Source organism: Dermacentor silvarum, chromosome 4, assembly GCF_013339745.2.
Source record: "Dermacentor silvarum isolate Dsil-2018 chromosome 4, BIME_Dsil_1.4, whole genome shotgun sequence".
In the NCBI taxonomy this organism is placed as follows: Eukaryota; Metazoa; Arthropoda; class Arachnida; order Ixodida; family Ixodidae; genus Dermacentor; species Dermacentor silvarum.
Window position 1 is genome coordinate 31628507 of NC_051157.2, and position 59610 is coordinate 31688116.

At 44.1% G+C, this 59610-nt stretch overlaps 2 protein-coding genes across 2 annotated transcripts; one reads left to right on the forward strand and one right to left on the reverse strand.

Annotated features, from left to right (window-relative positions):
• Nucleotides 1-4849: 4849 nt before the first annotated feature.
• Nucleotides 4850-19615, reverse strand: LOC119449716 (ubiquitin carboxyl-terminal hydrolase 46). The gene is made up of 7 exons (XM_037712954.2): nt 19474-19615; nt 18346-18426; nt 14340-14879; nt 12739-12899; nt 11065-11197; nt 7916-8059; nt 4850-6176 (listed from the first exon to the last, which is right to left on the reverse strand). The coding sequence occupies exons 1-7, from the start codon at nt 19474-19476 to the stop codon at nt 6075-6077; spliced, it is 1164 nt and encodes a 387-aa protein (XP_037568882.1). The 5' UTR covers nt 19477-19615; the 3' UTR covers nt 4850-6074.
• A 280-nt stretch (nt 19616-19895) lies between these two features.
• Nucleotides 19896-55998, forward strand: LOC119449718 (eukaryotic translation initiation factor 5B-like). Its single transcript, XM_037712955.2, is given in 22 exon segments — nt 19896-20304; nt 20979-21045; nt 22315-23325; nt 24305-24487; nt 26038-26190; nt 26720-26834; nt 27109-27200; nt 28867-28983; nt 31156-31411; nt 35766-36163; nt 38206-38313; nt 41885-41954; nt 41957-41994; nt 42324-42391; nt 42750-43023; nt 45195-45377; nt 47480-47773; nt 50728-50859; nt 50954-51030; nt 51268-51571; nt 53309-53470; nt 54396-55998. Coding segments are annotated over 22 exon segments (4251 nt in total). The 5' UTR covers nt 19896-20263; the 3' UTR covers nt 54504-55998.
• The last annotated feature ends 3612 nt before the right edge of the window (nt 55999-59610 follow it).

The window sequence follows — 59610 nt, forward strand, 5'->3', positions numbered from 1 at the left end:
AAACAAAGATTTCGGCCTTTAATTGCTTATATACTGCAGCTGAATAAACCTCGAGAAGGTGAGGCTGACAGATACGGCACAATCTGTAAGTAAAAAAAAAGATATTTTTTTTCTTACAGGCCGGGCCTGGACATACACACGCGGGCCCTAGCTAAGCTTAGTAATGAACGCCCGGGCCCGGGCCGGGCCCGGGCCGGGCCCGGGCTCAGTAACATGGGCCCGGGTCGGGCCCGGGCTTGGAACCACGGGACCGGGCCGGGCCCGGGCTGGTCTCGGTCATGTACGCCCGGGCCCGGGCCGGACTCGGGCTTTGTCTTACGGGCCCGGGCTGGGCTCGGGCCTCATAAAGCGGGCCCGGGCCGGGCTCGGGCCGAAAAATCAGGCCCGTGCAGTGCTCTACTCTAGAGTGCCCAGTATGTCCCACAAATCCTTTTGGATTACACTGTCATAGGCTCCCTTGATATCCAGAAAGGCAAGCCATAGGGGAACGTACTGTAAAAAGCGCACACACTCGGCGAACTCGGCCAAATGTGCTTGGTTCCTGGTAGGTTTTAATCGGACGCGCATTTGTTCAGGTACCTTGCCAACCGCTCTGTGCACATTTTCTCCGGGCACCCCCAACACACGGACAAGCACAGCTACTGAAGCATGCAGACCACGTACCCAGAAACCCTACAACACTATAAGCTAAGCATAAGGGAATATACGCGCCACCAAGCAAAGAACTAGACAAGCAACAAGAAATGACACAGAAAAATACAAACACGCCCTCAAGCCCAAAAAGACTCCACGCTGTCTACCCAGAAGACTATGAGCCACAATGCACACACTGTGGCATAGAGGCCTGCCATGCAACACAACAGGGAAATAGAAAGAAAAGACAAAGCGACGATTGAGCGGTGGGAGGAAATGCTGTCCAGCGTATAGACCCGAAAGTTCAGCAGGAGCTGATCGAAATGGCAAGAGTGGCTGCAAGATCCAACAGACTCCCGGCATAGGGGGACCGACCAGTAATTTTGAGTCCAATAAAGCACGTTTTCATCGCCATCTCCTGATTTGCTTGTGCAACTTCTCTCGTTTAATGAGACGCTTGGAGTGTTCATATATTTGCTATCCCCCCCCCCCCCCCAAAAAAAAAAAAAAAAAGTGCGTCCTCGCTGTCCGCAATTCGTGTCCCTTGCTAATAAGGCTGGTTTTCCCGCATTGTATAGTCGCCTAGTGGCTAAGTGTGTTTTACAGGCGCAATTTCGCTATCCGCCCGAAATCATCGCAAAATTCTGCACAACATCGCCCCAATATTCTTATATTAGATATATACAAATGCGAAGAACCATGTTTGCTCGCTCACGGCCAGCAATATATTAGATTTGATTCAAGTATTCGTATCCAACCGAATATTTGAACATTTTCGAATCGAATACAAATATTAAAAATATAATATTCGAACTTTTCGATTATTCGCACACCAGCAAACTAATCACACTTCAAAAGTATGCATTTGGTCTCAACTGCGCAAGATGTAGCAGGAACACCATCACTTCTGCGCAGTGCTGGGTTTTGTCTCCGTTTCTGCGCTTATCCTCTCCCTAGAACCACGTCCCCTTTTGCTATAGATGGTAACTACCAAGAGGGAAAATTGTACCAGTAGATTGAAAAATAAAAGATTTAGAGCACAACCCAACCAATTGTGGTTGATACTACAGTATCAAAAACGTTTGCGTTCCTTGGGGCTTGCCTTGTCTCCAAACAATAATCGTCATCTATATTGCGCGCATTTCCTTTCTTTACCGCTGCGCACTCGGTACTTCCATCTTGCGAATGTCATGCCCATTATCGGCGTCACATATAGCATTCTTGACAGAAAAGTAGCCAATGCCAAGTTTCCAAGAAAGGAAACACAAGCCAAACAGATATCGATTACTATATGGGGACAATTGGAACACCCCAAAGAGTGTAACCATTTTTACAGTGCTTCTTACCGCATACTTACACGGCAATTACAGACAATGCTGCTGCGGAAGCAACACAAGCAGTTCGGTTAAATTTTTCACTGCGCACAATTTCGCAGCGCAGTTGTCTTTGATCTGTGACACTTTCTACGGGGCTCAAATATTAGAAATGCAATTTGTGAATGTAAAGGTACGTCAAACTATTCGTTATTTGTACAGATTAGTGCTTCCAGCATGGTTGCGTACCATGTTATGACCGCGTGCGTAGCCTGTTGCGCTGTGGTAAGTAAACAGGCTCATACCTACGACGCCTTTCATGTAGTAATTATGTCATATTTTACGTCATGAGATAACATTACATCGAATTAAATGACGCATACCTAGATATTTATTTTACATACGATGCGCTATTTTTTGGTCGTGAATGCGAGCGAGAGAGAGGTCTCTCTAGCCTCAGTTGCATTACACAATAATAAAAGGAACGTGCTATTTTCATTTCCACTTGCAACAGTTTGTGCGATGTAAAGTAAAACAGGCATTTTACTTTACACTTTCCGTTCGCATTTCATTGTGATGTACAGTGGACTCAGGTTAAGATGAACCCGGTTAAGCCGAATTTTCCGATATGAGGAACAATGTGTGAACATTTGGCTGGTTTCTCATATACCCAGTAAGAAAAAAAGAAAAACAACTAATGCTTGCTATTCGACTTGGAAAGAGTCCCATATTGGCAAACTTGTCAAGGAGATGGCTTTGGTAAACCAAGAGATGCTAATAGTATTTCTGTGGCCACTAACAGTCATTATGTGAAAAAGGGAGCGCCAAAGTAACCCATGAATTCACTATCACGAACAGCTACTCTAATGTCAACGATGACATGGAAACCTGCACGGCTTACACCGTTGAAATAATAAATTGAGGGAGTACTTCGAGGTGCCCCTTAATTAAAGGCTTCTAATTATGCCGTGTACATTGCACGGGAGCCAAGAGAACCAGCAGCGTTTACATATGGTGCAGCTGTTGATGCGCTGAACATTAATTATTGCACTTTCTTTTTTTTTTAAACATAAGGACACTGACGAATTTCGAGCAAGCTAGGTAAAACGCGTGCATAAAACAATGCATTCTATCATGCAAACCCAATGAATGTCTCTTAAAACTTGCACCTTCCTTTTGGTTTTATTGCTCTTTCATTTATGCTTATTTGGCTGCACCAGGAATAGATTGTGCATTTTGTGGACTGCTTTAGTTAAAGAATAATTCTGTACGCACAACGTTGTGAGCGCGAACCAGAAATGACTGTACGCACGACGTTTTAGCGGCGAGAACTGCTGCTGAAAACAGCTTTCGTAATGGAGAGGCGGCAGATTCTTGACGTCAATGGTTGAATCTTTTACAATAAAACGAATTCGCAGTAACAACGTGTCATTATTCATTGGCCTGTGGCCGCTAAAGCAGCATCTACCTATATAAGCCCCCACCCTCCCCCTCGCGTGTTTCACTCCTCTTGGTAGGAATCCTCCATGTCAGGCCTGGTGGTGAAGCATAGGAAAAAAAGAACATGTACTGCAGAGGTTAAATGGGAAAAAAATACTGTAGTAATGCAGCAGTATTAAAAAGAAGTTTATCAAAAATGTAATTCGAACCGAGGACCTCCCAGTCATAAGCGCTATGTTTTGACTTGGAGCCGTCAAAAGCCAGCAGAGCTTCATTCTGGAGTATTCATCTGCTGAAAAATTGTGTGTACAGCCATTTCTGGCTTGCGCACATGACATCGCGCGTATAGCGTTACTCTTAGTTAAGACAAAACAATTTTCATCGTCTCATTGAGTTTGTCTTAATGGGAGTGAAATATATGAAAAAAAAAAAAAAAGCTGGAGGTGTGCGCAGCTTGATGGAGGTTTAATGAAATCGTTAGGTTCGTTCTTGAGGTTATGAAACATTAGCACACGCAGGTAACCTGAGCCGAATCCTTGCAAACCTTAAATGTGTGGCACATTAGAGTACCACTTTGTTGTATTTTAAACAAGTGATTAGTAAGCCAAATGTGATTGAGCCAAATGTGATGAAAGCATGCACGATCATGCTTATCGAAGCCATGTGGCATGCGAAAGTCAGTTTTTGTCAGTATTATGTAGAGGCCGGTAGTGCCACACCACATCCATTTTACATGTTTTTTATTATAGCAATGCAGCTGCTGTGCTTTTTTTCAGGTGGCCACAGATAAGAGTTGACCACCTCAGGATATCTCATTTCACGTTCCTTTCACTGATGCTCAACACTCTTCTTTCTTGCAAATATTTCGCTGCTGGGCAGGAATTTGCAGAGATTCTGTGGAACTAAGAAAATGCACATTACATTACTTATTCTTGCTAGGGTGGGACCTGTGGCTTCTTTTGAGAGAGGCAGTCACGACCTGCTGGCCAAGCCAGGTCAACAGTCGAAGGGCTCTCATCACAGCTTGTGATCTGTTCATTTTAAACTGGCAATTGACAGTTCACGCTCTAGTATCAACAATTCTCCAACTGCCTGGAGTGCACTTAAAAAAATACTGCACATACATTTTACAACATATCACACTTGTCCAGTACTCAGCAGCAGCTACTATACACACATACCTGTGTGTAGAGATGTTCACAAGTAGAGCTTTTTCCTACACATTCTAGGTTATTAGAATTCCATCCAGAACCATTCATTCACATCCTTTAACAAGTTTTCAGCCATATTTGTTAGAAATAATCTTTGTTCCATTCAACCAAGTTTCACATTTGCTATAGTGCTACTCTTTTGCCGATGTCTAAACATTTCTGAATGTGTCTCGATAGCTGGTTTGTTCTCTTGCTGCCTTCCACGGGGCTGTCTGTGTCCATGCAGTACTAAATGACGCAAACATGCAGAACTGCATCCAAAGCTTTAATAAGAGGCAATGCAACTGTACAATATTATACACTGTGAATGAGGCTTTTACTCTTCTCACACTTTTTACATGTGCTGCATAATGCTACAAACAGAAACACATTCTCACCACACACTATGCCTGGTGTCTTTTGTACAATTTAGTTTTGATGGGCACTCTTGATTCGCTCGTCTTGACTAACTTAGAAATCTGTTTTTTGACATCTCAGCTAACAAAAAGAAAGCCATAATTAAGAAATGTTTACCTAAATGTAAAAGTGTGAAGATATTTTTTTTTACTCCTGTGTCACATCATTTATGAAACATTTCAGAATTGACATAAAGAACTGAGAATGACAACAACAACAATAACAACAACAAAAGAAGAAGCCTTTGTTTTTGAATACTCTCATAGTACTACTTCGTATTGCCTATTCACCGCAGACGGTGATACTCTTCCAGTTGTTCCCAAAAGCCCCCAAAGCTAGAACTGTTTATCATCTCAATAAAATCCTAGTGACCATAAATTATTCTGTACACAGCCCCTGTATCCCCCAGAAACCTAGAACACTATCTCTACAACCCACTATGCAACAGCAAGGCAGCTCCAGCACTCGGGAATCTTGGCGTTAACTGCCAGCTCTACAGCTCTGACCTGGGCGACTCAAGGGCTTCTCTGCCATTCACAAATTCTTCGTCGTCTGCTCACTGATTCTGTGTCGTCTGCCCTTGCACGCAGAGAAAGACATCTGCAGAGTTAACTGGGAATCTGCCTTACTGTTGATAGCCTGTCTGTCCGTGATGCGGCTGTAAAAAAAAAAAAAAGGCGAACTTTATTATTTACACACCATTTGTTCTGACAAAATTTCCTCTACAGCCGCAAAAAGCTCTACCCTCCCTGCTCCGGCTGAGACGCTGCATTCTCCTCCTTGCGCCTCAGCAGCAGACCGCTTCACCGACCTCCGCCGACCTTTCCTTTACAAAATGCAACGAGTCTTGCGCCGCTGGGCCGTTGTGCAGATCTTTGTCCAGAGTTTGATGCTTCCTCGTATGACATGGTGACAAAAAAGATTGCCGCCGCCTCTACTCCCGAACTGCCTCTATTGCACACCTTGGTCAGTGGCAGCCGGGGAGAGAGAGAGAAAGTTATCGCTACTCTGGCACGGGAAACAGCACGCACACTGGGGAACCTCACACCCCTTTTCCCCTTGCTCCGTGCCTGTGTAGACGTCACTCCCTTGACTGGTAAAAGAGGATGTAGCCCGACTCCGATGTCTTTGGCGTATCCGACGTGAGGCCGTAGAAGTCCTCAATTGCCGTTGCGTCGATTTTCTGCAACAATGGGATGCAACACGATCAAATGTGCTGTGTTTTCTGATGCATTCTGTATAACTGCGCCATTTACTGCGCCAATAGATCGCTAGGATAGTCACTTATGTGGTATTAGAACATTCACCGGTGTGTTTTGACATTTTTTCTTCTGCATCTTGTTTAATTCGACCCACCGGCAGCACGGCGTGTGCTGCTGTGAAGCAACACCATAAGGCGAAATTCGTGCTGGCGTGAAGTCACACCTCAAGGTGAAATTCGCATATAACCTGCACCTTGCCTTTAGTATTAAATATTTCCAATTGCGGTGTGGCTTATACACACAAAAAAATATGGTACTGCCTCATCTGCCAAGGTTTATTAGTTGCTACAATTTGGACTGCCATATAAAATCTGGGCCGCTGGAAATTTGGCACTGCCGCCCTATTGAAACAGCAACCGAATATGTCAGCCTAGCATATAAAGTGGGGGGTGACTTCAAGGCTAAGGATTCTGGAAAAAAAAACCCTCACCTTATATTCGAATAAATAAGATACGTGCAAAATAATGTTTATATTTACTGCTTACTGTAACTTCAGTAATAAACACTGTTTCTGTCTGATATTTCTTGCTCATTTAACAACTAATCTGAACTCTACTGGGCACACCTTGTGATACTATACAATTAAAAAGTGGTGTTATATACAGCATATAGAGTCCATCACATGCATTCATATTTTTTGTGCAGAAGTACTCATAATTAGTGTTCTTTGGTGATGCCATCATCTTCAGCTAGCACGAATGCTTTCTCACTGTACTGCCATATTCATAGAATGAGCCAGTGAATATAACGCAACAACGAAAAGGTGTCAAAATCAACCCAGTGTTTTTAATATAGTGGCCCTCCACTGGCCTAATTTAATATGACCTACATATTCTAAATAAATATGGGTGGTCAACTGCCACATAGTATACTAAGGAATGCAAGTTTGGGAAAGTTATAAAGATGGCTACCAAACTGTATGAATCTCTTCACAGTGATGATGCAAAATATTCCAAGCCATGACTGCAGCAGGGGACCTTTAAAAATGGTGCAGTTTAGCCCATAATGCTAAGCAGTCATACAATAGCTGACACAATATTATGCACAGTGAACCTTGCACTGTTTCGTTGCGGTGTTGGTTGGAGCAAAAAAAAAAAAAAATATGCGCACAAGTAATCTCTTTTTTACAAGAAGAAGCTTTATTCGGTCATGCTTCCAGTCTTCAGAAATCTTTGCGTAGGTGGTGCTTCTCAGTGGACAAGACGCAAAGAAACACGACCCTTACTTCCCCATCCGTTCTATCCTGCCTCTTACTTCTTGCCACTGGCTTCGTTAATATTATTTCCCCTCAGTGGCGGTTTATCAATAATCTGCAGGGCATGGCATCAGACAATCATTTTAGTGAGTAGTCAAGGGGCCAGGCACAGTATTGACCAAAGCCAAGTCTTTGCTGCAGCATCAGCGGAGTAGCTGAGAGCTAGAATCTTCGACTGAAGCTTTGTTGGACCAGAGTTCAAATCCTAGCGGGGCAGTGTGCTGTTTTTTCTTTATAAAATTGTCGGAAAGCACTCCACTTAATGATCCCAGCAACAGACATTGACTTCACCGGTGGACTTAAAAACAACCAGGGGAGTTGGCCCATAACAGCTATCGCTGTAAGAAAACTTAAGCCCCCCCCTCATCCCATTCCTAAGGAGAGCAATCTTAAAGAAGCACTTACGTCAACAATGTCATCGTCGAAGAGGAGCCAGAGGCCGTGGCTTTTCACTATGGAGATGTAGTGTCCCCTGTTGGGGCCACTTCCACAGTGGATGACTACTGCCACCAAATCGTACATCCGGTCAGGGTTGTAGGCATCATCCGACTAGAGAAGCAAAAGGGTGTGGTCAGCAAAGGAAATGTACAACATGTACACATGAACAGCATCAAAGCAATATGCATTTTAGTAGAAAATGTTTTTAAATAAGCAGATTTGAGACTGTTTGAGACTGCTCAGAGACTGTTTTTTTTCAAGCAAAAGATCTACAGCAATGTCCCGCATCAAATACACACAAATTAGGCACTTCTCACACCTGCACACTGAAAGTAAACATATGAGCAGTTGGACCTTGACAAATAATGAATACATGAAGAAATACAAAAGTTACCTGCTTCGCACGCATTATTGGCACAGGAACCATGATTCCCTCTTCGCTATGCTCATATCAACAAACTTTCAAGTCTTTCAAAGAAACGGTCGCGATTTTAATTTTCTCAAACTCTTCAAAGTATCTGTAATTTCAGCATTTTATGTAAATATGTAAACAAGAAGTACTTGTGTTGAGTACTTTTGAACCTCTTTGAACCATTGAACCTCTTTACGGATGCAATAGTGCTAAATACTATACTGATTTCTCGCAACTGAAAGTTTCGGAAGGTTTACTTCATGCCTCACCTCTACAGTTATTGATGTAATCTTTTAAAACTCAATTCGTTATTATTATTTTTTTTTGCTCTTTAGTGCAATTCCCCTTCGCCTACGAAAGACAGACAAGTTTGAAGTTGTGGAGATGTGGGTTCCTGAACCCAGCTGTCCCCCTTGCCCCATGAACACTCCCATAACCACAAAAACTTAAATTTAGCCGGGAAATGCTATGCTCGTCCTTTAGTTTCTCTAGGGCCCCAGGAATACTGATGCCTTCAGTAAACTAGCATTGTGGGTATTCCTAGAGTTATGCAATGCCAAAAGAAAGAGAGAGAGATAACTTGTATTCTTGAAACTATGATTTTCCCAAGCAGACCCACTTTTCAGTTTGAGATGCATGTTTGAGAATGGCACCAGAATAACCTAACTATGCACAGACTCAAGCAGCAGTCAAGTCGTGAGACACCATAGACTTCATTGAAGTCGGACAAAATGATTGAAATTCCACTTGTTTGCTCAGTGATTTCTGTCTAACTGATTAAAATTTAATTTGATAGCTTGATGGAGTTTAACATCGCAAAGTAACACGCAGGTTAAGAGGATGCTGCCATGGAGGTCTCTAGATTAGTTTCGACCATCTGGAGTACTTTAGGATGTGCCTAAAGCATAAGGCACAAGCATTTTTGGATTGTGCCCTCATCAAAATGCACTCACGGAGGCTGAGAATCGAACCGGTGACCCCAGACGCAGAATACACAGCCACCTAAACACTGCAGTGGGTGAAATTTTCATTTAAGATTTTATTATAACCTATGTCTTTCTCACATTTACGCATTAAAGAGAAGACTCCAGGACACAAAAGATTATCCTCAAGTTTATAGTAGCACACGGTGCCATTCCAACTAAATGTGTTTCTAGCCAAGTACAGGGTCTGTCCCAAAACTTCCCGGAATGATTTTTTGTAGTCGGCAATGTCGTCTGGCGGGGCAGGGCTTCGGGTGGAGAAGTTAGTGGGGGATCTAAGCTTCATAACGAGACCGGTCTCAGTTGCCTGCGGGCAGTTGTTGAGGCAGGTCACGCTCTGCGCAGAGGTATCTACTGCACCCTCGCTAAGTAAAAAAATGGACCAGTTTTTGGTGCAGCGTTATGCAATCAAGTTTTGTATGAAACTGGATAAAAAGGGGGCGGAGATGCTCGAAATGCTTCGGAAAGCCTATGGTGACGATGCGATGAAACAAAGCCAAACTTTCACGGGGCACAAGAGGTTCCGGGAAGGTCGGGAGTCCGCCAACGACGACGACCGCTCGGTGCAAAAAGTGTGTCAAGTTTTGGACAAGGACCGGCGATTAAGCGTTTGGATGACCACAGAGGGGTGTGGAATACCCAAAACAATTGTTCATCGCATTTTAACAGAGGATCTTTAAATGAGGAAAGTCTGCGCGAAAACGGTGCCCAAAGTCCTGACAAGTGAGATGAAGGAAGAGCATTTGTTGAAGTGCCAGGAATTGCACGAACGCTACAAAACGGACCCAGAATTTTCGGACAGAGTGATCACAGGGGACGAGACGTGGAATTTTGAGTACGATCCCGAATCAAAGCGTCAGAGCAGCGAGTGGCCCACCACAGAGTCTCCTCACCCGAAAAAAGCAAGGATGAGTAAATCAGGAATCAAGGCAAAGCTCATTGTGTCTTTTGACAGAAAAGATGTGGTCCACAGTGAATTCGTGCCGCAGAGACAAACAGTCAACAAGGAGTTTTAATGTGCAGTGCTGAAACGGTTGCACCACAGGGTTCAACGGATTCCGAAAAGAAATTTGCGACAATTGGATCTTGCACCATGACAACACATCAAGCCACACCGCGTTCATTGTCTCCCGAGTTGCTGGCCAAAATGGGTGCGGCAACGCTGTCCCAGCCGCCGTACAGCCCCGATCTGGCACCACCGGACTTCTTTTTGTTCCCAAGAATCAAAATAACCCTGAAAGGAACTCGGCATGGGACACTGGAGACGGTAAAAGCAGCTGCGACGACCTCACTGAAGGAGGTTCCTGTTGACGGCTTCCAGGGCGCCTTCAATGATTGGGTGAAGCATTGGCAACAGTGCATCGAAGCAGGGGGAGAATACTTTGAAAATTTCTGAAAAGATTGTAAACTGATATTGAATAAATGATTTATTAAAAAGAATTCCGGGAAGTTTTGGGGCAGACCCTGTATCCCAACTTCAAAACCATTTTGAAGTTTTTCCAGAAATATTGTTAAATAGAATCTGACTTGTGGTATCACGTAGAAATCTTTATTTCAAGTCTGCGGATTTCCCACTCCAGCTTCAGCAAAATGAGTGACAAGACGGATCCACATCTTCAGCAATGTGCTGTGCATCAAATAAAATTATGCATCCTAGAAATTATTGCTGCTCATGGTTCATAAAAGTCACAAGATTGAAAAATTCATGAGAGAGCACTCACCGTATTGAATAACCTTAGTTCGAGGGGGAAGACCACCCTGTAAGAAAGTTTGGTGTGCCTATTTTGCTGCTCCGTGTACTTGAAGCGCTTCAGGTGTAATGCCAGTATCATGGGTAGCTTTTTTACCCTCATCCTGGAAAGAAGAGAAAAACCAAATATAACACACTATATTCTCACACGTGCGACTGTAAATCTTATACATCATTGAAACATGATTCTACTTGACTAAACGACAACCAATTAACCACCTACTTTATAACTCAGAACTCAATACGCCACTCTTCACATAACTTTATCCAGCTTCCAGCTAAATAAACGACTATGGTAAAATGAATGGTAAAAAACAGACACTGCCAAGCGCTTGTGGTGTGTATTCTTCTCCGCTTTCATTTTTCCGCGTCACCCTCATTTTACCATGGATTCATACCAACTCACTAAATGTCAACCTTACGGCAAGTAAACCAGTATTTCTATCTTTGTTAAAGGGACACTAAAGACAAATATTAAGTCCCGATGAAGTCATAGATAAGTGCTTCAAAATGTCTAAAGTTTATGTTAATGTGTGCGCATGTAGAGCTTATTACAAAAGAATCCTGCACGTCTCACATACTGAGGGAATCACTGTAAATGAAGTAACAGTTTGGACCCACACTAGCATTAAACTTGTCATTATTTAGCGCTTGATCAGTGCAAATGAGTGTTTCAATCACCTCAAGGTGCTAGCTGCCACAAGCGAAAAAGAGTGCTCAAGGTGAGAAGTAACCATGGGACATTCAAATCTTCTGCTCAGTGAGGTTGTTTTACTTTTGTTGCCACAAAAAAATGTCACTTTGCGATTATTCAGCGTACGTTGAAGAGTTGACATGATTTACAAAAGTGCTTTTAAGACATGTTTGCACATTTCTAAGCATCACTGTGCATTTTAATTGCCTCAAAGCACTAGCTACCATGAGCAAATAGTGGTAAAGCTGGAATTAAGCGTGCGTTAGAATCCTGTGCTTGTGTCTCAAAAGCTTTAGCATTGGTCTATAGTGTCTGGGAATGACTCTGGTTCAAGTCCGACCATCGGGCACCCTTTTTTTTTTTATTATTAAGTGACAGCCTGTGTTAAACCTTGCTGAGCCTACTTCGCAAGAACCCAACCAATGACCGACTAACTGATGCAAACCAAACCCCAGGGAAGTAGGGAAAGAACGTCTTTTTTTAAGGGTAAAGTTGCGTCTTAGGCCAAAAATTTTTAAAAATCTGTTACGCTTTCTGGTGGCATAAGTTACCAATGATGTAAAGTGCCATTTATTCAATGTCTAAAACCTACTCCATGTGAAGTTCACTGTGAATAGACAAAAATACAACAAACTTGCACTGAGCCTATTGAAGATTATGGAGCTGGGGGTTCTTAATTCAAAAGAAGGTTAGTAAATCACTCAATGATTCCTTCACAGGGCTACAAAATTGACTTGCTAGGTAACGTAGGTGCAATAAGAGTATTACAGTCACTGCCTAGTAGCCGAGTAGGGGCTGATTTAGCCTGAAGTGACTTGCTTTGGAAACATGGCCTAGTTGAAAAAAAATACCAATCTTCACAATTCGCTAGTGCTTCAGACTTAAAAGAAAAGCCATAGCATAGAGTTTAGTTTCGAAGTGCGACTGCCACAGAAGGATGTCTGCACTTGCCTTTTTTGTGCCTCTTGCTTACTGCAGCAGTTTTCACAGTAGTACTTGTGTTCGCTGCAGAGTGTTTCAGTGTTGCTAAACCCTCTTAGGCAATGGGTTATGGATGTGTTTTGGCTCACGTCCACAGAGAGGTCAAGGAAATCCTCATCCTTGCTGCTCACCTGAAGAACAAAAGCAAATACAATGCATAGAGTACATGAAATTGTATGGAATAAGAAACATTTCAATTGCAAATTATCACAAACTTTTGAATAGCAAGGCCTCCATATGCAAAGATACTGAAGAACCAAGACAAAACATTGTCTCCAGCATAAATGTTTGGCCATAAAATTAAAAACAAGAAACTTCAGCGTTCGTCTATTCTAGCAATAATCAACCAACTAGCAAAGCACTCTCAACTAGCTTAGTGTTTCTCTTCACTGAAATGCACGAAAATGAGATTTTTTTTTGCCATGGAACACATTTTATGCCACATTTCGCCCATTCACAGTTCAATCATTTTCAGATAAGCCCGTTTTGGGACATGAGAGAGAACTCGTGACGTCATTCCGAGTACACCACACAGAGCGTTCCTCTATTGAATATGAGGCGCAGCTATGCTGAAGTACTAGATTATAAATGCAGAATCCCCCCCCAAAAAAAGCCGTTCGCAGTACAGGCAACACTTCACGAGATGCTGGTCACAGCACACCAGATGGTATGCTTCAGTTTCAGTTGCTTCAGTTGTCAGACATACTGCTCAGCTCAAAGGAAATGTTTGTGAAGAAAGTGCAGAAAAAAAAAAATGTACATGGTATATAATAAGGAGAGGGAAAATAAAAGACTCGCAGAGGGGTTATTGATGAAAATCTATAAGTGCCACACAAAGCAGCTTAAGCTGGCCTGACTAAGACGACAATGATGACTCAACTGAGACTCAAGCACAAATGAAAAAACAACAGGCTGCAACTAGCATTTCGTTGGCTTTTATCTCATTGTTCCTTGAGGCCTATCCTTTAAGGAAGAGAAAAGAACCCATAACAGCTTATTGAATTAAAGCTTGTGCTTTTGTACACATAATAGGGAAATAGCACAGAATTCTTTTAAACATTTTTCTCAGCACAGACCTTTTGTTGAACATATACACTTTATTAATGATAATTTACCTTTAGATGAAGCACACACACAGTAGCAAAGTAGAAACAGCAGAGACTAATACACTATTTTTAGATCACTGTCACATTGCTGTTGCCAATTTGACCTGCTTCAGGAACTTATATATAAGGAAACTTGTTTGAAATGAGCACGCCTATAGCGTGTTGTATCTTTCACTGCCATAAGAGAGGGGTGCAGGTACAATCAAAATTTTTTTCGGTATTATTTGCAATCTTGCACCATCCTGTCTTTTAATACTTTTAAAACTCTCTTGCGAGCAGAATTTATTTTTCGTGGAACTTGACACAACATTCGTAAAATCATAGAACGAGTCCAAGTTCACGAAGTTTTAGAAAAATTTGGAAGAGTTGGCTGGTATGGAACTAGTGGCTACTTCCCAGGGTATAGCATGGCTGCAAGATAATGTGCAAGAGAGAAGAGAGGGTTAAAGAGGACAGCAGACTGACCGTCTCACAGTTGAGGCACCGCGTCTCGTTGGTGAGGGTCCCCTGGAAGATGTCGTGCACCCACGTCGGCTCGGGCTTGGGGGGCTGCGCGGCGCCCCCGACCTGGTTCTGTGCGCCCTGTGCAGTGGCACCAGCTGAGGCCATGGGGCCTCCCGCCGCTGGATGTGCCGCGTCTCCGCTGCTGGTGCACTTGTTGCCCTTGGTGTTGGTCTGTGAGTTCTGCTGCTGTTGCTGCTTCTCGGCCTGCAGGATGTCGGCAATGGTGTTCAGCAGGTAGTTGAGGAACTCGTGCGCATCCTGCTGCATGTAGTTGTCGAACAGCTCGTTCTCCTTGCGCAGTCGCGCAATGAACTTCTTGGGCGCAATGGTGCCCGTCTTCTTCTTCTGGTTGGCAATGCTGTGGAACAGGTCGGCCAGGCACGTGAGCAGTGTCTCCTTCGTGCGCTTGTTGCGCGCCTTGTACTCCAGCACTTTCTCCCGAAACGGCTTGCAGAAGTAGAGCGCTTGGAGCACTGAGTTGCAGTAGCAGGTGTTGCCAAACTGCACATTTAGGGTGGGGGGGAGTAGGTAAGATGCAAAAAGGCGTAATTAGCACAAGGGTAGGGGCCAAAATATCACATTGTTTTCAAAGTCAGTGGAGCAACATATCATTGCTACAGGAGTAGTGTACAGACAGAAATGAAACTATGATGGGATACACATTATGACACATGGAAAGGTACCCACTGTAGTGGCTCAGTGGTGTTCTGCAGCCAAGCATGAAGGCTGTGGGTTCATTTCCCCGCTGCCGCGGCTACATCCCAATGGGGGTGGAATACAAAAGCCCCGGTGTACTTAGATCTAGGTGCGTACTAAAGAAACACGTGTAGCCAAAGTTTATCCAGACCTCCATCACTACAGCATCCCTCATAACTGATTGTGCAGTTTTGGGACATTAAATGCCACAATTCAATCTGACATGAAGAGGCTACGCTGATTCATCAGGAATAAACATAAATCAAGGACCTGCTGGCTGCGCTGAAATAACGCAGCAATTTCAAGTGAATTCAATTTATTTTTAAACTTTGTGACTCTAACCGGCACCCTTTCCCCCCTTTCGGATTGGTGGATACTAAAGAGGGAATAGAGCAAAGTGAGCATAGTAGTTACATGTTCCCAGCTGTTGCATTCCCAGCTCTTGTATTTCCTAAGTTCCTACGCCACGGGCATTCACACAGTTTTGGCGCAAAGCTCCAATACTCTTCTATCCTATGCTTTTCTCTCAAAGTCTTACGAAAACTATTGTTTTATTATAGTAGCCCTGGGCAGGACATGATGAACTGAGCAGGATTAACTGTAAATCACCGCAAAAGAAATTTCTCCTGCAGCAGGTTCATTCTGACTTGCTTAAGATGGTGCTGAGGAATACTAATACCAGCATATACAACATGTTTCTTTCTTTTTAGTTCATATTTTTAAAGGTTGCTAGTGACATACATAGTTGTTCCGTCTCTTTAGGTAGATTTCTAGAAGAGGCGGAAATTGCCTACATGAAAATTGCAATGTCCCAGGTAGTTAATTAAAGATTCACTAATTCACTTTATTATTGCTCACTTTAGGGCCCATGCTGCAATTGAAAAATTAATGCAGAGGTCTAGCAAAGTCATGTCTGCTCTGTGGAAATCCTCAGACAAACATCACTTTCAAAATATGTAAAATTTAAGTGTTCCACGAAATACAATGATGTTACGGTTAACAGTTTACTGAAAGCAGCTTCAGACAATCTTAACTAGAATCCCAATGAATTTTTAGCTGATTTTGGGGACAGATATTTCGAAACTAGCGATAGTTTTAAGATTTATACAAAGCTGAAATGGCTTCACTACTGCTTGACTTCAATTTCACAAGTGCAACGTGTGTCCCAAAGTGAATAACTTAAAAGTTAATTAGCGAACCTTTTCATTAGCTACCTGGCCACTGTGCTCTGTCATGCAAGTAATGTAAATCCCTTCAGACAAACTTCCAATAAGGGAATTGTACGACCTCTAGGAGAATTCCTCTTTAGCAGTATTTAAATCCAATGCCAATTACACAATTATTTTTTCCACATCATAAAGAAAGCCTGCGAAATATGAAAATAGCCACATTAATATGTATTTTTGCACAACAATCACGGTTCTATAAAATGTGCCATGCATGAATGAAAAGAGCTTTTAGCCTAGCACACTGTACTGCAGCATGAAGGTAGCAGACAAGCAGACATGCACAGCTGCGTTCAATATGAGCTGTAACATGGTGTCCATGGTCCAAGAGGTCCGAATAGTGTGCAGCGGCATCAACAGATGAAAAAGTGGAGAACTAAACATCGTTACAATTACTAGTATTTATTAAACAAATTTTTTATATGCTGCGACCGCTATGCAGTATTGAAGCATCTTCGACCGTGGGCACCATGTTGAAGCTCATAATGAATGCGAGTGTACATTTGGCTGGGCTGAGCTGTGCCAAATGGTGCAGCTCTGACACTGCCTAAAACCTCTGTTTTAGGCAGGGTCACGGAAAGTGAATAACCAGTATATTAAGAATTTCTGCCCTGCTTTTTAAGCCATAGAAAGGCATATCAAGTATTACGTAGTTCCTGGAGCAATAAGAATTTTTTTTTTCTTGCACCTATTGGGTAGTGGGAAGAACACGTTGGAGTACTTTTGAAAATGTTACTTAAAAAAAAAATTGAAATTTCGTCAGGGAGCATTCGCGGCCATGTTGTGTGGAAACATCGCAGAGCTAGGGGCGTATTCTGAAACGTTCCACTTCAGCAACATTTCTTTTTCACTTTCAGGCACGTGCTGATTGGCTGGCTGAGCAAAATTGAATGTCGTCGGGCTCGACCAACCAATCAGCTCATCCAATTTTGCTAAAACAGCCAATCATTGCGCGTCTGAAAGCGAAAAAGAAATATCGCCGAAGTGGAACGTTTCAGAATACGGCCCCTAGACCCCAGTACTGCATATGAAAAATTCACCTATGAATGGGTTAAAATGATTTTGTCTAAATATTAGCCAAATGTACAAAATGTACCAAAGTACAATGTGGTCTACTCTTAAACTACAGCTGAAATATGGTACGAAGGCAGGTAGACCTTTTTTATTGTATAGATGTTGGCCTAATGTGCCCTATCAATTTCTTTTTCCCCACTCTCTCTCTTGATGAATCGGAAGTGTTTGAGTTATATTTGGTTTATTACCAGCCAGATGTTCCCTGCAGTCATTGCTGTACTTGTACTGTACAACCATGACTACAGCTCAACAGGGCTAGGCTAGGTTTGTTGCTTTCATAATTAAAACACTGTGCTCTTCGTTTCCTGAAGTTAAGGGTTCAGATCGTACAATGCTCAGTGATTGAGTCACGATACTCGGCCCGCATGGCAGCTAGTGCTTTTTGAGCCACCAGTGAGCGCTGTGTGATTGCTGGGGGGCCAAATGCAGTCTGAATGTGTCACAAAGGCCATCGTATTCATCGTATACTACAATGCACCAGCTCGGCGTCCCCAGCACCCCCCAGAGGCACAAAAAACGCAGGCCGCCATGCTGGCCGAATATCGCATTTCAATCGCTGAGCACTGTACATAAGCAAAGTGTTTATTTAACAAATATTTTCTTTAATCTTCTTGTTAAAAGTTGGAAATGCACCTGTTGCACTAGTCACACCACTCTACAACTTTCATTTGTTTCTTTACGTGATGATCTGCATGCACCAATGACCACACCCAGAGTACTTTCGATGATATGCAGTGTTCTAGTTTATGTTGCCTTGTTATAAGAAACTATAGTGTACAGCAAAATATTGGAGTGCAGCTACTTGTGCCTGAAAAAATGCTTCATGACAGGCACACCTTTTTTTTTTTTAATTTTCTTTTGAACATGACTTCAAATAGTGCGACTTAGCAACTTCAAACACACTCTAGCGAACAAATATTGAGCGCACATCTACTACAGTGACGCTACGTTTGAGGAATCCACATACTTACATTTACAAGACCAAAGTAGTGTTCATTTGATGGAAACTGATCGTGACCTATCTCCTTCTCCAACAATGATCCATTTGCTCCCTACAAAAAAGAAACGGTAACAAAAACCGTACAGTGTGCAATCACATTTTATGTACGAGAAAGAAATTTTTCGTACTACTAGCCGGCATCGCGAAGTTGCGCTCTCCCAATATAGCGATCAGCGCAAACGGCGTTTCCGAGCAGTTGCGCAAATGATGTGTACGGCGTTACGCCCACATTGTTTCAACCACGTCGGCGGCACAAGAAAGCACATTCCAGACAGTAAAAACTGTAGAACGAAAGCACGCAAGATGTTTACAACGTGAAGCAAGCGCAAACAACTACATCCGCTACACGCTGATCCGTCGCGATTAGTAGCGTGCAGGAAGGAGAACAGAGAAGAAGAAGAAGAAGAAGAAAAAAAAAAAAAAGATCACTGACCATCGCTTCTGCTCGCACAACTCGCTACTAAAAGGTCTACGGGTTATACAGTGGAAGAAGTCAAGGCGCTAGTATTCTAAATGTGAAGGAAAAGTTATCCGACCGAAACGACAAGATTCAATTAAGCAAGAGTCACACGAAGCTTACGGTCGCACGGGTTGACGCATTTGAATTTCGCGAACCTGACCGGTCATCTGGCAAATTTATCACATTCAACGCATCCAAGGAAACGCACACTTAAGTAGACGCTCTCAGCGGAACCGCGCCAAAGATAGACAGCCCCTTATCAGAAATGTCGATGGTTTTAAGCGTATTATCAGGGCTTGTATGTAACACGGGATCTCACGCAACCGGGTTCCTAAATGTCCGCCACAGGCGGACCCGATGCCAATTGAGAGGGTCACTAGATTCGCGTTACAGACGAATGCGTAACGATCGCCATCACTTTATAGCAATTCACAAAGCGACAACAATGCGGGCATTCTAAATATTAAGGGAATTGTATGTTTCAGGTAGCATTCCACGGTGAAATCTGTGTATTGCATACAGAAGCACTCGGTCAGCGATCCCTACTATATCATGTCATGGTGAAAAAATTATAATAACAGCTTTAACGGTGACGACGAAGGCACCGTCCAGGATCAAAAATGAGCTCGAGATACTCACCATTTTTCATTTTTCACGCGTCAAACCTTGAATGCCTTCCTTGCCTTCAACAGCGCCATTTTTGTTGGCTGCCGGAATCGGCCGTTTCTAGCCGCAGATTCGTAACTTTTGCGGCTCGGTTTTCGTCTAACCCACCTAAATAATTTATATAAACACTTTTAAGCATTGCTAGCTATCTAATATTTTGCTAAACGAACCTTTACGCGGTTAATTAACTATAATTTCATATCATAACAAACTGCATCATGTCTGCAGCCACCTATCATTTAATAGATTTAACTCCAAATTGATAATTAATACTGATAGAATTATTAACAAGTGTACGCTGCTGCACTCTGCTCAGTCTGCCGTGCTTTTGCGCTGCAATGTGAGCTAGAAATGCGCATGAAATGAACAGCTGCAGTCGCAAATGTTTCGCAGCAGACGCGCACGCGCCCCCCTCGTCATCCGTCTCGTGTAACGATTGCGCACAACTGCGTAAATTGCTTAGTAAAACAAGCATGATCATGTACGATTGAGGCGCAAATCTATTCTGTATTTACTGGTTACTAATCCGGACGTTACGAGACTTGCATAACAGCGAATGATAACTTTCCTCGTGGTCGCTTATTTAACTGCGCGTCTGCTACACTGCGGCGATGTGTCTTCTTGAGTCGGTAGATGTCTCTAAACGCGGCAGCGTGGCCTAGTTCATAAGGCTCTGTACATGCGAGTTCACGGAAATCTCCGTTTTGTTGGTGCTAAATCTAAACCTATAGTATTATATATAACAGGAGTGCGGTAAACAATCATGGGTAAAGACAGGAAGACTAAGAAAGACAAACTGGATGAGTAAGTAGCGAGTGAACTGCATGCGATGGTTCGGCACGTAGCACATTGCATCAACCGTATGTCGCCGACGACAATAAGCCTAACGTTTTAACCAATAAACGTATACCCGCACAGCCTTCGGTGTTGTTTTACCGTAAAAACGCACCTTGGAGCCTCCAAGTGCCAGTGTAACTTATCACATTGCGCGTGTAAGCACTCTGAGATGGCTAAGTACCTTGACAGGTTCACGGTCAATGACGGCGCTCCAGTGTCTGCCGGTGCTGTAGCGTAGTGTTTCCTCCAGACACCGGCAACGGCATGTTGTGCGTGCTTTTAAGCGTAGTCGCGTGTTTTTGTCGCACTGTTAAAGAAATTGTTGACCAGGATATTAAATCGATCAGCTGTTGCTCACACAAGGGAGGCTATTATAAAGCTGCCCCATTTCAAGAGGTCGTGTCGTACTCGGTGCAGCGTGGCAGCTGGTATGTGGTTCAGTAATTATCCAGCTGTTAATTCCAGGCGTAATTGTTTTTGGCGTTTACTGGACATACGATGTAGGCAGCTGGTAAAACCTCGTCGCTATCGCGTTGACATCGACTGAAATGATGGTAATCGGGGAACAATAAACGCGAAATGAAATTATGACAGTGAAATGACGGAAACATAGATTTACACGCGCGATTTTTTATTTGCAGTGATGACACCTTGGTGCAAGACCTGGATAGTCTCACCATTACTGACAAAGGAGGCGCTAAGAAAAAGGTGACCAAAATACTTTCCCCGATTGGTCCTCTCCTGTGCATACCTCTTCTTGGAAAAAAAAAAATTGCTCTGATTTTGGATCAGCCACCTTAAATGGCGAAGTGGGCTATTCGTCTGTGTGTTTTAAGCTCATATTACACACCGAGAGAGTTTGCCCCTGCAGTGTCCAATACTGAGAAAATATTTGTCACCTAGATGCCTGCTAAAACTTTTGGGAACACTTAACCAAGCCCATTTTCTCTTTAAAATGCGCACATAGCTGAGGTAACATTTTTTTAAAGCAGTGCAACATTGTCACCAACATGTTAAACAGAATTTTTTTCATAACAGGGCACCACTTCCAATGTCTAAAAAAGGCAGGTACACTTCTCAACATGTAAAGTGAGGAGCTGGGGAGCTGCTGATAAATTAGTTTGGTTGACACAATGTTGTCAACATCTGTGAGGTCTTATGCGTACACTAGGGGTGTGCGAATATTCAAAACTTTCAAATAACAAATCGAGTGGTGCCCTATTTGATTCGGTCTTCGAACCGAATAGTCAATATTCGTATATGGAAATATTTTTTCAATATGTTTTGAATATTTCAAAACGTCAACTGTGGCCAAATAAACAAAGTTGGAGCGAAAGTACGGTAAATCTTCAGCCCCGCGGGCATAGTATAGACATTAAACAATCACTTTAGTAGCCATACTTTACAGGCTCTACAGCAATCATTTGCACTCTCTGAAGATCTCTGTGCATGCAAAGAAACTTGTTTGCTCCTAATGCTCCATTTGTGCTTTTAATAAACAACGCTTCATAACACACTATGTAGTGACACGGACTTGCTAACTTTAAAAATACTGGGATGTGAATACTGCATATATTAATTGTGATAATGGCTGGTCATTATTCAAAAACTATTAGAAAAGTGCTCGATATTCTTTTCGCATTCAATTCGGTCCCAAAAATCGCTATTCGCACACCCTTAACGTACAGCATATACATGGACGAGATGCAAAGAAAGAATGGCACATGCACACCAACTTGCCCAAGCCATCACCCCAGCAAGATCTTTATGGTGACAAAAACGGTTGATATGTACCAGCAAGCCAACATTCATGCTACACTACCGTTGTCCATGTTTGTCATGAAAGTGAAATCTGTGTGTGAGAAATGTAATAGGCCACTGTACCTTCTGGGTTATGTGGCATTTTGCCAAATGTCGTAGAATTCTTTTTCTTGTTTGACTGGATTGACAGTATGCCTTGTTCGCTTGATTTTAAAGGTGGACACCAGTGGCGACGGCCTCGATGACGACATGCCCGCCCGCAAGGGTAAGGCTAAGAAAGGCGCCAACAAGCTAGACGACAGCGACGATGACGAGCCAGCCAAGCCTGCTAAAGGTCCAACTAGCAAAAAGGCGAAGGGTAAGAAGGGCCGTGGCGACGACGACAGCGAGGAGGAAGAGGAGGTTGTGAAGCCAGCCGGAAAGGCAAAGAAAGGCAAGAAGAAAATGGCCGAGGACAGCGACGACGAAGTCGAACCCGTGAAACCTGCGCAAAAGGGGAAGAAGGGCAGAAAGAAAGGTGGAGACGAGAGCGATGAGGATGAGGAGATCGCTAAGCCTGCCAAGGGAAAAAGGGGAAGAAGAAGGGAGACGACAGCGAGGACGACGATGAGCCTGCCAAACCAGCAAAAGGAAAGAAGGGAAGGAAAAAAGGAGGCGATGACAGCGACGATGAGAACGAGGAGGAGTCCAAGCCGGCCAAAGGCAGGAAAGGCAGGAAAAAGGGAGACTGAGAGTGACGAAAACGAAGAAGATGCGAAGCCCACTGCTAAGGCCAAAAAAGGAAAGAAGAAGGCAGGAGACGAGAGCGACGATGAGGACGACGTCAAGCTGGCCAAGGGCAAGAAGGGGAAAAAGACGGCAGCGGGCGATGAAAGCGATGAAGAAGAGGCTAGACAGCCGGTCACCAAAGGGAAGAAGGGAAGAAAAAAGCGGGAGATGAGAGTGAGGATGAGGAGGAAGACAAGCTGCTATTCTCTAAACGAAAACAAAAGAAGGGTAGAGGCCTGCTCGACGAGAGTGGTGATGAGGATGACGAGATGCCTACTGCTCCTGCCTTGTCGAAGAAAAAGAAAAACAAGAAACAGAAGGACTCCGACGACGAAGATGTGCCCAAGGCTCCCAAGAAAAAGATGGGCGGTTTCGCACTCCTTGATGTTGGTGATGACGACTGACGACGTGGAGGATGTGGATAGTGCAAAGGAGGATGTTGAAGAGCAGGAGGAGAAGGTGAGGCTCATGTGAAATCTATTGGGGAAATTAATTGCTTTCATTTTAACTAAGTTTGCTATTCAATTGGTATGACATATGTCAACCATATGAAGTCAAGGAAGGCATTGGAGAGAACCCTTTTTATTGAACTCTTGAAGTAATTATACATAGTTCCTTAATTTGTCATAATCTAAAGGGAAATGAAAGTGGAAGAAAGGACACAGCAGTCGCACATGTCATACTGAGGTCACTGGTTTAGGCTCCCGCTATTGGCAAGTTCCTTAATTTTTAATTAAAAAGCTAATCTGATTAAAGATTGAAGTGTAATAATGTAATATGCACCATATTTACACTATTACACTAGGTTTTTTCATAAATAATGTTGAGAACGTCTCCTTTTTTTTGCCCCCTCGACTATCGCTGCCCTCGCAAGTCCCAAGCTCGTGCTATAATTGTAATACTAATTCTTTTCTTTTGTTAGTTATGTAAGGTTTAATGGCCCAAAAGTAACCAAGGCTATGCAGTGCTATGATGATGGCTATGATTCCCTTTCTAAAGGGTGCAAACCGCACCCTTGCATTATTTTCATAGTCGCGTTATACTTATTAAATACGGTATATTCACTGTGAGAGTTTATAAAAATTAACCTTCCCTGCGCTTTTCTTTCATTGTCTGTTGGCTTCTTATAGTTGACTAAAAATTATCGTGTAACATGTGAAAGGGTATAAGACAGTGTGTAGCATCACAAGGGCAACATTGCTATCGCAATACCTTGTACTTGGATAGGTGGGAAAATAAATCTGCTTTTTGGTGTGCATATGGATATCAGCTGTTATGACTGTAGAACGAGGGACACTTGTGTTGAATAGAAATCTGTTGTCACGAACGCTTTAATGTTGGCACTTGGAGTACAGCTGACGTCTTGTCAGTTGCTAGCACCGGTGCAGTGTGCACTCAGTTGTTTGCACTGTTCTCCTATTTCTCACACTGCTGCCAGGTTGTGAAAGAGGAGAAGAAAGAGAAAAAGAAGAAGGAGAAGAAGAAAAAGAAGAACCAGGATGACGACGAGCTTGAGAAGATGCTGGAAGAGCTCACACTGGAAATCGAAGGCAAGAAACCGCCGCCCACGAAAGAGTCTCTCGCTGCTGCTGCTGCTGCTGCTGGTCAAGAAGGCGAAGAGGTGAGCCTGCTCTGTGTCATCACGTCATGATATGTCGAAGATTATGGGTCCATTATTTTGAGACTAACATTAGTATCAAATTAAAATAACCTAAAGTGTCTCCCAATTTTCATGCTTCCTAAGTGTCAGCCTTTAATGTGTGGTAGGCTTCATATGTGCTCGAAGATGCATGTTTCAGTACTCCTTTAATGCCATCATATTCACTACCACAAGTGCATTTCTTATTATGAAGATGATAGCTGCAGTGAATGCAGTAGGTATGCTTGCCAATCATAATACCATAGAAAAAATGATTTAATAGGCAGAGTTTATTAGAATAAGTTTAGTTTTAATTATAATTTTGTTGTTAAAGTGCAACCATAACTGCCAACCTTGAAAGTGAGAGTATTCATTCAGGGGGTGGTTTAATGAGTTGTGAGAATGCATTTTTCCAGAAGCAGCTTTAATGTCTATGTGGCACCATGAGTATGTCCATGTGTCCATGTGAATTTCATTAAACTTTATGCCATTAAGCCGTTAATATTGTTTTCTGTACCTGTGTAGATCCATGTAATAAATCAAGTTTATGAGAATGCCGCGGGGTTCTCAGTAGCCATCTTTTCCGCATTTGCTTGAATCTAAGCTCTTTGGTCCATTTCCCCTCCCTCCCCCCCAACCCTCATACCCATGGTGAAGATGTTAAGCGTAGATGTTAAGTAATTGAATCAATGCTGTTAAGTTTTCACAATAAATGTAATTTTTTTTAAACGTAAACTCAACATTGAACTGTTCAAACCAATTTCGAACCTTTGGAAAAGCATGCCTGCCTAAATAAATTATTGCTTAGTATCATGATACTGACCAGTAATCATCCATCATTTGTGCTGCCGCACGGACTGCTGCTCTTGGCACACCATAAAATAGTCTTTCAATTGTATTGAGCCTGACAGCCTGCATTAAAAAAAAAAAGGGTACTTACATTTGTGTACAAACCATTTCCTCAGACATATCCGCCCTGTGAATACTAGCAAGCACTCTGTCGCATAATACATAAGGAAAAATATGCTACTACTTCGACAGCTGGATAAGCAGATCAGATCAGTTCTGTGAAAGTCCACAAGGTTGAAGTTTCATAAAAGGGAAACATTCTCATCTACTTGTAAGCACTACGAATCCACATAGGAGGCTGATTCAGGCCTCCTGAAAAGATACCTTTGCACTTGAAAAATTTGTACTGGTTTATGGATCAAACGCAGAACCAATGCCTCTTCGGGGTGGTTTCTTTACCACCTGCGCTAACCAGGAGGCCAGCAGGGGGCAGCATGAGGCCAAATTAACTCAGAGCGCACGAGCATTGGTTGAGCAGATGAGTTGCAGGGAAATCCGCAAGGTAGAAGTTTCGTGAAAAAAACAAAAACGAAAACAATTGCCATCCAGCTATAAATAGTACGAAACTACAGAGGAAACCCGTACAAGCTACCAACTCACTTTATTTTTCATTAGCAAGTTTTTAATGAAATTTTGCCATTTCACTGCCCCGTTATGTGCCATGCTGACCAGTGTGTTTGCAGGGTGAAGCCAAGGAGGCCATGACTGGCAAGAAGAAGAAGAAAAAGGACAAGAAGGCTGCTGCCCAGGATGAGCCTTTGGAAGGAGCTGAGGAGGCCAAGGAGCTCAAGGATGAGGCAGCTGCACCTGCTGCAGAGTCGAAAAAGGCCAAAAAGGTGCGTACGTCGCCTGCTGGTCACAGTTCCTAGCTGCTTTTACGGGAATGCAGCAATAGCGTGTCGCATTTTTTAGTAAGCACGGTAATTACTGTGCGACATGGTGGCACATCCCCCTTCGTCTGAAAGAATCTGGAAGCTGTTTCCGGCAATTTGCGTTGCCCGGCTGAGTTGAGGAGAGCGCACGAAGACGGCCGTCTCTCTTCTATAATGCGATACGCCAGCGTTTACATGCACCGCATGAGACGACTTACCCCTTCTCGAACTATCCTTTCCTGTTTCATCAATGCGATTCACTGTCCTAGTGCATTACTGCCGTTTGCATGAATGCGATGTGATATGCCACTTATTGCATTCGTGTACCACTCATTGTCACTGTGCCAGTGAGAGATTGTCTAGTAAGACTGAGGTACCATGCCAACTGCATCGAGCATCTTGTAGGAAGCTTGTCTGGTAGCATCTGAAGCAAATGTACAATCCTGGCAATGTTTGGCTACCCAACTATCCCTTTTTCTCTTTGCACTTTCAGAAAAAGAAAGATGCGGCTAAAAAAGAAGCTGAAGCCGCCCCTACTGTTCCCAGCAAGGAAACGACGCCAGTTCCTGCAGCTGGGGAGGAGCCTGCTCCTGCAGAAGGGGCTGAAGGTCAGTGGCACTGTTGCCTGTTTTGCAGCGGTAGCTGTTATATGCTCACTTGCCTAGTTGTTTTGTCTGCCAGGGTCGCCAGTGTCTGCCAGTAATCGTTGCAGGAATACCAAAGTGTTGGCAAGACATTTATGAAGAACTAATGGGTAGGGGGGGCACTGTTTCACATTACTATAGACGCAATTGCAACATTCTGTACCTTGTATATAAGCGTGATATGGCAATTTCGGGTTGTTTGTTCCTAATTCTGACCTGTGGTTCATTGTAAAAACAGGCGCTGAAGAAGAAGCAGGTGATGGTAAGAAGAAAAAGAAGAAAAAGGATGAAGATGACAAGAAGAAGCAAAAAAAGCCTGGCTCCAAGCAGGTCAGTGGATGCCAAGTTATTAGTTAAATCTCTAAGTGCATTGATACATTGCCCACCTTAGGGTAAAGAAGGGGAAAAAAAAATGCATAGTACTCATTTTACATCTGGATCATTCACATACATTTCTTTGAAGTAAAAGAAAAATTGGTGTTTCTGAGTGCAAGAAAATAAAGAGAAGGAAGGAAGGAAAGAAAAGAGAAAGGTAGTGGTAATAATTATACTTTCCAGTAATACTTCACTGTATGCTTTGTTATGAAGGTCATTGCTCTCGGCAGTGACCTACAATGGCATTTGTGCACTAGACTGATCACGGTGGTTTCCACAGCCAGAACACTCGCAACATTGCTAGACCTGCCTTTGTTGAATAGCACCCGTGATTAGTTAACCAGGCGCTCCTGCCTTGTTTCGCATATGAGACTTTGTCAAGTTCAAATAAATGGCAGTCACTGAAATTCATTCATTTGCTCATCTACTACAGGTGCCAATGATCAAATGCCGTGTGGTTGTTGGTGTTACACCCTTTGCTTGAGTGTATTTGCCAAAGTGAAAAGTTTTCATTTAATAATAATTACAATAATAATAGTCATCAGCCTGTCTTATGGCCACTATGGGATGAAGGCCTGTCCTATACCGTATTTTCCCGATTCTAAGCACCCCCCCTCTATTTTCGCGAAAAAATTGGGAAAAAAGTTTGCATGCGAATCTAAGCACCCCCCTATTTGTTAAGAAGAGCAGGTAACCAAGGCCGCCAAGCGCTCTTGCCCACTCTTTTCGAGTCGGAGTCCCGAGGTGGCACGGCCACCGTGGTGCGATCTCGCCGTACAGCCGAAGTGCAGAGGCGCCCGGACTCGTGACGCCCGCGAGCCGCGCAGACTCGTGACGCTCGCACGTAGCCGCAGCCGTCGGAGTCTCGAGGTGGCACGGCGTCCGCAGCGCGATCTCGCCGCACAGTCGGACTGCAGAGGCATGCGGACTCGTGACGCCCGCGAGCCGCGCAGACTCATGACACTCGCACACCGCGCGTAGCCGTTGCCGTCGGAATTCCGAGGTGGCACGGCATCCGCAGTGCGATCTCGCCGCACAGTTGGACTGCAGAGGCGCACGGACTCGTGACGCCCGCGCGCCGCGAGTAGCCGGAGCTGTTGAAGTCCCGAGGTGGCACGGCGTCTGCAGTGCGATCTCGCCGCACAGTCGGATTGCAGAGGTGCGCGGACTCGTGACGCCAGCGCACTGCGCGTAGCCGGAGCTGTCGGAGTCCCGAGGTGGCACGACGTCCGCAGCGCGATCTCGCCGCACAGTCGGACTGCAGAGGTGCGTGGACTCGTGACGCCCGCCCGCCACGCAGACTCGTGACCGCGTAGCCGGAGCCGAGCGTCACGGAGATTTTTAGAATCTAAGCACCCCCCCTAACTTTGGGCATCGCGATCATGAAAAAAAGGGAGGTGCTTAGAATTGAGTAAATACAGTATATTTCTATTCACCCTTATATTGCATCAGCAGAGTCCATCCTATGCAACCTGACTCATTGGACTGCCTAATCCTCTGCTGTCCTCAGCTGCATTACTCTTTCCTTGGCAACGCTTGTGTTGCTCTAACAGACCACCGGTTCTTTACATGACTTGCCCATTTTACTGAACAATGTTCGTTTATTATTACTCTTGTCCAGATTGCTGCTATTCAAGAGCACCTGAGGAAGCTAAAGGAGGAAGAGGAGAGAAGGAAACAAGAAGAAGAAGAGAAAATCAAAGCCGAGGAGGAAGCTGAAAGGTTGCGAGAGGAGAAGGTGAGATATTAGTTGCTCATCAAAGGCGAGCAACAAAGAAACTGTTGAACTAATGTGTACTGATCATGGACGTGCTTATTCTTCTGCTTTTTGGTGGCACCTGAAATTTAAGAAGTTGAAGTACTAAGCTGAGCCTACAAGTATATGCGAATTTTGCGTCGCAGGGCTGTTTCACGCTAGTGCTGATTGACATTGGCACTAAGTGGCACTTCGTTTCAACTGATCTGACTAAGCATACAGGTGTATAAGTTGTTTCTGGAGGTGAACTTTTTTTGCTGGTTGTGCAGGACAGTCTGTATAAACATTTGAGTGTCGTCGTGTATTGTTATTGGAACGCAATCAAACCAGTTTAAGCGAACTTGATAGTTCTGGAAAAGTGATTGTTGTATCAGTAGTTCATTATATGTGGACTCACCCTTCAAAACGCGCAGAAATTGGCGGTACTAGCTAGCATCGGCAGTTAAGATTCAACACCACTTTGGTCCAAAAGTTGAATTTTCAATACCTTCATTTTTGTTCCAGGCACTTTTCCGCATCTAACTGCAGGTTTCCGTCATATAAAGAACGAAATGCCGCAGTGTAGCTCTTTTGAAACAACACCCAGCTGGTTCCGATCACTTGCCATTTCAAGACTACAAGCGCATCTGCCACCATTTTTTCTTTGAGAGCTTGTGATATATTTTACTATCAGCGAGGCACGAGTGGATTCTGTATACGATAACAAAGGGTTCTAGTTGGCTGGAAGCAGAAATTACTGTGGCATGCCAGCACTTTGCAAAGGTCTTGCCATTACAGAGGCAGCATTGGCCACATGCACGCCGAGAGTCTTGCGAAGGTACTTTGTTTATGTAGCTTCGGCCGAAAATGTGTGACGTTCAAAAGGTCAAACGCCATCACGAACCGTTATCAGCAACAATGTAAACGAAGCATCAGCGAACCGTAACCGCCGACTCTTTCCAATTTCGCGTGGCAGCAGTGTGTCGTGCCGCATTTATGCTGACTCAGGCTGCCTGAATATCGATTACAATGCTTGAGCAGCCGTGGTTCAGATTGGCCCAAATCATCCAAATAGCATACATAATGTAGCGCACGTGGTGCTGCATGGATAACTACGCAAGAAATAGAGTGCCACCACTGTAGCGTTCGAGATTGCATGCGGTGCCACCAAGGTGCTGCAAGGAGACTTTGCACTAGTGTGCCGCCGTCGTGGCCTTTGAGATCGGAGGCCATGGCCGCCGTACTGATTTGCCCTGAAACATGCTGGAGACATGCCTTGAAGGCACGGTTACCCTAGCTATACCCTAGCATGGTTGAAAGCAAGCGACTTTCCTTGCGGCTTCTCAAATCCGCACACGGCGCTCGCTCGTCTTGGCGGTCAAATCTTCGTCACGGTCGGACTGGGGTGGGGGGCTGCACTGCCATGCACGCAGTCTGGTCACGCTTCTGTGCTTTGGAACTTCGTGTGTTCCCTCCTTTTACAGCAGCCAGGTTTGAATTGTACATTGTAACACTATGGCGCTTTTGAAAATGTTTATTATATCTGGGCGCAGTTTCAATTGGCACTGTCGGAAAATTGTAAATCCTGTGAAATGTGGTCGTCGTAACCAATAGATCGTTATATCGGGGATCGTTATAAGTGGGTTCGACTGTGTACACACAGGTCTCTCACCCCTCTTTGGTGGTTACTATAAGGAATGCGAAAAAATGCTGAGTCATTATGTATGTGCAATAAGTAACTTGCTGACATTTCCATGTTATGTGCACAACTACATAACATGGGTACATGTATGTTATGTTTTTAGTGGAAACAGACTTGTTAAACAACCTCTGTATGAAATAATGAAATTCTGTCGCATCATCTGGATTACTGCGAGGCGAACATTACGTTCATGGCAAATAGCTGTGTGACATTAGCTAATTAACTTTGTAGTTATTCACTTTAGAGCATGCTTCAATGCATAACAGTAATGATGTCAATAATCTTGCACAAATCCTGTGCTTACCACCAGTTTCGAGAGAAATGGCCTCAAATTTTTTGTGTGAAATGCATAGATGAACAATTCTCAGTAGTGGGAAAAAATGAAGTGTGATGCATTCTTTTATGATTGTTACATTTTCTCTTGAAATTGTGCTATGGTGATGAAGTCATTCTGTGGTTTCTGGCACATGTAGCTGAAGCAGGAGCAGGAGCGCAAGGAACGCAAGAAGCAGAAAGAGAAAGAGCGGCGGGAGCGTGCCAAGGCTGAGGGACGGCTGCTCACCAAGGCACAGAAAATGGCGCGGGCCCGCATGGAGGCCACGCTTAAGACACTCAAGGAGCAAGGCATAGAGGTGCCGCAGATAGGAGAGAAGAAGGAGAAGACCTCGCGCACCATGGACCGCCGCAACAGGAACCAACGCAAGAAGCCTGAGGAAGAGGAGAAGAAAGGTGGGGGTTACATGCGAGAGAATAATGCAGGGACACAATGCCCTGTACACTCGAATCTCATTATAAGCAACTTGAAGGAGAAGCACGAGTTACTTTGTTATATTCATTATGCAGCACAACCTCTATGATTCGTCCCTCATTAATTTGGAAAATCGGATAATTCGGACTCGTTCTTTGGTCCCGGCAGGCGTATGCATTATTTAGTGCAATAAAAATATCGTTAATTCAGGCGTATTTGGCCACACATTGGTTAATTCGGACAAATCTCAGAGTGTGGCGAGCGCAGAACGCCACAAATGTGCGACGCAAAAGAGCAAAAACGGCGTTAGTGTCCACCGAAACGAAGCTGCGGAATTCGCATCGCCATAGTTATTAGTGGAAATTGTACGTAAACGCCAGAACGCTTTGTGCCTATTTGTGCCTTTAAGGGGGGACGCGGCTTTCGCATCGCGAAAAATTGCTAAAAAATCGATTTTTTGAAAATCAAATTTTCAGTTTCTATAACTCTTATTCTATCTGATTCCGAAATATCATCACTTAAAACCAAGTAGAAGTGCTCTAAAAAAATTGTTGTATCAGCCAAGGTGCCGAAAAATTTCGCGGAAATCGCGAAAGAACGGCGTTTTTCAAGCCACGATATCTCCGGAACGGCGCAGCCGAGCGCCGCCATCTTGGTCTCGTTGGAAAGCGCATTTCTCCGTCTTCAAATTTGCCGCTTCAGCTATCTCCTCCATACAGAAACGAGCACACAAAAAGCCAATGATTGAAGGTCTTGCCGGAGCCACCGATTGGCCGCGCCCGCCACGTGACTCCAGCGCGGTTCGCCATTGGTCCGGTGCTCGCTCCGTGACGGCGTCGTCTGCTCCGCTTGTTGCGGTCTCCTCGCGAGCTCCGGACAGATTCCGTAATCTCGACGAGTGTTAAAGCGGGCGCTATGCGGACATCGCAGTAGCGTGGCCGATCTCGCTTTTTGTGGACGTCTCAGACCCGCGGCTAGGCATTCCGAGCATCGGCGACGCGGACTTCGCGACCAAGCTTCGGGCACGGAATCCTCGGACACGAGGCTAAGCCTTTCGCGCGTAGGCGCCTCCGACTCGGCGATCAAGCACATCGCGCGCGGACTTCTCGGATCCTTGCCTAAGCATTTCGTGCATCGGCGCCTCCGACTGCGCAACTAAGCACATCGAGCGTCGACTCCTCGAGCCCGCGGCTACGCATTTCGCGCGTCGGCACATCGCTCATCGAGAGTCGACACCTCGGACCCGCGGCTAGGCACTTCGCGCGTCGGCATCGCGAGCGTCGACTCCCCGAGCCCGCGGCCAGGCATTTCGCGCGTCGGCACCTCGGACTGCGCGGCTAAGCTAATCGAGCGTCGACTCCTCGAGCCCGCGGCTAGGCATTTCGCGCGTCGGCACATCGCTCATCGGGTGTCGACTCCTCGGACCCGCGGCTAGGCACTTCGCGCATCGGCACCTCGAGCGTCGACTCCTCGAGCCCGCGGCCAGGCATTTCGCGCGTCGGCACCTCGGACTGCGCGATTGAGCTCACCGAGCGTCTATTCTTTGGACCCGCGACCAGGCATTTCGCACATCGGCACCTCAGACCCGCGACTTAGCACATCGCGCGCCGACTCTATTATCGTATTGCCACGATATCTCGTACCAATACCTAACATTCCACCCCTTCATAAAAAGAACCTCATCATGAGCTCTGTTCACTAGGCCACTTTAGCTGGCACAGACACCTGGCTGCAGAAGTGAGGCATCATACAAAAGTACAGGCTGGAAAGCACCTAGCAGCTGCATTGCTGCCTATCTATCAGTGGCTCTCCTAACATCCATAGCCATTGTCAATGGAAGATGATCCAAAAATTCAGTAACATGGTCGATTCTATCAAAAGAAAACAATGCCTCACTGACTGTACTAGAGACTGCTATCAATGAGGCAGTCTGCAGGTACAACGCTAGAACTACTGTATATTTATGCCCACATAGTTCTGCACCTCACTTGGTTTGAAACCCAGGCACCATGCTCTTTGTAGAGCAGCAGTAAAGATTGCCATACAAACATGAAAAACACAGAACAAAGGCACAGCAGACCAGAGGCCACATGTCCAAGAAGCCCCACATCACAAAACACATCAAAGATGACAAATTTGGTGCATTTTAGAGAACTGAAGAGAAGGGGAAGCTTTGAGAGCCGTTTTCTCAAAACTGTTTTTTCGCCTTTCTGCTCAGTTTCTGGAGCTGATTTCTTCGTTACCGTTTAGCCTATTTTGATTCTGTTTTTTTGTCACGTTCCTTGGACTACAGTGCAGGTCGAGACAGTCTCGCATTTTTATCTTGACTTTTTATAAATTTATGGTGTGGCTATTCGTTCACTCCGAAAGTGTGCTTGGTGCGAAGGTAACTTCAAAAATGACTATCTAAAAAATTTATGTTGCGAAAAAAAAAAAGTAAGACTGTCACGACCTCCAGCACGCATTGAGCTATGCATTCAATACTCAACGAGCCTTCCATCATGTTTTTTAAGCTCCCCAGGCCCTCCAGAAAGTTCAAGAGAGAAAAATTCTGCTCAATAAAATTTTCTCAAGGTATCACTCTGAAACTTTTATGGAAGTATCAGGGAGACATTCTAAACATTTGTGCCAATTTTCATCAAAATCCATGAAGAAATCGGGAAGTTGATTTTCAAAGCCACGTCCCCCCTTAAAGCCTTTATTAATCTGCCGTGGTTGCTCAATGCTTATGGTGTTGGGCTGCTGAGCGCGAGGTCGCGGGATCGATTCCTGGCCACGGCGGCCGCATTTCAATGGGAGCGAAATGTAGAAAACACCCCCGTACGTAGATTTAGGTGCATGTTAAAGAACCCCCAGGTGGTCAAAATTAATCTGGAGTCCCCCACTACGGTGTGCCTCATAATCAAATGGTGGTTTTGGCATATAAAACCCCGTAATCGAATTTTTTTTAAATTAGAGACTTTGTTCTTTCGTTTACTGCTGCGTATAGCACTGCGTTGACCACGTGCTTTTGTGGCTGCATAGTCGCCACCCATGATTGCATCGATAGCGGCCGCGGTTTCATCCGCAGCGGTTGCGGCAGTAGTTTCGTTTTGACTCAGGGCAAAGCTGTCGAGGATGAAGAGCACCGTCTGCATCGTGATATGTGGTGACCTCGTGACATTGGCGAAAAAATGATCGGGATGCATGAAAAGCATGTCTCAGATGAAGACGCGTGCCGCGGCCGTGCTGTGGAGGAAGTCGCGAGCACTAATCAGTCACAAGATGACGAGAATTGCGGCTTCCGCACTGCTTTTGTACGAAATAGAAACAGGATTTGCCGATTCATTCAGTAAATAAAAGCATGTTGACGTAGTAAGCATTTGTTTATTGTTTTCTTGATACCCACAATAATTCAACATTCAGTTACATATTTTGCGGTGTGTGAAATCCGAATTAACAAGATTTTACTGTCAATTATTGCCCTTTACTGCAGTATATACGTGTTTTTGCGCATATCACCTGCACCGAAAATGTTTTTAATTTACTAGTAACATAGGGGTACGCTGCGCTTTACATTCAACTGGCCGAAATCGAGCATTTAAAGCACATTTGCCTGGTTCTTTCATAACTCATTGCAGGCACTCATTTTGAACCTGGGAGCACAACTGATATGTGGCCTAGTTCCGGTGACATGATTGTGTAACTTCCATTGTTCGCATGGCAGGCGCTGCAGGTGCACGCCTTGTTCATCCGCCATTTTTGTTCATGACAGAAGATTCACTGACGTGTTTCTACTTCTGCTGTCCATTTGCTCTGGCGAGCAGCTGTACATTGAGCTCAGACATGCTCCATCTAGCTCCAATCTTGAGCAGGCTCTGCATCATAGCGATTTGAATTGGAAGGCCATAGGAACCAGCCAAATGTACCATTAGCCAAATGTACCATCAGTGGATGTGCCTCATCATTGGATGACTCTAGTCATTGCTTTTTAGCCACAGGGGTCCTGCAAGGGTGTAGTGCGAAGGAAATGTCCACATTGCGTGATTTCTATACACCACCAAGACTAGTCCTGTGCACTTCACTATGTCATTCATTACAGCCACGGTACGGCCCTGGGGTTGAAATTTGTTTTTAATCATTCAAACTTTGTTTCTTATGTTTATGTTTACATACAATCAGTGGAAAACTTTGAAAACACCCCATCGAACTTCGCAGTTCGAGTAACATGTTATTTTTAAAAAATATTTTTCCCTTTCAACACTAATGAGGGAAGTTCTACTGCTGTTGCATCTCTCTGTTCATTCTTTTCCATTCCTCTTGCATGTACCAAACACATCTTTGTCACCTTTACAGTGGACGAGACGGTTCCCCAAGTACAGCTGGAAATTTTGGGACCAGACACCACGGCAGCCACTGAGCAAAAGGAGATGTCGCCCACAGAGCCACCTCCAGAGGAGAAGGAGGATGTGAAGGATGCCTGGGACGAGACCTCGTCTGAGGAGGAAGACGACGAAGAGGAGACGATTGAAGAGAAGATGAAAATGGACATCAAGGTTCAGGTCAAAACTGAAGCTCCCAAGAAGGCTGTGGCCCAAAAAAAGGCCCCCCAACCTGCCAAGAAGCGGAACGAATCTTCCTCTTCCGAGTCTGATGACGACGAGTCCTCATCTGAGGAGTCCTCTGATGAAGACAGCAGCGAGAGTGAGGATGACAAGTCTCATTCCAAGGAGAAAGTGATCGCAAGGCTAAGGGTGAGTGCTGCCACTTTATGGTGCCTTGCGGTAAAATTTAAAAGGATGCTAAGGGAATGTGTGTCATATTGTTAATTACTCCTTTCTGGTTCAATGATTCCTGTAGGATAATTCCACATTTATAAGGACTATCCGACATAGATAAGAACAAAGGCCGAAGTGAACAAAACTGAACCGAAAAAAAACATTTTTAATGCAGTTAACTACAGAACATACTTTATTCAATCCATATGCTCATTCGTCATCAAAGACGAAAACCGCACGCAAATTGTCAGAATCCTTGCCTGGGACAAATGCTTCATCAGTGGTGCCCAAGACATTTGTTATCCAGGACTAACACTGTACAGGGTGGCGCAGAGCCAACTGACATTTTTCAACTAGTGATATGTTATATACGGAATCAGAGAAAAAAATAAGTAAAAGTGTCTGTAAATACGACCAAGTATGCCATTTATTTCCCACCGATTACAAGGTTATTTTTTAAAACTACATCAGGCACATGGCCTCAGTCTACATCAGTGCATTGTTGCAAACGTTTCTTGAAGTTGTCGTACACGCGCCTCCATAGGGCCTCATCAATGCCGGCAACTTCGTCATCAATGGCTTGCTTGAGTTCTTGAATACTTATGATATGCCTCTGGAACACACGGCCTTTCAGGAACCCCCACAGGAAAAAGTCTGGTGCACTGAGGTCGGGCGACTGAGCTGGCCAAGCGATTTTACGAACTACAGTCGCCAACCGATTTTATCGGCACTTCGCGGGGACCGAAAAATAGTCCTAAAAACTCATTCGCCCCAAAAAGAAAATTTATTAGGCTTAGAGTGGCATAAAAAAATCTCTAATAATGCCCTGCCTCATACTACGCTTGGAAGCGATCAGATGTGTTTGTATTTGCGCAAGGACTGACGTCGTCTTCGCATACAGTCAACAAGAGCGTCACTCCATTGACGATCTCTGTTAGCAGAGCTTACCATGCAGATCGAAGAAACGAGCCCCGTTACTTTGCACCACTTGGCTCTCGCGAAGGCACAGGAGGTGGCGCCGATCACACAAATGTGATAAACCCCCTTACATGCGAAGCTGCACAAACATACACAAAGATGCAACGTCTCCGAGGCGCACACACCACGTGCAAAATAACAACCGAAACTGGAAAAAAAAAAAAACATTGCTAAGTGCTTATGACGATAAATCGGTCTCGAAAATGCATTAGCTCTGTGGGAACCCTGACGGTGCATTTATGAAGTCCGGAATATCCAACAATTCTGAATTTTTGAAGTCCGAAAAATCGGTCGGCGACTGTACAGCCATACTGTTTAGCGCGGTGTGGGCTGTTGCTCCATCCTGCTGGAAATACAGATTTTTAGGGTCAGTGCCAAGCTGTCGTAACTTTTGTTGAACAAAGCCTTTCAACATAGTCACATAACGTTCTGAATCAATGGCCACTGTTTGTTCATCATTTTCAAAGATATACGGGCCTACAATTACAAAAGTAGCAACTCCACACCAAACGTCATGAAATGGCCTCCCCCCTCTACCATTCCCCCTCCCGCCAACCACTACAAGCTATCGCTGCGGCGCACTATTCACATTTGAAATGTGAAAGTTGGCTCTGCGCCACACTGTGTGCAAAACTTACTGCTGCTATTTCGCACTTTGCTTTATCCACTGCTGATGCTGCTGTACAAAGCTTCACATAGATTCAAAAACATGATTTACTGAGAAACAATAGAATGGCTATTAATTTGAAGCAAAAGAAAGGATGTCTACATTGTGAAACACGACCCGGGTCCCGCACTGATTTTCTCTCTTGAAAGGCACACGCCACTGTGAATTGTTCTTACCTTAACATATAATTTTAAAAATATTGTGTCCCGCGACAGCTAGTGCAATTAGACTGTGTGCATTTATTATTATTTGCAGTTGGTTATTCACTGCTAGTATGTTCCTGCGGTTTGTCAATTACGATGACGTTTCACAGCAAGCGTCAACTTTTCATTCTGACAATTTTTTTCTTTCTCCCTTTTTGCTTCTTTCTCAGAAACTAAGAGAGGAAGCTGAGAAAAAGCGTACAGTGGACAACCTTCGGTCACCGGTCATTTGCGTCCTAGGGCATGTAGACACGGGCAAGACAAAGATTTTAGACACGGTGAGTTCCTTGTGCATGTTTGCCATTGTGAGGAGTACTTTGTCACACCAGCAGATAGTTTGGTTCTCTTTCAATAAAATCAGCATACAATGTTTTACTTAGGTGCATTTCATACAGCAGCCATGCTCTTTTCATCATGTTGTCGACTAAATATGGTGACGGCATTTCATTGATAGGTTCTCTTAGTGGTGTCTCATTGCAACTCCTGTACTCTTGTAGTCATTACCGTTTCATAATTTTACTAAGGGGCACTGCAACGCTTTTTGAATGAGGTAAGAAACCATTCCCGATCTAGAAGCAATGCTGCGTAAACATGTGAGCAAAATATTACTCCGCTGCACGGGGTGAGGAACCTAGAATCTTGCGCAATAGATTGCTTACTACTATCGTGTCGCTTTTTGGGCCTCCTATATTTTTTGCCTATGTGATGTCAGCGCTGGCATTGCAGTGAACGCAACAGACCACGAGTGGCAGCCATTGGGCATTTGTTTATGACGATAAGTTACTCACGAGCACACCCCTCCAGATCTTTTAGGAAACAGGGAAGCAGTGGTTGTTAACGCATCCTGCCCATCCCCTTACTGGCTCTTTTGTTGCTCTTGAGCACCTGTGTCAGATGCTAAGCTAAGCTGCCAAGGGTTACCACAAGTGCATCGTAAAGAAGAAGAAAAGGAATGCAAGGTTCAGGCCATTGCTATTGGCGGCATCCCATTGGAGAGGAACTGATGAGTTGAAGGGGAATGGTAAAAGTAAACATTGCCAGTTTCAACTAAGATACAAAGGGTGCACTTCTGAAAAATTTATTCAGGAATACCGTATAAGCTCGCGTAAGGGCTGCAGTTTTCACATTTTGGATGTGAATTTTGAAGCGTGACACATAATTGAATATTAACTCTTTCCTGGGGAAAATACAGTGGAACCTCAATTATACGTCCCTCGGTCATGCAACGACCCGCATTTTAAGACGAATTGGTTGGGTCCCGGCCAAACCCCCATGGAAATAATGCATTAAAACCTCGATTAAACGATGCAATTTTATGCCGACCACGCCTCGTACGACGTCTCTCTGGTACCGTCCCGAGAAAAAAAAAAAAAAAAAACCCAAGCAGACACAAGCTGGCACGTGAGTTCTCTGCAGCTGGCTGATAATGGGTGTATGTGCTTTAATGTATTTATCCGAACCTAACACGACCGCGATTGTAACGCAAGGGGCAACTTTCTAGTCACACGAAATGAAAAAAATAGAACCGCGAATGGTAACGCGAGACAAGCGGAAAAAGAAATGGTGCCTTTATTCACAGAACCGCTATTTGGAAACTAGTTCTCTTCGCTCATCACCATCGTCTGAAGAGGAGACAGGGCTTTCCTTGGGCGGTAATCTTGGGCGATCACTTTCGCAAATTTTCGTGGGGCTCGGCAGTGAAAGCGTCCCCGACAAGTGTTTCTGGCGCTGTCCTAAGTTCACTATCAGCGCCAAGAGAGCTGTCAGCCATATAAAGGGTTCGTTGCCGGCACATCTCGCAAAAGCAAAACTATCTCCAAAAGTGATCGCCCGAGAATCAAGTCATCTTCTGTGCCGTCGAGCTTGTTCGAGACTTCAGTACTTCTTAAAAGACCGCACAACCATTTCATTCGGGGTCAGTACCAGGCTACTTCTAGCCTTTCCGACTGGCCTTGCATTTAAAGAGGGCCTGCTGCTGGTCCTGCCATCCAAGAATCGTCGACTCGCTGACATTGAGACACCAAGCCACAGCGAACTTTCCCAGTTTCTCGGCCATCAAAATTGCTCGTCTCTCGAAGCGGCCGTCATACAGAAAGCGCTGCATCGTTATAATGTCGCGAATGAACGAAGTCGAACCGCAAAAGGCCGTAGGTATTGCAGCTTCGTAACCGGTCACAAGCACAGTGAAAACAGCGTCGATTCCAGCCATGGAGGAAGGAAAAAGTTACGAGAGAACATGACGTCACGCAGCCAGCCTTGCCAAGCGAACGCTCCGTGACGCCAGCTCTTTGCGCCTTTGCCTTTGCTCAGTGTCGGCCCAACACGTGACCTCTTGGGTTGAGATCATGGAGCAAGAATTGAGATTTCTTGAGACGTTTGGAGCCTGGTGGTATTTTAATCAATGCGAACTTGTTCATGGGCCCTGCTGCAGCGCTGCATGCAGAGCAGGAGCCCTGAAATTTACCGCGCATTCAGACGCGACTATCACGTGTTGGGCCGACACGCTTGGCTTCAGTCGCGTTGCACGATGCTCCCTCCTAATGTTTTCCTTCCTCCATGATTCCAACCACAAACAAGTTCTGCCTTCGGTCGACTTGTCTATTGATTGGATCGAGATGTAAAGTTACAGGTTGCCAACGTAACGCTAAAAATCGCGGGATTTAGAATATTTCTTTTAAAATGTTCAATTTTGCCGTTATTCGAATGTAATGGCATTGGGGAGTTTGAGCAAGTGAAAATCATGGAAAAACACTCGTGTGACAATCGAATAAATACGGATATTTTTTACTAATTTAATCAGCCTTCCTTGGAGCAGTGCAGGTGCGTGCCGTGGGCTTATTCAAGCAGTCTGTACCCATCTTTTGGGCAAGACTGAGCGTCACTGCCTATATTCTTCGTTTTTCAATTATAAGACGCCCAGATTATACAACGGTTTTGCGTGGTTCCCTCAAAGTTGTATAATTGGGGTTCCACTGTAAGTGTTTTTTTTGTAGGTTACGTAAGATTTTATTTTCTGAAGGAACTACTGCACTCAATATTTTATGTAATACTTAAACAAAAAGCAGAATGAATGCACTTTTCACACATAGAAGATTTATTGACGAGATGCATGTCATAAAAAAGATATAAATTGCCAAAATCAAGATTGTGGGATAACATTAAACAAAGTTTGTAAAGACACGCTTGCATCTACTAAGAAAAAAAAATGTTACGAAAATTATGACATATACAAAATGTATTGCGGTCTAATAGGTAATCAAGAGGTTCACCCCCCCCCCCCCCTCCCCCCTCGGAAGTTTGCCCATTGGCATAAATGGTTAAATATATAAATGTAGGCTAGTTTTGACAATCCACATCAGTAGTATGCGATGGTTGGTACCATGGAGCCAAGACTCATAGTTCAGTGGTCTCGTGGGATGAAGGCTCGCTGTTTGCAGGTAGCGCCATCAGATCTGGTTTAGGCCAGGGCATGTCCACAATAGGTGCTTGATTGTAGCCGCGGACACTGGAGCTGAACAATACTGGCGGGTATCCCCAAATGGTCCAGGAAGATGTTGTGACCAAGCATAAGTGACTGATAGGGTTTTTGATGCGAGTATGAGCACGAGTGGGTGCTGGCATGTGTGAATGGAAGCTACTGTGAATGCAAGTGAGCGTTGGTGAACATGACTGTAAGAACGTGAGTGAGTGCCGACGAGTGTTGAGTATGCACAAGTATGAGTGAGTGCATAGTCTACAAAAATGTTAGTGAGTGTTCACTTAATCTGCCAACCTGTGCTGAAATGTCATTCACTAAAATTTTATATTTGTAAAGATTTCTAGAACACGGTTGCCTGTTGCCTGTTGCAGATTCGGCATACTCATGTCCAGGACAGTGAAGCTGGTGGCATTACTCAACAGATTGGTGCTACCATGGTTCCTTAGATGCCATCAAGGAACAATGCAAGATGGTCAAAGAGGTACTCCTTGTCAGGCAATGTTCCTTTTTTTTTTTTTTTCAAAGATTTGGTTGCAACTGAGCCAAATAGTGGGAGTTCAGATTTTTCGCTAGCTCGCTAAGAACAGTTTGCCAGTTAAAAAAGAAATTATCATTTTGCAAATTAGTGAACTCTTGAAAGCAGCAATGTAAAAATGTGATTTAGTATTAAGTTCTAGAAATAGCATTCACCGTTCTGATAGCCTGTCTATGTCTAATACAATTCAAATGAAATAAAAGCCTCTGGCAGCTCCTACCCCTCTTGAAGAGCCGTCAGGCAGTGCCTGTTTTCTGTTTCTCTCCCTCTCTCAGTTTTCAAACAAGCCATTGAAGATTCCTGGCCTCCTAATTATTGACACTCCCGGTCACGAGTCGTTCAGGTAATTATTGCATTTTATAATCACCTTTTTTTTTTACATTTAATATTTTGGATTTTGTTTGTGTTTCGGCATACAATTTGGAGACTGGCATGTTGAAGCTGGTGATAGTCCTAGCATTCCTACAAAACAGACGCCTCTAGCACTGGTGGACTTCAACTCAACTTGTGTCCAAGAGTAATAAAAATTTAATTAGCGCAATCTTGTTAAGTGATTGCTCACTATGACTTCTTTCGCACGTAGCGTCTTTCTTCTCATGTAATCGAGCCAAAGCGGTGGCATTGTGCTGACTCTAGTTTTGTATTTTGCAATTTTTTTTTTGTGTGTGTGTGTGACATGAAAACTGTTGTTGCCGTTCTAGCAACCTGCGTTCGCGTGGCTCTTCACTGTGTGACATGGCAATCCTAGTGGTCGACCTGATGCATGGCCTGGAACCACAGACCATTGAGTCACTAAACATGCTGCGCTCTCGCAAGACACCGTTTGTCGTGGCACTGAACAAGGTGGACCGTCTGTACGACTGGAAGGGCAACCGCAACAAGGACATCACGGACGTGCTCAAGGCCCAGTCGCGAAACACGCGTCTCGAATTTGAGGAGCGCACTCGCGAGGTCGTCCTACAGTTTGCTGAACAGGTATGCTATAAACTCTTTTATGAGTGCTGAAAATGGCCTTGAGATATCGGCATCTGGCACATGTGTAAATGTAGTTGTTCTCCAGTGTGTTATGTCAGTCACCCAGCCTCACAACCGACGTTATGGGGCAGCTAGCACCGCTGAGCTCTTTCACAAACAATGTTTGGTGCAGAGTGGTGTAACTATAGCAGTTGGTTTGATTTATTACAAATTTTAAGATTAGGGTTTGGATTTATTAACTTTGACTGCACCCAAGTGGCTTGGGTACAGTGAGCAACAGCTTTGCAAGTTCCTTATGGAAGCAAGAAAGAACTGATAAATAATGTGCGCGGTAATGTGGCATGTGTGGACAACTTTTGTCTTGAAGGCTTGTCAGATTCAAGACTACTTAAAACGAGTAACAGCGCAAGAAACAGAGTAGGCAGAAGGAAACAGAAGAAGTGCGGACCAGCACTTTGTCCATTTCCTTCTATCTGTCCTGTTTCTTGCGGTGTTACTTGTTTTAATTTCAACATGTGCCAAGCAGCCTAAGTTAACTAGCATTCTGTTGCAGTTCAAGACTACTGTTAGTAAATCAAGATGACAGACAAAAGTAATTGGGAAACTGGGGCAAAAAAAAGTTAGGAAAACTCAGACCTCTTATGTGCCTGAACTGCTTACATTTTTGGCTGTATAATGTGCTGTAGTTCTTGCTAGTTTAGGACCAGTAGTACCAGTTGGGAAAATAGAGTTGAACCTTATTGATGTTATAATGTGCTGTATTTCTTGCTAGTTTGTACCAGTAGTACCAGTTGGGAAAATAGAGTTGAACCTTATTGATGTTGTTTTGTTATATATAATATCAATGGGGTTCAACACTTCGTAGCAATATGTTTCTTAGGTGGCCAAGGGAAAAATAACACATGATCCGGGTAAATGGTACATCCGATAACACTTGCGGCAGCACTATAGATGAAGCAAAAAACTACTCTCACATAAGGTTTTACTTGAATTTGAACAGAAAGCAAACTATTGAAAACCTGAGAAGTGGCCATTCTCAGCGTTTACATGCGGCAGTAAGCTAGGAGCCACCGGCAGTGATTCGCCGTCGCAGTTTTTGGATGCAACTACTGGGGAGGCAGAATTTACGAATATAAAGCTAATACAGTAGACTTCTGTTAATTCGACTCCGGTTAATTTGATTTATCTAGGTTAATTTGATCTCGACTGAAGATCCCAGCTGGTGCCCATACTTCTCTGTGGGCCCAAGCTTCCGTTGTTTCAATCTCAAAATTGGCCTTCACCAGACAATTTAAACTTGACTGGTCAGCTTCGCCGCAATACAGCCGTGTTATGCAGTGAATGGAAAGGTGTCACTGTCGAGGGACATAGCATGCCTTTTTTAATTGTAGAGGCGAGCACGTGTCTCCGGTAATAGCACGAGCACCTAGACGCCCAATAAGCACGCTGGCAGCCATTCAGAGCATGTTTCTAACGTTGGGTGTGGCGATTTGAGTCTTCATTTCACCTGCCATGTGTGTTTGATATATGAGACAATTAACTGGGCCTAGTACATGTTCCTTAATTATATGCACACGAACACGCTGTGCACCGAAAAGCTGAGAAAAACCCTCAGTGTTTTGGGAAAGCTAGCGAAAAGGAATGTGGCAAGATGAAAAAGCTCCGAAAGTTAAGGGGACGTTTAAAGCCAACAAAAGTGTGGTGATCTGTCTAAAAGGCCTGCCAGTAAAAATATTAGGTGTCTCGGTACTCGGGCTGTGACCAGAGACTGCACATGTGCTTGTGTAAATTAAGGAACACGTGCTATGTCCCGAAACAGTGGCACCTTTTATTTCTTGGTATGCTTAACCACATAACACGGCTGTATCCCGGTGAAGCTAACTTTAAAGCAAAGTGAATGAACAGCGTGTTTCAGCGTTTTTTCTGCCTTTTGTTTAATTCGACCAGTTTCATTGATTGTGTCAGGAACGAATTGATGGAAGTCGACTGTATACATGACCTTATGGAAAATAAGCGGGGCCAGTGCTTTGGGGCATGAAAGCCTGCAGAATGAAACAAATAGGCACATATTATTGAAGTTCTACTGTAATTACTGAACTCTAGTTTGGAACAAAACAGAGAGAGGAAAGATTAACTGTGCTAAATATGGTTTTTCCTGCTTGTCTTTCCAGGGTCTCAATGCTGCTCTGTTCCATGAGAACAAGGACTTGAAATCCTTTGTCTCCCTGGTGCCGACCTCTGCTCTGAGCGGCGATGGCATGGGCAACCTCATCAGCCTTATTGTGGACCTCACGCAGAACATGATGGCCAAGCGCATTGCCTTCTCCGAGGAACTCCAGGCCACCGTGCTAGAGGTTTGTGGACTGACATCAAACAGCCTATATATAAGATATATACATAGAAATAGTGAAAGCCATGAAAATTGGGTTAGACTGTACAGCCTATTGCACACCTGCCAACTTTCCAAAAGGTTTTGTAAATCTTATGAATTTGGGCTCGTTTTACGAATGTTGCATGAATATTTACACAAAAATGAATTCTGTCTGCGAAAAAGTTTCGCTGGTCAGTCTCTGAACCTTCCGTTGGAAGCCTGGTGGAGGTGAAAGGATGCAAGAGATGCACTTTGAGCAAGTTTATACAGGCAAGTTCCTAAAGCAGGCAAAATTGGCAGCCGCAAAGTCACTCAAAATGTCACTGTGATCTAAAAACAATGTGTTGCTTGTCATTATTTGCTCGAAGTTTGCTGCTGTTTGTGTGCTCTGTCTAAAAGTAAATCATTGTTGATAAAGTGTGTATCTATCCCTGAAAAGGCATGTGCTGAGGGCAAGCTTTAAAAAGTTCATCCTATTCCGTTTCTACACGGTGTAGTGGCTATGACGTTGGGCTACTAAGCCCAAGGGCGCGAGATATAATCCAGGCCGCGGCGGCCACATTTCGATGGGGGTGAAATGCAAAACTCCTGACTGTTGTGCAGACAGGCGTGTATGTCAGACAGGCATAGTACGAGCGATAGCTGGTCGAGCGCTCCACTAATCTAAGCCTGCCGCTCAATGCACTAGCAGATCGGCATCATAGCAAAACCCAGGGCTTGCGCACTAGAAGCTTATTGTTTCGTTTTCTATGGGTACAACGCTTTGTTACCGAAGTTTTATCCTTCGTTTGGGTTCGTTTTAAGGGGGATATGGTGATTAGAGCTATCCTAACCTATTTTTGACCCAAGCTTGATAAATGTTGGCATGCTTGTTTAGTTTCTTCTTCTGATCCCAAAAATGCAGTTATTTTGTCTTTATGTTAATTATTTCATCACATAATTAAGAAAACAATGTCTTTTGTTCTTACTACAATAGACAAATAACAGCCACACGAAAATATACAAATGACATGGATCAATAGCAGAAAGCACGAGACTCACAACATAGGAAGCACTTTTATGATTGGGTCAATATTTCTTACTTTATAGTACACTGAACTCTATTGTTCTGAACATGGCCATGCATTTGGTCAAACAAAAGACCAATTTAAAAACTTGAAACAAAAAAAACTTGAAAAATACTTGCTATGTTGTGTGCTCGAAACATCCAGCTTCATGCTGCTAAAAGAATTATTATTTTATCTGTGATAGCTACTGATGTATCACAGTAAATGTATTGCTGGGTGTGCAAAATTAGTATTTTGCAAAAATGAAGAAAACAAACTGATCTCCCATGCTATAGTATTATAACTAATATATTATGGTTTAAATATCGACATATGAGATAAGAAACTTGGTAGATCAAGAGAATAATAGATGCAGTATCCGAAAATGCAATTTTACAAAGCTCGATCTTGTTTGGTAATTTTTAGGCCTAAAGACCCATGTCCTCCTTAAGTTTGTTTTATCAGTACAGCGGTGTCGAATTATGACGAGTACACTCAATGACATGCTGCTTCTGAGATCCGGCTCAGTGCCTTGACTTAAGGCACTGAGCATGATCTGAGAATTCAGAATTCACTTATTGAGAAAAATTAATGCCATGTTTCTTTCGTTACTTTGCTTCGAAAATTTTTGCATGCGAACCAAAATCGTTATGAACCGTTACGGAGCATTTCTTTTCCGTTCCGGAGCAGAATCAGAATGGAACTTTCTTCAGTGGAACGAAACTAAAACCAGAACGAAAAGCCTTTCGTTCCGACAACCTGGATTCTAGTGCTTGCCAAGGCAATCTTAGTGTGGCAATGCATTCATGTAGTGTAGGCTAAACTGGCGCAAGAATGGCACAAGAGAAATGGGAGAGGGCGTTCTTCTGCAGTGTGACATTATTAAGTTAATAATTATATTCTTATTCAAGTACAAGTAAAATAATTGGCTTTTAGCGAGATCATTATTTTGGTCTTTCTGATCTGGTGTTTGTCTCGACCATGAATGGCTTCCTTTTCTGGGAGCTTTATGGCTCATTGGGGGCAAAATATTTTGCAGGTAAAAGCTATCCCCGGCTTGGGCACAACCATCGACGTGATTCTGGTGAATGGGACTCTCCGCGAGGGTGACACCATGGTGCTTGCTGGCCACGAGGGCCCGTTCACGACTCCCATCCGGTCATTGCTCATGCCACAGCCGATGAAAGAGTTGCGGGTGAAGAACCCCTACCAAGAGTACAAGGAAGTGAAGGGTGCCCAGGGAGTGAAAATTGCTGCTAAAGATCTGGACAAGGCCATAGCTGGACTACAGGTCCTGGTCGCCAAGCATCCGGATGAGGTTGAAGTGCTCAAGGTATGGAGATACTTGTGCTCAAGCATATCTTCTGGAATAGCTACCTTTGCCAGTACAGATAAACTAACCTATAACGAGCGTGACAGTTTCACAAGAAATTATTGTAACTTTATCAGTTAATAGCTTATATTTTAGCTAGTCATACCAGGAATAACATGCGGAAAGCAGGAATAATGCAGCCTTTTACACTATGCCACCACTGATTAAATGCTGCTTAAGGGGGGACGCGGCTTTCGCATCGCGAAAAATGGCTAAAACGATTTTTTGAAAATCACATTTTCAGTTTCTGTAACTCATATTCTATCTGATTCCGAAATATCATCACTGAAAACCAAGTAGAAGTGCTCTAAAAAAATTGTTATATCAGCCAAGGTGCCGAAAAATTGCGCGGAAATCGCGAAAAAACGGCGTTTTTCAAGCCACGATATCTCCGGAACGGCGCAGCCGAGCGCCGCCATCTTGGTCTCGTTGGAAAGCGCGTTTCTCCGTCTTCAAATCTGCCGCTTCAGCTATCTCCTCCATACAGAAAAAAGCACACAAAAAGCGAATGATTGAAGGTCGTGCCGGAGCCACCGATTGGCCACGCCCGCCATGTGACTCCAGCGCGGTTCGCCATTGGTCCGGTGCTCGCTCCGTGATGGCGTCGTCTGCTCCGCTTGTTGCGGTCTCCTCGCGAGCTCCGGACAGTTTCCATAATCTCGACGAGTGTTAAAGCGGGCGCTACGCGGACATCGCAGTAGCGTGGCCGAATCCGCTTTTTGTGGACGTCTCAGACCCGCGGCTAGGCATTCCGAGCATCGGTGACGCGGACTTCGCGACCGAGCTTCGGGCACGGAATGCTCGGAAACGCGGCTAAGCCTTTTGCACGTTGGCGTCTCCGACTCGGCGATGAAGCACATCGCGCGCGGACTTCTCGGATTCTTGCCTAAGCATTTCGCGCGTCGGCACCTCGGACTGTGTGACTAAGCTAATCGAGCATCGACTCGTCGAGCCCGCGGCTAGGCATTTCGCGCGTCGGCACATCGCTCATCGAGTGTCGACTCCTCGAGCCCGCGGTTAGGCAATTCGCGTGTCGGCACATCGCTAATCGAGTGTCGACACCTCGAGCGTCTATTCCTCGAATCCGCGGCTAGGCGTTTCACGCGTCGGCACCTCGGACTGCGCGATTGAGCTTACCGAGTGTTTGGACCCGCGACCAGGCATTTCGCGCATCGGCACCTCGGACTGCGCGACCAAGCTCGTCGAGCGTCTATTCCGCGGACCCGCGACGAGGCATTTCGCACATCGGCACCTCGAACCCGCGACTTGGCACATCGCGCGCCGACTCTATTATCGTAATGCCACGATATCTCGTAACAATACCTATCATACCACCCCTTTAATTCATAAAGAGAACCTCATCATGAGCTATATTCACTAGGCCACTTGGGCTGGCACAGACACCTGGCTGCAGAAGTGAGGCATGATACAAAAGTACAGGCTGGAAAGCACCTAGCAGCTGCATTGCTGCCTATCTATCAGTGGCTCTCCTAACCTCCATAGCCATTGTCAATGGAAGATGATTCAGAAGCCTGCTGAGAGCCTTCATTCAGTAACATGGTCGATTCTACCAAAAGAAAACAATGCCTCACTGACTGCACTAGAGGCTGCTATCAATGAGGCAGTCTGCAGATACAACTCTAGAACTACTGTATATTTATGCCCACATAGTTCTGCACCTCACTTGGTTTGAAAACCCAGGCACCATGCTCTTAGTAGAGCAGCAGTAAAGAATGCCATACAAACATGAAAAAGGCAGAACGAAGGCTCAGCAGACCAGAGGCCACATGTCCAAGAAGCCCCACGTCACAAAACACATCAAAGATTACAACTTTGGTGCGTTTTAGAGAACTGAAGAGAAGGTGCAACTTTGAGAGCCGTTTTCTCAAAACTGTTTTTTCGCCTTTCTGCTCAGTTTCTGGAGCTGATTTCTTCGTTACCGTTTAGCCTATTTTGATTCTGTTTTTTTTGTCGCGTTCCTTGGACTACAGTGCAGGTCGAGACAGTCTCGCATTTTTATCTTGACTTTTTATAAATTTATGGCATGGCTATTCGTTCACCCCGAAAGTGTGCTTGGTGCGAAGGTAACTTGAAAAATGAGTATCTAAAAAATTCGTGTTGCGAAAAAAAAAAGTAAGACTGTCACGACCTTCAGCACGCATTGAGCTATGCAGTCAATACTCAACGAGCCTTCCATCATGTCTTTTAAGCTCCCTAGGCCCTCCAGAAAGTTCAAGAGAGAAAAATTCTGCTCAATAAAATGTTCTCAAGGTATCACTCTGAAACTTTTATGGAAGTATCAGGGAGACATCCTAAACATTTGTGCCAATTTTCATCAAAATCCATGAAGAAATCAGGAAGTTGATTTTCAAAGCCACGTCCCCCCTTAATTTTGCACTTCACTGCCTCAGACAGGCTCTTCAATATTGTTAAGGTAGTTTACGTACTTGCATGCAAGCCTGCCAGAGTGCAGCATGTACAGCTGCCAGAAATGTGCATGCATTGTGTACAGTAGAGTGTGTTTCTGTGTGTTCTAAAAGATTTGTTTTATACTCTCTTTAAACTCATGTGTGAAAGAAATGACCCTGAGCTACTTGACTGTTTCCAAAGCACCTAAGGAAGTTCCTTGCACCATTTTATACAGTGGAATCTCGTTGATGCGATCTTCACAGGAACTGGAAAATAAAGCGTGTCATCCGAAAATCGTATTATCGGGAAAAGAAAAAGAAACGTATTATCCCGAAAAACTTATTACAGTATGCAGAATCGTATCAATGAGATTACACTGTACCATTCTGCACTCTCTCGTCTGCATTGAAGTGTATTGAGGATTCTTAAAGATAGTAGCTTTGGCATTCAACGTGTTTTATTCTAAACTGAAATAACAAGCTTCTTTTTTCACTTTTGCTTTTTAGGAAGAAGTTGCTCGTGCATTGAAGGAGGTGATGAGTGGCTTCAAGCTGGCTGAACGAGGTGTCTACGTCCAAGCATCAACACTAGGTTCTTTAGAAGCTTTACTTGAGTTTCTTAGGGTTTCTAAAATTCCAGTGAGTACACTTGTTTGTATTGTGGGAGTCTGCACCGCCTTTGCACATTATTTCTCAGGTTACATTGTACATTCATTATTTTGTTTTCTTGCAGTATTCTGGCATCAGGATAGGTCCTGTTGTCAAAAAGGATGTTATGAAGGCTTCTATCATGTTGGAACATGATAACCAGTAAGTCTATTGAATACCTATTGAAAAGAAATGAATACCTTGTGGAAAGACGAGAGGAAAGCGAAAGTCCCTGCACTGCTTACATCTGGCATGTCTGGATGCCTAGATATCACTCAAGCTGTAGGATGATAGTAATAACAGTAAAATAAAGCACTCGAATTCGTTGATTTTACGAATACATTATGTTTACTCTTGTTCCGTGTCTGACGATGCGTGAATCCTTTCGTTGCTGCCCAGGTACGCTGTGATCTTGGCCTTTGACGTGAAGATAGAACGAGACGCGCAAGAGCTGGCCGATTCACTCGGGGTGAAGATTTTCCAGGCTGACATCATTTACCACTTGTTCGACAAGTTCACTGCCCACAGAGAAGAGCTCCGCCAGAAGAAGCGTGAGGAGTTCAAGTCCGTAGCCGTGTTCCCCTGCCGGCTGCGCATTCTGCCCCAGTTTGTGTTCAACTCCCGTGACCCCATCGTTGTTGGTGTGTCCGTTGAGGCTGGCATCGTCAAGGAAGGCACGCCGCTCTGCGTCCCCTCCAAGGAAGTGAGTGCATATTCATCATCATAAGCAGCCAAATTGCCTGTGAAGACACCTGTTCCCCCTTTCTCTCTCTCTCTCTCTTTTTTACACCTGTTTTTTAACGCTTGCTGATTGTGAAAATAAGCTTTCCTGACTTCTTTTTTTTTTTTTTTTTTCAATACAACCATTCTATCATTTCAAACAGTACATTCAAATACTTGCATTTTAGACGCATTAATGAAAGAAATACGAGCTAGCAACACAGCCTGCCAAGATAACGAAATGTCGCCGGGATAACGAAATGCACAGCTCGCTGTCAAAGTGCGTGCGAAATGTACACTAGCAATTGAAATCTGCATCAGCCGGAGCTCTTCATGTGTGCACATGGCAGCAGTAATTAGTTGCACCACCAGTTATTCCTCTTTTCACTTCCTTCTTTTGCTTTTAGTTTTGCGCAGCAAAATACGGTGCTGCAGCTATTTGAAGCTCCAATCTCTCCTATTTAGGATGGTACCAATAGGGAGGCATTGCGTCAACCGGAAGTCATGCCATTCACGGTGCCATGGCACCTCTTGAAGCCTAATTTTCTACCTGATTTTGTCAACATTACTCTAGAAAAGTCAGATTTTATCATTTTCTACTTTAGATTAATATTTCCCCACATGATAATAGAACACCTGGGGATCACAAAAAAAAAAAAAAAAATACAATCGGAGACTGACCAAATAGACCATTTTATTTGCTGAGTCTCCCCTCAAAGAGGTGGGTGATCAAACGGATTGGTGGGTGTTAAACCATAGGCAGGGGGCGGTATTTCGCCCACCGCCCACAGCATTCAACAATAATGCTCAAGTCCTAAGCTGCTTAACATGGCATGGTCATGGAAAATTGTTCTGTGGGTCTTACATTCTGCATACAGTGGAACCCCTGCTCTTACGTTCCCAGGTGCTGCGTTTTGCTGGCTGTTGTTTTCGGCCGGTCCCGGCATAGTTCCCATAAGACCCAATGCATTGGTAACCCTGCTGTTGCGTTGCAACAGGCATCAACTGCGTAGTGCACGGCTGCGCGGGCCGTATCTTGACAGCAATCTACGTTGAGGGCAGAGTCTAGGCATTGTAGGTGCGTCGACGGCTCGTAGCTTTGTGCGTGCTTTGTGTTCTCAGCGCTCAGTTTGCGTTGAAGCGGTAGACAGCATGAAGGTCACATCGCTCGCTGGTGCTGCCGCCCTTCCTCACGCCAGCGTTTTGACAGCGTGTCCGCGCTTATCGAATGTGATGTGTTCATGTTTGCCTGTGCGCGCTGACATGCTTGTTAATGCAGTTGATAAGCGAATGTTTACAAGTTGATATGGACGATAAAACTACTATCCTTACTTTGTATAGCTGTCTACTAATTTGCTATCGCAGTCAATGCTTCGGCTTTCGTGCGAAACTGTGACTTTTTTTTTCACACGTAAGAATTAAAATAAAATTGTTTGCAGTTCACCACTACTCTCATTTCTCAATTTTTCCTGTTTCTCGGCTCTTGCGTTTCCTGGCTCTTGCATTCTTTTTTTTTTTTTTTACGATCCCGTGAAAAACGCATCAGCAGGGTTCTACTGTTTTACTGTGTTGGTGTCGTCATCCTAACCCATGCTTATTATGCACATTTGTCTGCACATGCTTGTATTTCTGTGTATGCTTCGGGGAAATATTTTTTCTTTTGCCTGCTCTTTGCTGAAGCTACAGCCACATCTGAGCGATGATATCTCTGCCATTGCAGTTCCTGGATATTGGCATAGTGACCACCATCGAAGTAAACCACAAGACTATCGAGTCTGCCCGCAAAGGCCAAGAAGTGTGCATCAAAATTGAGCCCCTTGGTGGAGAGGCGCCGAAGATGTATGGCCGACACTTCGACCACACCGACTTCCTTGTTAGCAAGGTAACTAGGCAATTATATGCATGACTATATTTCTTCTCAGTAGATGCATGCAACAGTGTAGAGGCTACGAACACTTCTAGCCAATTGGGAGGGCGAGTGCTATTTAGAATGTGTACGTCTGCACCCTGCTGGCATTGCAATAACGCCGACTCCGCCTTTGTCATGGTCGCCGATGGCATCGAAGTGTGGAAAGTACAGCAAGGGTCAAGTGTTTCGTAATACTGTTTCCCGAAAGTCAGTTTCACCGCAGTACAGCGGTGTTATGCGGTCAAGCGTACGCAATGTACTGCGGTGAAGCATATCAAGAGTGGAAAGGGGGCCACTGTCACGGAAAACAGTGTGTATTCATTAATTATACACGCATGCACTCACTGTCTGCACTCACTGTCTCCTGTCACAGTATGAGCACCTATATGCCTGATAAGTGTACTAGCGGGCCTTCAGAGCTGTTTCGGACGTGCCTGTGGCGCTTCGAGCCATTGGGGGCAATAAAATATAGGCATTCATTTTTTGGACATTCTCGTGGCCCCTAGGGTGTCCGAAAAATTAGACGTTGACTGTACATCAAATCTATGGGGCTAGTAGCGGTTCCACTAGGCTGTCCGAATTATCGGTCGGCGGCTGTACCATGATTGGATGAAATGCATAGATTTTTTCAGCCATGTAATGGCAGCGCTGTTTGTCACGTTTACTGTGAAACAAAGTGCACATCTTGTTTTGCCATAGCAGGGACAGATGGAACAAAGTTCTCTTTCACTGAGATAGTTATCTCTTCGGTACCACTTTCACAAATGTTACATTAAGCAGAAAGTCCCTGTAGTTCCTTCAATTGTGTAAATGACACAATAGGTAGAAGGGAGACCAAGGCTTCATAGCATGCCACTTTGTCAACGAATGTTTGTCTTTCTAATTCACACCTGCGCAGATATCACGTGCATCAATAGACGCCTGCAAGGAGTACTTCAGAGACGACCTCGTCAAAACGGACTGGCAGCTCATGGTAGAACTGAAGAAGTTGTTCCAGATTCTATGATCACTGTGGAATGACATATGCACACTCAAGGCACCTGCCCATCGTCTCCATCTCAGCTGGCTGATGAGCGCTCAAGACGACGAGAAGAAAGTGTGAAAAAAGACTCGTAGGGACTGCCGCCTGCCGCCAGCATCATTGCTGTGTGGCAGTTGTGATTTCTGAAGTGGCCAAAGGGACCGTTCTTTGTTTCGGCTTACAGCAGCAGTGACTGTGACTGTAACTAGTGTGCAGTTGAAATTAAGAGTACACCCCGATTGCCTCTCGTGCCGATGCAGGCGTCGCATTGCAGCGTGCAACGGCACGAGTTTGCAGCGCACAATGGCCCGAGTTGTTGGCTGCAAGTGGTGTGAAAGACTAGTTGCAGCAGAGAGAATGGTGAGTGTAGGTCGATCACGACTTACCGTATGCAAGGTGCGAGACTTAACGAGACAATTGTTCTTGCACACTGTTTGTTGCACTTTTTGTATAACAGCCACACATAGCTCGCTGTTGCTGATGCATTCACCTGGGTGGGTAAGAGGCATAGCCATGCATATTTATGAAAAGCCCGGGATACCTTTTTATTGGGATGGTTTCTTATTTCCTTTTTTTACCTAATTTAAATGCTTAAGGCTTTCTTGTTGATGCGCAAGTTATGTTCTCACCACTGGAAATGTAACAGAACTTTAGAAAAGTGGGGGGTGGGAAAGAAAAAAATGCTTTGCTGCAACAGAGGCTGTCACATTATCTCACGTCGTTGAAATGGAGGGAAAGAAGCAGGATCATATTGTCTCGTCTTAGCCCGAATATTTTTGTTAAGTCTTATGTTACATGACCGTTGTTGTGGCCACTAAAAAAAATCTGACATTTGGAATTTTTTATCTCGAAACATTTAAATGGGAAGTATACATTTCTGCAGTATTCACTGTTTCCATGCTGTTCTCGTTTTGTCTACACTGGCTGAACAGAATTGTGGCCCAACAGCCTTTTTTTTTCTTTTTGTCATTGTGAAGTGTAGTGCTTGTCCACATTGTGGTCTGCAATGCTAAGGCCCATGTTCAGAAACCATTTGCAATTTAGGACACGGATTTTAATCTAATGTAGTTGAAAGGCAGAGCTAGTGCTCACATTACGCTTGTACCGGCATTGTTTCCTGGTTCACTGTGGAATTTCGTACAGCAAAACATTTTTATAAACCCTGTTTGGTGTAGAAGGAAGTGAGTGCTAAGCTTTTTCTTTTGCTTCATGCTTTTGATTAAAATCGATGATTCAGGAACAATAGCAGTTCAAACAAGGATATTAAATTAAAGATCATTAAGTTTTGTATTGTAAAACAATGTATTGTTTTAATCTGTGCCACTATTAATGAGAAACGGAATGAATTACCAGTCAAAGGAAAATATCAGAACCCTTCAGCTAGTTGTGCAGACATGCAAGAAAACATGTTAAGAAAACTGTTGCTTGAAGGTGACCGATTTGTTTTGCAAGCATGCAAATAAATTATCTCTCGCAAGTTTCTCTGCAAGTTTACTCTTCTACAACTCGGTGTTCTGCTGGTGGATGAACTAATGGCATTATGTTTTTCAACTTGGAGCCCAAAATACACTGTGACTGCCAGTAAACAGCTCTGAAATGCAGGTAATGTTGATGTGGCATGGGCTTAACTAAGGTGAAGCTCAAAGTGGCAATTAAAGCATTATCATTGTTACTATAATTGGGTCTAAGTTCACTGCACACCAAAGATTTCAGATTACCTCTGTCCGGCGTCAACCATAGTTTCTGCTAGGGTGCTGCAATAGACCTTTCTCCGACACGCGAGCGCTTATAGGAAATGTGCATATGCCACCGAGACTGGCATGAAACTGTCGCTTTCCACCTGTGCGATACGAGCACCTGTCGGCAATAATAACAAGCAAGTTTGGCTAGGTGGTGCATATTGTACTGCCCAATTGAAACCAGAAATTCTTGTTTGTCTAGCTACGATGGCCTCTCGCCTCTCAGAGATTCTCGTCCATCTAATGTTTCTGTGTACCACTGCTGTCAAGCCAGCTAAGCTGGGCACCCCCTTCATCTATTTATAGTCCAGTCACCCTTTGGCACTGAAGAATCATGAGTGGCGGCCAAAATTAGGCATAATAAACGTGATTAGGCAATTGAATACTAAACCCAGTGCATTCTCTACAGCACCAGAGGCAACTGTCTGGTAGATTTGGTTTATGGTCTCCCTTATTTGTGCCGTATTTTTTACAAGTGAACACTATTTCACTTTTCAATGCGAGGTAGAGGAGTTCGCTTCAGCTTCTTGCACAATTTCTTAAAGATGAAAAAAAAAAAAACAATTTCGCTCTGTGTTCATTCTGCGGCAATTTAAAGCGGCGCATTTCATAATTATGTCTTGCACCACACCCGGGAGTGAAAATATTAAATTTTTCAATGTGCTCTGCGAAGTTGCGCAGGTACTCCAACAAAGCATATCGCTTAGCTGCAGTCGGTGGTTTAGTGTCTGAATCATGCTTCGTATAGCACATGACCAAAAACGTAAGGAAAAAGCCATACTAAATTTTGATGAAGTACAGCTGGTTAGAATCACTTTCAAAGAATTTCTCTTAGGGAAGCAGCAACCTACTTCATTTGTGACCAATGCGCTCAAATTAAAATACTATTGCAAGCTACACTTCCTAGTTTCGATGGATCGTGGTGCACTAATGCAATATTGGGAGTACCTGGACCATAAATTCGAATCTAGTACGTTTTCTCATGCAAAAGACGAGTATAGGCGGTGTTTTTTTTGTTTTCATGTTTTTACATAGAAATAATACATGTAGCAACCAACTGTTTCCCTAGCTGTTTCTAAAACCCCATGCGCTTCTCTTGTCAGACCGCTCTGGCAGCAGAAGAGCGATAAACAGCTTTTGATTTAGCAAACTATGGTCTCTTGGGCCGTTTAGATGCCGTTCGACAATACGACATTTTGTAAACGAAGTTTCAAACGATGGAGTATGTTTAGTGCAGAGGTTTAGCTGTCCGCAAAAGGACAGCTGCTCGGTGATATCTGCAGTGACTGCATTATTTCTTTAGCATTTCTTTCATAGAGATAGTACAAACGTAAATATTGGTGGGCTTTTGTACTTATGTCGCGAGGAGCATCGAGAAAGAAGCAGCGCCCTCTCTTTGTTTTGGACCCCCACGGCGCGAACGGGTGGCGGGCGCCCAGGCAAGCCTGCTCACTCGACATACTCTTTCCCCATAGTTCACCACGCGCCCACGAGGCATTGTGGGATTGCTGAGAGTGCTATCGGTCAGCTGCCATGCGATTGATGGGCAGTACATGACTTGTCTAATCTTTGTGAGTGTAGCTTCAGAATGTTTGTGGCTTTATTACACTTTATCTGCCTTTATTAATGTGAAGCATTCTTGATGAGCTCGACCCAGTTTTCTGTAATGGCTATCTGGCTGGTGTCTGGCCTTCTTCGTAAAACACGCATGTGGCTTACGTCAAATTTCCTGATATCTACACGCAGCTATCCTAATTCTGAATAATGGATCTGTACACACGAACCATTTGTGTTTGTTGGCTGAAATAAGAGTATTCATTTCAGCATACGTTATGGTTGATTTACATTAGAAAAAGCAGCTATACTTGTGATAGCACGAGGGTCCACTCGAGCACAATCCTGCTCTGCTAGGGTTTCTCCCAGCATGCTCTAGAGACACACTTTGTTCTCGCTCCACTCTAGGCACCTGTGGATTTCTAGAAACGCACATACCCAGTGCCATTGTGTATATGCAACTGGGCAAGTGCCCATACATATATCATGCATATAGATATGTATGTATGTATGTATACATAGACAGACGGACCCATAGGAACAAGTGTTGCAAAAGCATTAACCGTTCACTGCAGAACACTTGCATCATGCATCATTCTCTACAAAACCAAGCATGTTTCGCATTACATAGATGTCAACTGGAGTTGGGTCTGCTTTATTTATTCATACCTCAAGGATCCTGGAGGAACATTAAACGAGGGGTCCAAAACAGTATATGGCTGGCCTAAATTTCCAAGCAATTACATTTTTCTAGATACAGAAGCTATTAAGACTCATGTTAAAATTAAATTATGGGGTTTTACGTGCCAAAACCACCATCTGATTATGAGGCACGCCGTAGTGGGGGACTCCGGAAATTTGGACCACCTGGGATTCTTTAACGTGCACCTAAATCTAAGTACACGGGTGTTTTCGCATTTCGCCCCCATCGAAATGCAGCCGCCGTGGCCGGGAATCGATCCCGTGACCTCGTGCTCAGCAGCCCAACACCATAGCCACTAAGCAACCACGGCGGGTATTAAGACTCATGTGTCCTGGAGGAATATTACATGAGGTGTCCAAATCATTAGTACATGATTGGCCTAAATTTGCAAGCAATTTCATTTTTCTAATGCAGAGGGTAGTAAAACTCTGTGGAAATCGTCGCAACTTTGTTGCATTTATAATGCAATATTTTGTGGAATATATGATCAATTTGCAAAGTCACAAAGTCATTTAAATAAAGCCAGAAAGACAAAGCTTAGGCAAATACATATACCGCTAATTGTTCCCATGCTGGCTCAACTGCCAAGCTTGGAGCTACTGTAGGCACGAATGCCAGATTTCCCTCCCGTAATTTGTAGGAAACCCCATAGCATGAACCAAGTACACTCCTCCTTTATGCCAACCACGCTTTATCAAGAAGTCATGCACTGTGGAAAAAAGATCATTTACATAGCCTTGCGCAAGTGCTGGTCTATGTATCATCCTTTGCCTGGACTACAACTTTCCTGTTCATAAAAATAAAATGAAATTTTACTGTCATTTTCAATAAAAAGATTAATACCGCTCAAGGATATCAAGGATATGCATTACTGAAACAAGCACATTGGCATTATTTGCCTAGGCTCTAACTTTCCTTGTTACAAAAAAAAAAAAAAAATCATTTTGCCGTGAACTTCGAGAAAAAGATTGAAACTGCTGAAAGAGATGCATGCATCACTAAAATAATGTTGCATGGCACACATTGTAAGTGTAATATGTTTCATCCAGGGCATCTGTCTACATGTTCTGTTCATCAGTTTATTAACTTGCAAAGC

Excerpts from the sequence above, each read along its gene's own strand:
- LOC119449716 (XM_037712954.2), bottom strand. Across the intron at positions 12,900-14,339 it reads GGTGCCTCAACTGTGAGACG|GTGAGCAGCAAGGATGAGGA; the intron begins GTCAGTCTGCTG and ends TTTGTTCTTCAG. Across the intron at positions 8,060-11,064 it reads AACTAAGGTTATTCAATACG|TCGGATGATGCCTACAACCC; the intron begins GTGAGTGCTCTC and ends TTGCTTCTCTAG.